Source organism: Aquarana catesbeiana, linkage group LG09 (genome assembly GCF_042186555.1).
Source record: "Aquarana catesbeiana isolate 2022-GZ linkage group LG09, ASM4218655v1, whole genome shotgun sequence".
Lineage (NCBI taxonomy): Eukaryota > Metazoa > Chordata > Amphibia > Anura > Ranidae > Aquarana > Aquarana catesbeiana.
Window position 1 is genome coordinate 137,917,556 of NC_133332.1, and position 72,089 is coordinate 137,989,644.

A 72,089-nucleotide genomic window follows, 5' to 3' on the forward strand; every position below is an offset into this window, starting at 1 on the left:
TGACGTCATCATGCACAGCAGCTGCCGGCCAGGAGAAAACACAGTGAATTGTACAAGCGCTGCAGCTTATTGATTATTGATGACAATTTACTTCTAATGTAATGTGAGTGCACTATTTTAACTTAATAATGAGTATTTTAACCATTTCAATACCAGACACACCTACCCCCTTCCTGACCAGCCAAATTTCAGCTTTCAGCACTGTAATGCCCTGTACACATGGTCGGACATTGATCGGACATTCTGACAACAAAATACATGGATTTTTTCCGACGGATGTTGGCTCAAACTTCCAATCGTTCTAAATGCGGTCCAATCGTTCTAAATGCGGTGACGTAAAACATGTACGTTGGGACTATAAATGGGGCAGTAGCCAATAGCTTTTGTCTCTTAATTTATTCTGAGCATGCGTGGCACTTTGTGCATCGGATTTGTGTACACACGATCTGAATTTCCGACAATGGATTTTGTTGTCGGAAAATTTTATAGCAAGCTCTTAAACTTTGTGTGTCGGAAATTCCGATGGAAAATGTGTGATGGAGCCCACACACGGTCGGAATTTCCGAGAACAAGGTCCTATCACACATCCGTCGGAAAATCCCACCGGGCCTGGTATAACCCGGTAAAGGGGCCCGCAAGGTGTCAATCTCGCCGATAAAATTGGCGAGGTTGACTTCCTTTTCTAGTCCCGTCATACCCAAGTCACGTTCAAAATGAACGGACTTGTCTGTGTGTGGGCAAGTCCGTTCATTCGGAAAGTCCGCCGTAACTCCGTCGAAAGTCCGTCGGGAAGACCGACGGACCTAGTCTGCCGGAAAGTCTGGTCGTGTGTAGACAAGTCTGTCCATTCAGAAAGTCCGTCGGAAGTCCGCCGGAAGTCCGTCGGGAAGACCGTCTGACCTAGTCTTCCGGAAAGTCCGGTCGTGTGTACGCTGCATTAGAAAAAAAAGACGCTTTTTCTTAATTTCCGGTGTAAAATTTTGCAAATAAAAAATATTTTTTCATAAATGTAGGCCAAAATGTATACTGATACATTTCTTTGATAATAATTAACCCAAATCCGTGTATATTATTTAGTTTGTAGGATAGTTAAAGAATCCTCAAACTATGGTATATACTATATATCTGAAAATTGATCAATCCTGATGTTCTGACAGCCATCTTAATTCTTGAGGCACGAAAATGCCAGGACAGTACAAATATCCCCCAAATTACCTCTTTTTGGAAAGTAGGAAGTCTAAGGTATTTAGTAAGAGGCATGGCAAGTTTTTTGAAACTGTAATTTTTTGGCACAATTTTTTGGAAAATAAAGTAATTGAAAAAAAAAAGACTTTTAAAAATGTTTAACATACTCTCACCAGTGCAGTACAGCAACATCATATAACTGGTGTAGTGGTGATCAGGGACACTGATTGGTGACAGTATGGAAAAAATAAATAAATAAATAATAGTGTCACTGTATTACTCTGGGGAGGTGATCAGGATTTTATTTTTTTACACCTTATAGTTGCTTACAACTGTGCATTTTACAGTTATATGCCACCATTTTACTGAATAAAAACTACAAATTCAGTGTTTACCATTGTGATTAGCTCTGATTGGCCACAGTTAATCACATGGTAAAGATGGGCTGTGATTGACCCTGTCTGTACCATGTGATGAATGTGACCAATTACAGAGCTCATCACAATAGTACACAATGAAAGGCATGTAATGTAATGATTTGTCACAGCAGTCACATGGTACCGGCAGTGGGCCGATACAGTGATCTCTCAATGGTTGTGTCCGGTGGAGCGCCTGTGGGGCGCACAAGAGGAGCAATCCCAGAACTACATTTTCTTCTTGGGCTTTACTTTTGATAATAACACTGCGCATTATAAATCAATGTGTATTGAAGGTTTTGTATCTCTTTAATTCGTGTTATCTGCTTCTTTTTCAAATAGGCTTTGTTTTGCTGTGATGTATATTTTAAGCAAATTGCTCACATTCACACTCTTTTCAAAGTGAATTTTCACTTTGTTTCACTTTATTCACTAAGATAAGTGAACATTCACTTTGAAAAATCAAGATTGCTCTACTGCTTTAGCAAATCAACCACATTATGTAATTGATCCCTAAGGACAAATCATTTTATGTTCCAGGGAAGGGACAGTTAAAAAACAAAACAATAAAATTTACAGTACAAAATGCAAAATTCATAAATAAATGTCATGAAAATGTATGCTCTTTAACAACAAAGTTCTCCTGATTTATCCATAGACAAAACAAAATATTATGAAATGAAATTATTTTTTTAAACACTATTACATTCCCACTGGGTATTATTTGCTTTGTTGTGTGGAAATAACTAGCTAATCATGTTCCAGAGTTATGTTAGCTTTATTTCTATAATGTAAATGTGAAAAAAATTGGATTGAATGTAAATATAGTATGTCTTTCACCACAACATGGACATAGTTCTATCTAAATGAAATAAATAAGAAACATTCTAATTAAGATAATAGTGTCAATCATCAATCACATAATAAAATCAATTCACTTTGCCAGGGTTCTGCTTTACCATAAATAGCATTAACGTTTCTTACGTTTGGTGTCATCTTGTTAGCAGGTATCGTTTCAAGAAATCAAGAATTCTAATCAAAGCAAGGATGGCTGCTTTGAATTGCTCACAAAACAAACCACTATGATTTCCCCTTAATGAAAATAAGCAGTGTATGAGTTGTGGCAGCTCGGCAATCAAGAGAGCTATTCACAAAGTCATCATCAGCAATAGTGTAATTGCATTAATACGCTGGAAAACAAATATAACACTAGAAATGGTAGCTGAAGGAACTTTTAGGATTTATACAAGCATTATCCTAGCATGTATAATGTATGAATGTGTAGAACTTATCTGTAAAAAATGACTGTAAAGAAATCCAAAGTTGATTTGTTGAACTGTCAGTACAGTTGCATACTTGAAAAGTGCTATAATGTGTATATATATATATATATATATATATATATATATATATATATATAATTTATAACCAGCTTACTCATCTTTCCTTGGAAAAAAAAACCTGTGGGATAAAGAAAAAAAAAACATTTATTATAGCTTGATGAATACACACTTGACTTCCTTGTACACATTTTCTTTTGGCGAATACTGTTATCAAAATAGCATAAAAACATATGTACATTTTCTTATGGCAGACACAAAATATGAGCAAAGGTTTGCTTAGAGTCTATGATTTCTCAAATGTTCTCACATTTATTATAGACTAACATTCTGAGGGGCAGGTGTCCAAATAAGACTATTATATGTGGAATATATTAGTAGGTAGTTATATGTCATTTCCTCTTCTTCTTTTAAACAGCAACATTAGAAGCATACATACCTGCAGCAGCCTGCAACATGCCTTGGCGTGTTGTGGGACTCATTGGGCTCTCTGCTAGATTGGCTTTACAACCCTGGTTGGACTGGTCCTTGCTTTCCCTCCCATCCAGGTACACTTCACACCCTTTTTTGTCACTCCATCTTTCCTCCCTTATATCAGGCGTTTTGGTGATGATCCTTTAACATGGTCTCCCACCTTCACTCCTGGTTGACCATCATCCTTCTTCTCACTCTATCACTCATCGCTTTCCCCACCAGTCCACCCTCAACTTCACACTTATGTTTTCACATAATATTCAATTCATCACTTTATTTTTACATGGGGTCTTTTTTCACATTGCCCCACATTGTTTGAGTTTACTTATTTATCACATTTATTACATTCACACCAGGTGAGCCAGGGGAGCCCTGGTCTGCCGGGGCCACTGCCTGTGGTGGGTGCCGCCCTTGGACGTGCCCTCTCGGCTCCCGTTACCCAAGCTTTCGGCTGGCCTGCTGGCCTGGACATCATGCTGTCCGGTGCATATACATCCGTAAGTTTGCTTGCCCTATTTGGGTTTTCTGGGGGGATTTGTACCTATATTCCCCCAACCTTGATATAGAATACCTACGCAAATCATTTTGTATTGCAGATAATTCACATGTCTGCTCCTGAAGAGCAGTTTGCAGCCGTTAGATATTTTGAATAATTTACACACCCATCATGATATGTGTTGATATTATTTTTATCTTGATAAGGATTTTAAGAACTATTGATCGTGCAGTTGCTATTTTTTCAAACATTTATACCCCTTATGAACGTTGGTGGACCCCTTAATTTTACCATTAATATACATGATTGTAAAACATGTTATTATCAGTTTTTGCCGGTTTAGAAATTGACACCTGGACAATGGGTGCATCTCTATGTATGTGCAATTTTATGTATGTCAAACATGTTTCCATGCAATATTAAACAATTTTTACCTCCCACCATTTTGTTCATTTTGTCATCATGAGCTTCATTTAAAGTCCCACCCTCCTTGTTTACACCTGGCTTCCCTTTGTTGCACCAGTGCTTGTTTTTCGTCACAATAGAGTTAGCCAGTTAAAAATGTGGGGATGATACTTACTGGCAAACTCCAGTAGTGAGACTGTGACTGTGCATTTTGTGAATGGCCACGTGTAGATGGAGTATGCCATGCAACTCCAAAGCTGGTGTCTATCATACCTGCAGCATTGATAGTACAGCTTCTGCTGTACTATCTGGTATATCCAGACAACAGAAGCTATCAATTACTAAGTCTTCAAAAGGTATTAAAATGATGGTGTCCAGGGCTGGGCCTTAAAAACCAGTCAGTGCTCTTCTAAAAATTTTTCATACAATTTATTTTTAAAGAGGATTGGTAAAAAGTTTCTAGCATAAATTCATTAACAAGTATTAGGTACTCTTCTGCTGTGTGCCTGTTCAACTGGGTGGTCAACAATCCTTCATATTGCAAAAAGTTTGTATAAGGGTGACCTGCTTCACTTAATAATTAGTGGTAACAGAGTTTATTTTGGCTTGTGAGCACAACTCTTTTCTGTTATTTTGGTTTGACTTTGTTGCTGTCCAGATTAGTCTTAAACTTAATTGAACTTAATCTGTCTTTACCCTGCTTTACTGTGTATTTAAAAGGTCTCCTCTTTGGGTTTAATGCGTCTGTATTTTTTCCCTAAAAATAATCTTTGTCTCTGCCATCACTACTTGTCTACATGGCCTATGACTGCTACTTACCAACTACTTTCTGTAAAACATTGTCGCTTCCAGTCTATGCACTGCTAATCCACTTGATAGCCCCTGTGAGGCTACATCTACCACGTCCACCAAGCCTATGTAATCCACCCATCCATTACAACAGTATCTTTAACTTCTTCCCATCCGGGCCAATTTCTGACACTTCGAAGCTACATGTAAAAATTTACTTTTGTTTTAAAAAAAATTACTTAGAACCCCCAAACATTATATATATATATTTTTAGCAGAGGCCCTATAGAATAAAATGACGGTCATTGCAATTTTTTATGTCACAATGTATTTGCGCAGCGGTTTTTCTAACGTAATTTTTTTTGGGGAAAAAAAAAAAGCACTTTCATGAATTAAAAAAAAAACAAAACACTAAAGTTAGCCTATTTTTTTGTATAATGTGAAATATGATATTATGCTGAGTAAATAGATACCTACCATGTCAAACTTTAAAATTGCATCTGCCTGTGAAATGGTGGCAAATTACGGTGCTTAAAATTCTCCATAGGCGAAGCTTTAAGCGCCTTTTCAGGTTACTAGATTAGAGTTGCACAAGAGGTCTGGTGCTAGAATTATTACTCTCACTCTGATGTTGATGACAATACCTCACATGTGTGGTGCAAACACTGTTTACACATGCGTTTGGGAGTAATGTATATGTTCATAGTTGAGCACAAGCACGTTGAGATGGGGGCGCTTTACATTTTTTTTAATTGTTTATTTTCTACAATTATTTTTTTTACACTTTTTTTTTTGGATTAACTTTATTGCTATCACAAGGGATGAAGAACATTCCTTGTTCCAGCATAGGCCTTGACAGGTCCTCTTTATGTGGAGATCTGGGGTCTATTAGACCCAAAACCCTCCTCTAGCCTCCCATGCAGCCGATCAAACACAGATCGGTCTGATCATCTGCTACTCGTTGCTTCCGGTTTCTGGGGTTACAGGGAGAGAGGCACTATCTCAGTTCCTCTCTCTCTGTTCAGGGCAGCCATTGCTGCTGGCTAGGGTTGCCACCTCATCCCTTTAAAACCGAACACATATTAATTCCACAGGTTCTGTGCCTAATTAAGGTGGTAATTAAACTCACTCTGTGCCCTATCTGCATTAAAATGGCCTCAGAACCTGTGAAATTCATATGTGTTCGGGTTTAAAGGGATGAGGTGGCAACCCTACCATCGGCTGCATCACTCCCGGGGCTCCACAACGGGATGGTAGAGCCCGGGAAAGGCGGTGGCAGCCACGAAGGGGGGTGGGACTCCCTTCCATCATCCACAGAAGTTATTGAGTGGCTAATCGCTGGCTGAAAAAATCAATACTGGGATGATGCCTGTAGGTGCAGGCATCATCCCGGTATAACTACTGAAACCCGAGGATGTCCATGGACGTCCTACGAGCAGGAAGTAGTTCATCTTGTAGAACGTAATTATATGGCTAAATGAGTTTACCAATGTAAAAAAAAAAAGTCTTTTTATACACCAGTCACATGCCCCTATCTTTTTTTTATATCAATATTGTAATAACAATGCACCATCCATAAAGGAAAGCCTCTATTCTGAAAACATTTGATTGATACTAATGCCTCAGTCCTACTCAAATGTCATGGGTGACTGTAAGCATTCCTGAAGTTCAATGCCAGTCAGTTCTAGTAGAAAGTCTAAATGCAGGATGAGCTCCCACTGATTAACTTACAAAGGAAAGACCAAGATTTGAAATCTTTAGACTTTTGTTAGGACAGAGTGTTCAAATCTAGTTTACAACTGATAATGGAGATCTGACAATAAATGACTCAAGCGCAACTAGGAGAGCAGAAGAAAACAAGTGGTAAAATGATCTTCAGGACAGTCAACTAGGAGACAGCCTAAACCATCCAAAAGCAGCAAAAATCAAACACTATAAACAATTCCTGCAGTGCTCACGCACAAATCCTTAGTACAAAGATAAACATGTCAGGAATAAATAACATTTGTGATAATAAGACAAGACACTCAATTTATAATGGCAGCTGCATGTTGCTTCTGAGCAATAACTGTGTTGCTCCAATGTTGCTATTGCAGTGCAAGCATGTGTTTGCCTGATGGCAGGTTTAATATGAGCAAAGCAAAGAGGAGCACTGATCAACTAAACATAAAAAGGCTGGGTCCCAGTCAGTCACTCACCCTGTGTCTGATAGCAAAAAAACTCAGAGTCACTAAACATTCAGTGTGCACTGTCATCTGTTTAGTGACTCTGGGTTATGTTTACAGTATGTTTGCACTAAGGATTTGTGTGTGAACACTGCAGGAATAGTTTATACATAATAAAGATTTGTCGACACAATATAGACAGGGTTAATTATGGCAAACATAGCTCCTCAACCCCTCATTAACAAAGTATAAAAGCTTACAAACAAGGTAAGCTTTTTTTTTTTAACAACTTGCTGCCCGTACACCTTACTTATACTGCGGAAAGGTGGCACTGCTGCTTCGGATCACATACCTAGTACATGATCCGACACCTCCGGGTCTGGGGCGTGCATGTGCGCCACCGGCGACCAGCTCCCACTGTGATTATACACAGCGGGAGCGTATCTGGGGGCACCACGGACTCAATGTCTGCTGGCACCCACTGATCATTCAGCACAGAGCCAGAATGGTGATCTGCCTATGTAAACAAAGCAGATCGCCGTTCTGTCAGTAAGGAAGGCATGAATCCTGGGTTCCCACAAAGCAGGGACACAAGTCTATTCCTTGTCCTTGTAAAAGCACCTCCAATATTACACAAAAAATAAATAGCTAGTGCACACAGTTAACCCTTCGATAGCCCCTAATTATTAACCGCTTCCCAGCCAGTGTCATTAGTACAGTGACAGTGCATATTTTTAGCACTGATCCCTGTATTAGTGTCACTGGTCCCCAAAATGTGTCAAAAGTGTCAGTTAGTGTCTGACTGTCCATGCAATCGTAGTCCCACTACAAGTCGCTGATTGAAGTCATTATTAGTAAAAAAAAAAAAAATAAATAGAAAAATCCCACAGTTTGTAGACGCTATACCTTTTGTGCAAACCAATCAATTTATACTTATTGGGATTTTTTCTACCAATAATATGTAGCAGAATACATATCGCCCTAAATTGATGAAGAAATTGGATTTTTTTACATTTTTTATTGGAAATGTTTTATAGCAGAAAGTAAAACATTTTTTTTTTTTTTCAAAATTGTCTGTCTTTTGTTTATAGCGCAAAAAAATAAAAACTGCAGAGGTGATCAAATACCACCAAAAGAAAGCTCTATTTGTGGGAAATTTTTTTTTAAATAAATTTTGTTTGGGTACAGCGCCGAACAACTGCACAATTGTCAGTTAAGATAACGCAGTGCCGCAATGGCCGGGTCATGAAGGGGGGTAAATCTTATGAATCTGAAGTGGTTAAAGTTATGCTATGTGAGTGGGTAATGAATATAAAGTAGGCATTATCAAAATGTGGCTACCAAAATAGAAATAAAATTTGGCTACAAAAGTAGAAATACTTTTTCATTACATTTTTATTTTTATTTTTATTTATGAAAATATACATAGTTAGTCAGGTCCAAAAAAGACACAAGTCCATCCAGTCCAACAAATAAAAAAAATCATAGAATCCCATATACTCAATCTTATACCCACAGTTGATCCAGAGGAAGGCGAAAAACCCCAGCAAGGCATCATCCAATTTGCTACAGAAGAAAAAAATTCCTTCCTGATCCCCTGAGAGGCAATCAGATATTCCCTGGATCAACTTTAGCTATACATTTTAGTACTTAAATAATAATGTTAGAAACGTAACTAAAATTAAGTGCACCTGTTTTCACTTCTAGCATCCTGTAATTTAGCTCACAAAACCTTCCTTCAAGTTTATTTCACCTCACCACGTAGTAAAACAGGTCCATTGACCTTAAATGTATGTTTTTGTAATAAAATATGTAGGTAAAAATATGAAAAGAGAAGTAAAAAAAATACATATTATTTTAACCACTTCCCACCCGGCCACTGCACATATACAGCCAGGTGGGCGCTTCTTCCTTCTGAGTGGACATTCAGGAACATCCCTCAGAAGGAGCAAGATCATGCCCATGCAGCCACGCAATCCCGATGCGCTCCTATCACCCAGACATGGCACATCTCAGATTGACAGGAAGGCTCTAATTGGCCCTCCTGATCACATGATAGCTGTGTCCAATCACAGCCATCATGTGATGTAAACAGAAGTTGTCAGTGAGGAGAGGGATAGCGGATTGTTGCAGTCAGCGGTGATCAGTGAGTATGAGTTGTTTTTTACAGCTTTTTACACACTGATCACTGGCCCAATGTCCCCACAACAGTGTCATCCGATAGTGTCCCCACACAGTAAAAATACCTGTCCCTCATATGTCCCAGTAAAATCATCTGTCCCAATGATCATCTGCACACATATGTCCGTGATCATCTGCGTACATCTGTCCGTGATCACACAAACCAATTTTTATACACTTATCAGGATTTTTTTTAACAAAGACATGTAGCAAAATACATTTTGACCTAAATTTATGACAAAATTTGATTTTATTGGATTTCTTTTACCTCAGAAAGTAGAAAATATTGTTTTTTTTTTTTCAAATTTTTGCTCTTTTTTCGCTCATATCGCAAAAAATAAAAAATAAAGTGGTGAATAAATACCACCAAAAGAAAGCTCTATTAGTGTGAACAAAATGATAAAAATGTCATTTGGGTACAGTGTAGCATGACCGTACAATTCTCATTGAAAATGCGAGAGCACTGAAAGCTGAAAATTGGTCTGGGAAAGAAGAGGGTGAAAGTACCCAGTATTGAAGTGGTTAAATACATACAGTATATGGGCATTCTGAGGTAAGGGTCAAACTGTTACATAGTTACCTGGAGCATCTTGTACAAGTTGATGTACATTATGTAGATGGTTTGAAAGAAACCCATTACTGCCTATGATTCCTCACAAATGTGATATGCTGTAATTTGCACTATAGCATATCTTCTCCAGCCTTATGCCCTGTACACACGATAGGATTTTCCGATGGAAAATGTGTGATAGGACCTTGTTGTCGGAAATTCCGACCGTGTGTAGGCTCCATCACACATTTTCCATAGGAATTTCTGACACACAAAGTTTGAGAGCTTGCTATAAAATTTTCCGACAAATAATTCCGATCGTGTGTACACAAATCGGACACACAAAGTGCCACGCATGCTCAGAATAAATTAAGAAATGAAAGCTATTGGCTACTGCCCCGTTTATAGTCCCGATGTACGTGTTTTACGTCACCGCGTTCAGAACGATCGGATTTTCTGACAACTTTGTGTGACCGTGTGTATGCAAGACAAGTTCGAGCCAACATCCGTCGGAAAAAATCCATGGATTTTTTGTTGGAATGTCCGATCAATGTCCGACCGTGTGTACAGGGCATTAGAGAATTCCTATCTAGATATAATATGCTGCATCAATTCAGTCAGAGAGAAATGTTATTTTCTTTGCCCATCCTTAGGAAAGAGCGAACAGCTGTTCATTTGTGTGGAACTTAATGACTCACAAATAATGCATTAATGCTCTACCATATTGCATAGCAGTTTACTTTCAGGCAAGACATTAGGTTACTGACTTGGCTTGAATAATTAATGTGAAATTAATCTACCGTGAGATTCTCCGTTGTATTATAAACTTCATATACAACAATTCTTATTATCCTTCATGGGTTACGTTTATGCCATCAATATAAAATGTATAATGTATATCCTTGATATCATGCCTTCAAGAAGCCACCAGTCTACTGAACTTTAAGTAATATGAATTAAGGCCCAATAACCCAGTAGACGGGGACTCGGATCATCAGTATTATGTATCTGTAAATACATTAAGCAAAGATAACGCATCTGATATAGCTAATTGCTACAATTATCATCAGTCTCGCCACTAATTATGCAAATGAGCAGATTACACATTCATCTGTGCTGTTAACCTTATCATGTGTGATGTCACTGTGCATGCAAATGAGAAAAGTTAGTATTAAACTGCATACATACTTGTGTACATAATAACTCAAATTCATCCAGTCATATGCATATGTTTAGTGATAACATATTTTAAAATGTTCTGAAATAGAAGTGAAAGAAAAATCATTGCTTTATTATAAAGAAAAAGAATGTTTATCCATTTTGGGCTCATGTCTTTGGATAATGTACTAACGGAGTTGAGGATCTTCACTTCACAAATTGTGTAGATCTTTACTTCAGTTATCCTTTAATGGTAAAATCACCTGCACGTCATTGGGTATTTAGGGTAAACAGGAATTTGCTTTTAACATGATTGGACAATTTAAATTAATATTAATACCAGTTTGTGAATAAGCACCCTGATACTGTTGCCTCTGCAAGTCATTATAGCCATGACTTCAACTACTGCTTGTAAAAATAATGATAAATTACAGCCCAAGCCCAGATACAGCCAAAATAAACAGTCCCACAATCTATGAACACTAAAAAAGCAGCTCCAGCTGCTATACTCACCCTATCCAAGCATTGTTCTTCATAGCCTCATTTATCTATAGATTCTAGATAACACCTCTTCTGAGTTAAATGAATTACAAGGCATCAAGGGCTCCCCACTTCCTTCTAGACTCACAGGAATCATTAAGAAAGCAATGCTGTGTCACAATGTGACACCACTCCCTGCAGCATTCAGGAGTCGCCAACCACCAGAGAAAGTAAAGGGTGAGGAGGACAGGTGATGTCATGTGAAAGCCAGAGGACCCATTGAATGTATAGGGGTCCTCCAAATGAGCAGTGTCCTGAGCCGGGAATGGGCTTTAAATTGTTGATGTGTCTTATTTAGTTTTTGAAAGTAAGTAGCTTCTGATGGAAACCTAACCATCCACCCATGTTTAACATTGTTGATTCATGCCTAACAGTTTTCATGTTACTGCAGAAAATGCTATGTTTTTTAGCATATTTAAACAGATATTGAATGATGTATTTTAACATCTAAAATTTGGAGCTCAAACCTCGGCTATGTGCGCACTTCAGTTTGGATTCTCTAAGAATGTGGATAAGGATAGTCAAGCACTGAACCTAGTCATATAGTGAACTTGGTGTAAAATTATTCACTTTAAGGTCATCATAGAGGACAAGGGGGCATGCTTTATGTCTGAAGGAAAAGAGATCATCTCCAAATATGGAAAGGTTTCTTCACAGTAATGCCCTGTACACACGGCCGGACATTGATCGGACATTCCGACAACAAAATCCATGGATTTTTTTCCGATGGATGTTGACTCAAAGTTATTTTGCATACACATGGTCGCACAAAGTTGTCGGAATTTCTGAACGCCAAGAATGCGATGATGTACACCACGTACGACGAGACTATAAAAGGGCAGTTCAATACCAAGCGCGGCACCCTTTGGGCTCCTTTTGCTAATCTCGTGTTAGTAAAAGTTTGGTGAGAGACGATTTGCGCTTTTTCAGACTCGTGGTTTTCAGATCGTAGTTCTGCTGTTCAGTTTGTGCTTGTGGGTTTGTATCTGGTCTTCAGTGCATGCAGTGAGTTCCCATTGACTTGTCATTGTGTTCTTGTCCATTCGTTATTGATTTTCAGGTCGCTCTTCACAGGCCTTGCTGTTCTTCAGTGCGTTCTGTTACTTTGTTCTGACCAACCGACCATTTTCTAGCCATGTTGCATGTACGTACTCATCGTAGAGTTTGTGCTGTGTGGGGGCTTGCTGTTGGGGTCCTTACTTTGACACAAGCCCAGTCCATGAACAGGGCAAGGAGGAGTTCATGGACGAAGAATTGGTTGCTCCAGCGTGACCAGTTCTGTCACATGCCTTTGCTCCGTGAGATCCATGAGAATAATCCTGACAATTTCAGGAACTTTCTCAGGATGACGGACCCCGTATTTCACCGTTTGTTGGCTTTGCTGACCCCTTATATCAGCAGACAGGATACCTGCATGAGGCAAGCCATCACTCCGGAGCAGAGGCTAGTTGCCGTGTTGTGGTACTTGGTGACGGGGAGAAGCCTGCAGGACCTCAAGTTCTCGACAGGCATCTCCCCCCAGGCTCTAGGGATCATTATCCCAGAGACCTATTGTGCCATCATTCAGGTCCTGCAGAAGGAGTATATTCAGGTAAGATTTTTATCCTTTTACATCACATTTTATTGAATTTAATGTTTGCTAATGTAATGTATTTCTTTCCTTATTCCCTAATTAACATGATTGTAATATGCTGTGAATGTCCCCTTTGTCCTCATGCATGCTGTTTTTTTTTTTTATTTTTTTTGTCCTTCATACATATTTGCCTTCACTAACCTCCCCAGCATGCTCTCCTGGGCCTAAATCCACCTTGTCTACTAAATTAACAATGTATTTTGTCAGCTCCATAGTAGTGCTTTACCCTAAACACACTCTAAAATGTGTAAAATTGTGATTTGTGCTTTAAATTCTGGCAGAGTGCCAGAGGGTTTTTTTTGGGTCCCAAAATCATTTGGAACCCTCCCTCCCCCCAACTGCTAACTCAGCCGATACCGATCCTCTATCTGCTGCTGACTTTGCCAAACCCATACACACTATACCCACCTCTTTTGTGGTCAGATTTATGGATAAATTCCCCAAAGCATGTAGTGCAAGGGCCTGTCTGAATACTTTCAAATGGTAGTGTTTAAAGTTTTTGTATCCTATTATCTTGATAGGTAATATCAGAAAAAATGTGGTAAAATGTGTACAGTGTAAATACTCCCTAAAATAAATGTTATACTGATGTTGGCCAAGAATGTTTGTGTCTAATCTGCTTTCCATGTTTATGTGCAAAATGATTCATTTATTTTTCTTGTTTGACTCCACAGTTTCCTTCCAACCCACAGGAATGGCAGACTGTGGCCTCCCACTTTGCCCAGCAGTGGGACTTTCCTAACTGCATCGGGGCAATTGATGGGAAACACGTCCACATCGTCCCACCACCCAACTCGGGGTCACACTATTACAACTTCAATAGTATTGTGATGTTGGCGGTGGTGTCGGCTACTTACGAGTTCCTGTATGTGGACGTGGGGAAGAATGGCCGGATGTCAGATGGTGGAGTCATCACTCACATGGAGTTCTACAGGCGTCTCCAGAATGGCAACTTGGGCTTGCCACCTCCAGAAGACAATGCGGAAGGACTCCCATTCGTCTTCATTGCGGATGAAGCGTTTGTGCTGGGGGATCATCTTATGCTGCCATTCCCTATGAGGACCTTCACCCCAGACCAGAGGGCTTTTAATTACCGGCTGGCCAGAGCCAGAAGAGTGGTGGAGAACACGTTTGGAATAATGGCCAGCCGGTTCCGCCTATTTCTTACACCGATACACATGGCGGAATATAAACTCAATCACATCATCCTGGCTTGCTGTGTTCTTCACAGCTTTTTAAAGAGAAATTCTGTGAACTATGCTGCCTCAGTTGGGCCTGAGGCCGGAATTCATATTAATGAACCAACCCTGATGGCACTTGAAGCTGGCTGTCCTGGCTTTCCCCCCCAAAGTGCCCACGAGGTCCGTCTAAGATACATGGAATACTTTGTGGGTAGGGGGGCCATCGATATGCCAGACAATGTCTGAGACATTTTTTAAATTAAAATATATTTTAAACTGAGCAAATATTTGCTTAGATTTACTGCTTGTCTTTCTTTTAGCTGACCATGACTGAAATTTGGGGAGTCCTGAAAATGGCGTGATTGTGTAAAATTATAAAGCACTGTTGGGTGTTATTTACTAAATGAAAATACACTTTGCACTACAAGTGCACTTGAGACTGCACTGAAAATGCACTTGTAGTGCAAAGTGGATTTGCCTTTAGTAAATAACCCCCATTGTCACAGAAAACACCAACTTTACTACAAAAAATGCTTTTGAGCATTGAAAGAAGAAGCCACACATTGTTGATTCTCAATCTTTTTAATCAAAGCACAATCACATGTGCATTTATAAAAGGTTTTTAGAACAAACCAACATGTTTGTTGTATAACAATTTTTTACGTCACATTAAAAAGTCAAAATTGCCTTTTAAGGTAAAACAGGCATGTATAAAACCAAAAAGAAATACACAACTCAGGAACTTACAAAGTTCAACTTTTATAGAAATTGAAGGCAATATCAGACATGAGTATTTATAAACTGTGTTTGATATTGCGTTCAGCAGATGGGGTGAAGTCACCCCTGGAAAAGCCAAATTTTGAAGATGCACACAAATTGCCGAATGTCAACATGTGCTAGCTGCCATCATCATGGGGGATCAAGGGACGTGTTTTGTGGGTGCAACCCCTTCCTCTCAGCTACTTTATTATTGAGGAAGGGGTTGCACCCCCAAAACGAGTACATTGATCTCCCATGATGGCAGATAGCACATGTTGACACACTGTGTGCATCTTCAAAATTTGGCTTTTCTATAATATGTCACAAAATTGTCACAAAATTGTCAGAAAAACAAAAACACAAAGCAGAAATAAGTTAGGGATTTCTAGGGGTTTTACATTCTCCCTAAAACATCAATGATGTTCTTCATTTTGTTTTGAACATCATTGATGTTTTGCTTGATGTTTTGCAAGTCCCTATTACACCCCATTATTTCCCCGATAATGGGGTGGGCACTTTCACTGGTGAAATGACCTTCTTCCACATCACGATCACCTAAAAATATATAAAAAAAAACACACCATGTATTATGAATATGCCAGCATCCATCTCTTACCTGAGTCTGTGGTCGCAGACACTCACCTGTTGTGGTGACAATTTCCACCATGTCTCCCTCCTCCTCCTCTGCTTGGGTTTGGGGGATTTCCCCTTCTTCCTGAGATGGGGGGTATGTGGTCTCCTCTGATGAGTGGTGTCCTCCGAGTCTTTTCTCTCCTATGTAAAAAAAATAGGTATACTTAGCACACAGATATTTGATGGCAGAAATAGGAATATGAAACATTGCTTGGAAGTGGGGTACAATTGTCTCTTTTGGCAGAGTTGCAAGATGAAGAAATATTTTTGTCCTTTGTCAAGCTTGAATACTTACCTTTTTTGGACAAGTTTTACAGATGGAGACACCCCTATAGTATACACTGGAACACCTGTGTGGGGCCCCCTAATAAAAAGGGTGTTCTTTTGTCCCCAGTGTCCAGATGTGTAAACAGCTGCTGAGTGTCCTCTCCTTACACAGAATCTAGTTTGCATTTCATTCTAGTTACTAACCCATCTAGACAACAAAATTATTTTAAGAGAAGTAGGCCAAAAAAAATGTATTGAAATGCATCTGGACAAAACATGGTGTTTTATTGGCCGAACGAACAATGTTTCCTACGAACGAATAATGTGTCCATGAACATGAAAGTTGCCATTTTAAACTGTACAACAGTAAAGAAAAGCACATGGAGCAGCATGAACGTTATAAAAATAACGAATAGGAACACAGGACAACTACTTACTTTTTTGCAGCACTCTCCTGATCCTTCTATACTGATCGTGCTCCCTGATTTTGAGGTCTGACCACCACTTCCTGAGTTGATCCTTGGATCGCCGTACCCCAAAATTCCTGTGCAGACTCTTCACAACTTTCACCATGACCTTGGCCTTTCTGACATTGGGGTTGGGGTAATCGTGGGATCGTGACGTTTCCGGCTCTGGGATCGTGACGTTTCTGGCTCTGGGATCGTGACGTTTCTGACGTTTCTTTCCTCCTCCTTGTTGCTGTAATTAGCACACACCTGCTTGGTCTCCGCCATGTGCTCTTCCCCAGTGCGCCGAACGAGAAGAGGCAGGGAATAGACTAGAAAGAATGTCAGGGGCGGGTGGAGTTGCACACATGCGCAGTGTATATAAAGTGTAACACGCGCGCGTCATATGTACGATCTGTGAGCGGAGGAAGGAGTATTGGAAGCGCCGATCGTGATAATGAAAGTAACATTTAAACTTGGGCCTATACTGCTTATAGATTGAGGCCTATATTGGGACAAAATGAAGAAACTTTAGCCTGACATTAGGGTTTGTCTTGTGTTGTGTCTTGCAGAGAAAATGAATATATTGAATGATCAGGACTTTATCCCCATATTCATTGATATGTACAGGGAGCTGCCCTGTCTGTGGCAGGTAAACCACACACATTATAAGAATCAAACAAAGAGGAAGGCAGCGCTGGATCAATTACTGGAATTTGTGAAGCCGGTGATCCCCACGGCAGACATCACCTATTTGAAGGCCCTAATTGGTGGCCTGAGGAGCACTTATCTAAGGGAGCGCAAGAAGGTCCAGGATTCCCTGAGATTAGAAGCTGCAGATGCCATTTATGTCCCCAGGCTGTGGTACTATGACAGACTGCATTTTCTGGCAGGTCAGACTGAACCCAGGCCAGCACTCTCCAGTCTTCCTTCCACGCTTCCTTCCCCCCCAGCTGAGGCTTCTGACGTCCAACCTGAGCCTTCCAGGCAGCAACATGTGGAGGAGCCCAGCTTGAGCCAGGTATAGCATTCTTCTAAATATTTTCTGTTGGTCAAATTAATGATGTTAAATCTATGTTAGTTTGGATTCCTAATTTCTGATTGTGATTGATGAACCAAAAACTAAAACGATGTTCCTTTTTCATACACAGGAAAGTCTCAGCCAGGAGGTGGCCAGGCCCAGTAGCCTAGCCAATACCCAGGTCCCTCCCCTCCGCCTTCAACCAAAAAGTGGCAGGAAGAGGAGTAACATGAAGGAGGCAGCAATTGGCCTATTTATGAAGGCTACTGCAGCCCTCAGAACCCCCCAAAGTGTTCAAGAGGACTTTGCATACATAACAGCCTGCAAAATGCTGGAAAGGGAGGAGGGCCAATGCCTCTTATGTGAGTATATCATCTTCCAAGCAATAAATAAGGGGTTGAGGGGCCAACTCACAAGCCAAAGCCATGTTTGTAAGCTCAACCATGCTCCTCCTCCTCCTCCAGGTCCTCCTCCTCCTCCTGCCACACCTCCAACACCAGAGCCACAGCCTGGAAGGAAGTGTGTAAGGAAGACCAGAGAGTGATGGCCTGGGTTCAGTCTGGTCTGACAAAAGATGCAGGCTCTTGTATGACCACAGCCTGGGGACATGTATATCATCTGCTGCTGTTCATGATCTCTTGGACTTCTGGACCAGATTGTACTCCCTTATATATGGACTCCTCAGGCCACCAATTTTGCATTAAAATAATTTATGTGTGCCCTGGGGGCCAAAGGCTTCGCCAATTTCTGCTGTTTATCCAGCGTTGCCTCCCTCTTTCTTTGGTTATGACCCCTTAATAAAGGTATTTTTATTTCTATTATACTCACCTATGTGTGTTTTTCTTCAAAAAGGACAGTTTGTTTGTTAGGAGGCAGGTACATTTCAAAAATACAATGTGAAATTAACAAGAGACACCAACACCCAGCAATCACCTTGAGATTAAATAATACAAGATAATAATGGTGTTGTGGTAACTTGACACACAAAACACACCCAAAACTATTCTGGAGTAAAAAAAAAAAAAAATTACAAAAAATAACAGTAGATCAGGATTGCAAAAAATAAAAAAAAAATTTAAAAACATCCAAAAATGTAATTTTTTCCGGGAGATGTGACTAATCAAAATATTATATTCATGAAATCACGATAAATAATAAAGAAAGAAGTTTGTGAGAAGTCTGTGTGAATATGAGCAGCAAAACAACTTCATTCTTCTAGCATTATAAAGAAGAAGAGAGTGCGCTGCATTAAACAATTTAAAACATTGCAGCCTGACGAAAGTGCTATATCCATTACGAACGCTAATTTTACCAGACCGAGCAGTTCCATCTTGGAATTTATTCTGAGCATGCGTGGCACTTTTTGCGTCGGAATTGTCCACACACAGTAGGAATTGATGCAAACGGATTTTGTTGTCGGAAAATTTTATAGCCTGCTCTCAAACTTTGTATGTTGGTAATTCCGATGGAAAAAGTCCGATGGAGACCACACACGGTCGGTATTTCCGACAACAAGCTCCGATCACACATTTTCCGTCGGAAAATCCAACCGTGTGTACAGGGCATAAGAGGTGTGAAAATGTGGAATAGACTCCCTCCAGAGTTGGTTCTGGCCAGCTCAGTGGAATGCTTTAAAAAAGGCCTGGATTCTTTCCTAAATGTACAGAATATAACTGGGTACTAACATTTAAAGGTAAAGTTGATCCAGGGAAAATCTGATTGCCTCTTGAGGGGTCAGGAAGGATTTTTTCCCCTGCTGTAGCAAATTGGATCATGCTTTGCTGGGGTTTTTCGTCTTCCTCTGGGTCAACTGTGGGTATAAGATTGTGAATATGGGAATGTATGATTTTTTTTTTTTTTTTAATTGGTTGAACTAGATGGACTTTTTTCAACCTGACTAACTATGTAATTATTTAGCCAAGCCTGAGCATGGCTATATAAAAATCACTTGTCACATGTACTGTCTAAGTTATTAAAGACCTCTACAAACAGATAAAGTAAATATGCCACTAAGTTTTTATCTATGTTATCTAAATCCCATCACCAAAGTAAGTAATGCTATCCAGGTGAGGTCCACTGTTTCATCATAGGCAGGCATGTTAACCAGTCCCCACCCAGTGGAGGGAGACTTGTAAATGGCACATATTCCCCCAATGCCCACATCAACTTATTTGGAAGAGAGGTCACAAAAACGTCCTGAAAGATACAAGTGAAAGTTTAAAAGAAGAGTTGCAGCCTTTTTTTGTGGTTAAAATAATACAGTTCTCGGTAGGGTGGGTGTATTATTCATACAAGATCACTGGGCAGGACTGATAATCTGCTTGTAAGGCCTGCCATTTGGATAACTGCAAACCCATTAACTATTCTTGCTTCCATGGTTTATTAATACATACAATATTGAGGTATTAATTTTTGTAAAATGGCTAAAAGACATAATTTTACTAAATTTCTAATTTATATCTGGCTGCATCTTGATGTTCTATTCTTCCTTTATCAATATGTTTATTTCACAGTGTGTGTGGTGTATGTTTTTTAATCTTGCTTTCACCAAGTACATAGTGTAAGCAATCCTTATTTTTACGTGGGGCATTGTATTGAACAGGCCCTAATACAATGATTATGATTACGTCTATTTTTTAGTAACCACTGCACCCATTGTAAGCTGCAACTGATTCACTTATTGTGAAGTGATATACAAAGCTACTTGAATCTCTCTTTATATCTTGTTTAACTTATCCTGTATGATTAAATAAAGATTATACAAACAAAAGGGATATAGGCCTGATGGTACATACAGTATATAATATAAGGTTTCAGGTAGCAGTTTCTTTGTTTTTTTTTTTTTATTTGATAACATTGGTTGTGCAGTGAGCTTTGTTTTTATTGTGTAGTGAGCTTTAGCGCTGCATTCATTTGAATGCTCAACTTCCAACATTTACGAATCAGACACCAAAGCCAGCTATAGATGGTTTGAATCTTGGTCAGTGCAATTATTGAAAGAGGCTGTTATACAATGGCTCCATGGGATGGATTCCCCTTTCAACACTGTCCATGATGATGGGGGAATCAAGCAAATTTCTTTTCTGCAACCAACGGTTGTTCCGTCTATGGCCTGCCCTAGTCTCCAAATCATCCAATGAAAGTGGATATACAGTTATAGACAACTTGGGAAATGATGATCATGGTGTAATTACACATGCTATAAGTTGCTGGAAAGAGAAACTTGTTGGTATGACGAAAACTCTATATTTCTAAAATGCAAACTTCAATGAGCTGTGATCCTAACTGCATGGCACACAATGGGGCCAACGGTTATAGTTATTGATTCTGGATTATTCATTCTGGAGAAGAGGGGATATGTCTACAATTAACAAATATATCATAGCTGAATTCAGTAACTGTAATAAACTATTTGAAGCATTCTTTACTGTTACAGCAGTTAAAATGTGGACGATTAAATTAAGGGACAAAAAAAGCAGCCAAGTATATAGCTAAAGTGAGAAAGTAAAGGATGTGGGTAACAGGTCAGCCAAGACCACATGACACCAGGGTAAGGAGCCCCCGCGTGACATGCTGTACTATGCCCAGAAATTATCAGGGACATTAAAGGCTGCTCTGCAGGAGGAATCTGAGCTCTCCCACCATCCTGAGCGAGAGGAGCAGGCATCATGCTCACTGATCCCTCGGCTGACAGTTTAGACCCTCAACCCCCTGCATCTCTTGACTCAGAGGCAGACTAGCCGGAGCAGCCAATGCTTGCTGAAATCCTGTCTAATAAATGCACTGCCTCAGTGAATGCCCTTAAGGAACAGTTTTGGGGGTTGATATAGAAGGTGTCCTTACTGTAGCCAGATCTGCAGAGGAAAAGGGAGAGGACAACAGTGGTTGAAAGTCGCATTAGTGACATGGAGGATAAGCTCCCTCCCTTGACTCGAGACACACAGCCTACCAGCTGGAAAAGGACACTAATAACAGGGCGGAAGACATGGAGAACTGTCACTGCTTCAATAATATTTGTATAGTGGGCTTGCCCGAATGTGCTGAAGGTAGGGACCCCACCACCTCCGTGGAGAGATGGCTTTTGGGGCTATTTGGCTTTCTTGATGGTGGAGAGAGCTCATACCAGCTTGCCCGCCTCAGCAAGGGGGCACATCTAGGCCCATACCAGCCCAGCTTCTCCACTATTGGATTCAACAATCAACAGTTCCCCAATATCTTTTTTGTGTTAATGCTTTAAAAGGGTGGAAACTGTATTCAGTTTAGAAATGGTAAGACAAAGCACTGTCTTTGTCAAAAAGGAGGGGAGTTTGGGATTTTAAATGAGGCACATAATATGTACCTCCATCTCGAGTACGAGTACGTAACCAAAAAACGGGGGATGTGGCACTTTAAATGAGACAACTGACTTGTGGAGGTAGAGTGGTTGGTAAACATTATTTATTTGTAACAATAACATAAAACAGATAAAAAAAGTATTTTCATATATCTGCACATACACATGGCATAAACATAATAGATACATTTATGTCAACTTGGCAGCTAGGAATGAGCCGATCACCCCCCGTTCGGTTCGCACAAGAACATGCGAACAGGCAAAAAATTTGTTCAAACACACAAACACCGTTAAAGTCTATGGGACTCGAACATGAATAATCAAAAGTGCTAATTTTAAAGGCTTATATGCAAGTTATTGTCATAAAAAGTGTTTGGGGACCTGGGTCCTGCCCCAGGGGACATGTATCAATGCAAAAAAAAGTTTTAAAAACGTCCATTTTTTTGGGAGCAGTGATTTTAATAATGCTTAAAGTGAAACAATAAAAGTGTAATATTCCTTTAAATTTCGTACCTGGGGGTTGTCTATAGTATGCCTGTAAAGGGGCGCATGTTTCCTGTCTTTAGAACAGTCTGACAGCAAAATTACAAATTACATCAGCCATCCGATCCCTCCATCCCCCTGCAAGGCTAGCATCGCCACACCAGTGCCTTCGTCATACAAATTTTTTTCTAGCAACGCCGCCTTCCGCATCATGTGCAACTTCAAGTACACAGCAGATACCCTCCACAGGCTAAGATACACGGCCGCAACTTTACCGACCACCACGCAAAAAAGACTAAAAAAAGAACAATTACTAAGGACCAACCCACAATCAACCATCAAAGGCAGGGAGACACCGATCCAACCACAACAACTAGCATGTGCCCTGATCAACACCAGATCTGCAGTCAAGCACAGGCTGGAAATCCGCGAGTTCATCACCGAAAACAACATAGACTGCCTCTTCATTACAGAAAGCTGGCTAACTTCCGACTGCAACACCATCCTAACTGAATTGGTGCCCAAGAACTACAGTATCCTATCTGAGCATAGAATAGGAAAAAAAGGAGGAGGTCTAGCAGTGATTTTCAAATCGCACCTGGGGCTCACCAAACCAAACTTACAGAACTCAGTGCCTTTCATGGAAACACTCTCACTGCACCTTCAAACAACACCTCAAGACACCATTCACATACTACTATGCTACAGACCACCTGGACCAAAGACCAATCTCCTCACACCGCTCACTGAATTCTTCTCAATGCACACCTTGAAAACCAAAAACCTTCTGGTACTTGGGGATTTCAATCTATGGGCAAACTCCGCCCAAGACCCTATGGCAACCGCCTGCGTTAACCAAATGGAAGAACTTGGCCTGCAACAACTGATAAATGCTCCTACGCATGGTTCAGGACACACTTTAGATCTCATCTTCAAACAGAATATGGACATCGACGTATTGAACATCACCCCACTACCATGGACGGACCACCATGCTATCAAATTTAAAATCACCACTAACACCACTCTCCAAAAACAGAAACGGGCAATAGCAACACACTGGAATAGATCTCAGAAGAAACTACACTCTGAACTCTTCAAAACTACATTGTCGAGCAAAATTCTTCTGCTAAACCCAAACCTCTCAACGGAACAAACACTCAACTCCCTAAACAATGCTTTACTACAAACAGCAGACTCCGTGGCGCCAAAACGCAGAACACCCGTCCGCACAAAAAACTCGAGTTGGTTTAATGGCACTCTCACCCTACTCAAGCAAGAACGCAGAAGAGCTGAGAGAACTTGGAGAAGAAATCCCACCAAGGAAAACCATGCTAACTACAAAGCACTCACGGTGAAATACCACAAGGCAATCTTCAAAGCCAAAAAAGAACATTTTGCAGACACCATTTCATCCGCCTTAAACCGCCCACGGGAACTTTTCAAAATAGTTGCTCAATCAATGAACCCGGCCTGCCTAGAGCCCCCTGCAAACGATACTCAAGAATTCTGCAATGAGTTATCAGATTTCTTCATCAACAAAATCGACAACATTCGGAAAGTAATTCATCAGAAAATAACAACCAACCTCACCCAACCGATGCAAAAAGAGGATATCGACACGAACATCACTCAACCACCAAAGTTTTCTTTGTCCCCAATCACCACGGACACGACTAAAAACATCATCAGAAGCCTTCGCGACAGCACATCACCGAACGACATCATCCCCACCAAATTGTTCAAAGCATGTTCCGACATCCTGGCCCCCACCCTAACACATCTCATAAATCAATCATTCAAAGAAGGGACTGTGCCAACCTCCCTCAAGCAAGGCATCGTCAAACCCCTGCTAAAGAAACCTAATCTCGACCCTAAAGACCCTAACTGCCGCAGACCAATAACAAGCCTCAACACCATTTCCAAAATTATAGAGAAAGCAGTAGTACAGCAGCTACAACACCACCTGGAGACACACCACATCCTGGACCCTCTGCAATCAGGCTTCCGCCCAGGCCATGGCACAGAAACAGCACTTCTCAAAATATGGGACGACGCCCTTGAAGCAGCAGATGACGGGGAACCGAGTCTCCTGGTACTGTTAGACCTCAGCGCAGCATTCGATACAGTGGACCACAATACTTTACTTGTCCGCCTCGCAGAAGTTGCAGGAGCCACAGATTCTGCCCTAAAATGGTTTACATCCTTCTTAGAGAATCGCTCTCAGACAGTGAAACTGGGAACATTCACCTCGGAATCTCGGGCAGTCTCCTGTGGAGTCCCTCAGGGCTCACCCTTGTCACCAGTGCTATTTAACATCTACATCCGCCCGCTTCTCAATATCATCAGGAAAACGGACCTCTGCTTCCACTCATATGCAGACGACACCCAACTCTACTTTCGCATTAATGGACAGAAAGATCATCATCAGCAACTACAGAAATGCCTCACTTTAATCAATGACTGGATGACCGCTAGCTCCCTCAAACTTAACGAATCAAAAACAGAACTTCTTCTCCTGCAAGCCAACAAAAATTCCAAAATTGAGACTCCGTGGACACCACCCTCCATCCTCGGACAGACCATCTCCCCCAGCACCAAAGTCAAGAGTCTCGGAGTCATCTTTGACTCAGGAATGACAATGGATGCACAAATAGGATCGGTGGTGAGCGGATCTCACCACCTCCTCCGCCTGCTTCGCAGACTCATCCCCTTCATCCCAGAAGAGGACAAAGCGGCAGTTGTGGGAACGATCATCAATTCCCGACTCGACTACGCAAATTCCCTCTACGTAGGTCTACCCCAATACCAGCTTGCGCGCTTGCAACTCATGCAGAACACGGCGGCAAGGCTGTTAACAGGGAAAAAGCCCTGGGAATCCATCTCCCCATCCCTAAAAAGCCTACATTGGCTAACGGTGAAGAATCGGATCACATTCAAGACCCTCTGCCTCACCCATAAATGCATACAAGGAAACGCTCCGCAATATCTCCGGGAAAAAATAAAACACTACACACCGAATCGCAGTCTTCGATCAGCTAACCAAAACCTCCTCCTCATTCCCAAATACCGCTACAAAGCAAAGGGAGAACGTAGATTTGCAGTCCAAGGACCTCGACTATGGAATGCTCTCCCAACCAACCTCCGCATGGAAGAAAACCACCAGGCCTTCAGGAAAAAACTAAAGACCTTCCTTTTCTAGAAGCTGGCTACAGAGAATACATCTAGCGCCTTGAGGCGATTCAGTTCGCAATTTGTAGCGCTTTACAAATTATTCATTCATTCATTCATTCACATTTCAAAGGGAAAAAAGTCATTTAAAACTACTCGCGGCTATTAATGAATTGTCGGTCCAGCAAGACACATAAAAGTTCATTGATTAAAAACAGCATGGGATTCCCCCACAGGGGAACCCCGAACCAAAATTTAAAAAAAAAATGGCATGGGGGTCCCCCTAAATTCCATACCAGGCACTTCAGGTCTGGTATGGATATTAAGGGGAACCCTCGCCAAATTTTTTTTTAAATGGCGTGGGGTTCCCCCTTAAAATCCATACCAGACCTGAAGGGTCTGGTATGGATTTTAAGGGGAACCCCACGCCAAATTAAAAAAAAAGGTGTGGGGTCCCCCCAAAAATCCATACCAGACCCTTATCTGAGCACACAACCTGGCAGGCCGCAGGAAAAGAGGGGGGGATGAGAGAGCAGCCCCCCTCCCGAACTGTACCAGGCCACATGCCCTCAACATTGGGAGGGCGCTTTGGGGTAGCGGCCCCCCAAAGCACCTTGTCCCCATGTTGATGTGGACAAGGGCCTCATCCCCACAACCCTTGGCCGGTGGATGTGGGGGTCTGCGGGCAGGGGGCTTATCGGAATCTGGAAGCCCCCTTTAGCAAGGGGACTGCCAGATCCCGCCCCCCCCGTGTGAAATGCTAATGGGGTACAGATGTACCCCTACCATTTCACAAAAAAGTGTCCAAATGTTAAAAATGACAAGAGACGGTTTTTGACAATTCCTTTATTTAAAGTCTTCTTCTTTCCATCTTCTTCGGGTCTTCTTTCTTCTATCTTCCTTCGTTTTCTTCCTCCATCTTCTTCTTCCTCTGGTTCTTCCTCTGATCCTCTGATTCTTGCTCTGGTGTTCTCGTCCGGCATCTTCTTCCGCGGCGTCATCTTCCCGCTTTGTTCTCAGGGTGCTCTGTATCCATGGGAGGCTCCCGCTGTGTGATGCTTCTTGTCTTCTGACACTTCTTAAATAACGGAGGGCGGGGCCACCCGGTGACCCCACCCCCTTCTGATGCATGGGGACTTGACGGGGACTTCCCTATGGGTTTCCCCGTGACATCAGAGGGGTCACCCTGAAGGGCCTGGTATGGAATTTAGTGGGACCCCCACACCATTTTTAAAAAAATTTTGGTTCAGGGTTCCCCTGTGGGGAAATCCCATGCCGTTTTTATCAATTAACTTTTATGTGTATTGTCGGACCGACAATTCATTAATAGCCGTGAGTAGTTTTAAATGACTTTTTTTTCCTTTCAAATGTCATTTTGCTGTCAGACTGTTCTAAACACGGGAAACATGTGCCCCTTTACAGGCATACTATAGAATTTTGATTAAATTAAATCTAATCACCTAAGCATGTGATATGGCTTGGGTACAATTTGTCGTCATTAATCTAGTACTAATTTCATTGGGTCTAATTTGTCTCTCTTGTCCTCTACCCATCTAAATACTTGTACGTCACCCTATATGGTGTTGATTACGGGTTAATTTTAATTTTAGTTAATTTTCATTTTTAATTTTAATATTTAAACCATCTCGGCATAGCAGTTGATCATGGCTGGTATACGTTCAAACATCCAGTGTTGGTGATCCTTCTTCTAATATTAATTTATTTTAAATTTTATTTTATTTATTTTCCTACTAGCCTTCTTAGTCTCTGTCTAGTCCACTATGGCGGATCGTTTTTCCAGCATCCAATATGATGAATCTGGGCGTGTGCCAGGTTTAATGGTGAAGCGCTAGATGATTTCCTGGTTTGACCCATATTGAGGCTTGGTTTAAACCAACTTGTATTTATACGCAACATGTCAGTGCGTCGCCCGTGCCCCAGGCGACGTCATCGTATGACGAAACGCGTGTCAGGAGGAGCTGACGTGCTGACGTCTCGCATGTGCCATTCGTGGGACGGGTGTCTGCATTAGCCGGCCGGCTGCTTTGCTTTTATATTCCCTTGACATTTGTAAGTGTTATTCTATTTTTTAAATAAATGTTGACTATCAGTATTACGCTATGGTGAACCTTTTTATTCTGGGGAACATCTGAATGGTACCTAATCTGCTTACCCATTTGATCTGTGATTGGTGAGATTGGCGAGTTCTGTGCCGTATGTTGACCACCTTCGTAGTGCTTGGATATCGCCCTCTTGATTCCCTCCTGGATAAAGGCCCTGGCTGGGTAACAGGTCACAGGCTTATAGAGCTTGCCTTTCGGTAAGCGAGCACTCTGTGTGGTGTCATCACTGTGGTTGCGGTGGAGGAGTTATTTAATCAATTGAAGTTTATCCACATTTGGCTAGCGATTTTGAGCACTACTTGTTTATATATAGATGGACTTATATTTTTTATAATCCATGTATTTTATGTAACCAATATTGTTTATTTTTGAAGCACTGGTGTCACTGTCACCAGTAGTTCATTTAGGTTTAGCACTGCTACTAACTATTCCATCTATTTTTGTGTGTATCTCACTTCTAGCAGCTGCTTTTGGTTTGTAGTTCATCACCTTCTCTTATTATTTTTATCACTCAAGATTATTTTCAAATCTTTTTATTTCACTTAATTTGTTTATAGCACTGTATTTTCTATGTAATTATACTATAGACACCCCCCAGATACGAAATTTAAAGGAATATTACACTTTTATTGTTTCACTTTAAGCATTATTAAAATCACTGCTCCCAAAAAAACGTCCGTTTTTAAAACTTATTTTGCATTGATCCATGTCCCCTGGGGCAGGACCCAGGTCCCCAAACACTTTTTATGACAATACCATGCATATAAGCCTTTAAAATTAGCAATTTTGATTTCTCCCTTAGACTTTTAAAGGGTGTTCCGCGGCTTTCGAATTTGCTGCGAACACCCCAAATTGTTCGCTGTTCGGCAAACAGCCGACGTTCGAGTCGAACATGAGTTCGACTCATACTCTAAGCTCATCCCTATTGGCAGCACATAAGAGATAGTAAATAATTATAATACAAGGTATTTCCTATTAACAGGCATTGGTATCCCATATGCAACAGAGCTGCTGTAAGATAGATGCACATACACATGAGTGGTTACATACTACTCAATGAATTTTAAATAAAAGATATATATGGGCCAGTGAATAGGTAGTAAGCCAGGCTTGACTGAGCACCCCATGGAAACTCAACGCATTTCATGGCTATCTGCCATTCATCAGGAGTTGGGCACAGAAGTAAACTGTAAATACAAATGGATATATAATATTAATTAATATGTCCTACCCCTTTAAGGGGAGGAAAAACCTCATGGGGAGAAAAAAAATCTATATTCACAGGTCGGCTATAACACTGTACTTGGCTGGCAGCGAGGAAGATGGGACCCCAAATGGTTGTCTTTCCGGAGCTGAGGCTAGGGACCCCACCCCAGCCAGGAAACCACCCACATGGCATGCTCGACTGCCACAACACATTCCACATGTGTGGGGAGGATTGCAAATATGGTGTTCTGGAAAAAATATATGTAAAAAATGTGAAAAACAAATGTGAGAAAAATATAAAAAGTGAAAAAATGTGAAAAGTGAAAAAACATAAGTGTAAGTGAAAAAAAAATTATATATGATAATATGTGCATATTCTTATAAATGTTATGTGTGTATAAATATACATACACAATGGTACATGGGTGTATTGAATGTGTCAAAAAAAGGGAAGAAAAAAGGGCTAAAAAAGAAAAAGAAAAAATTGTGCATACCTTACGTGTATGTGTATCCAGTGAATGGGCTGTGTGTGTTGCCTCCCTAGTGTCAAACACATAGTGAAATGGTAAGGCAATCAAGCTCCCCTGCTTAAGTAATCCAGGTATGGGGCGGGTCTCCGACCAACGTCATGCATAACGTCAAATGAGAATCGGAGTTGGCAGTGAAATCCACCACCGTCGCAAGCGCCAAAGTGGAGCCCCGCCAACCCCATCTCCGGCGTGAGATGGACCAAGGACGTCCCTGTATTGTGGCATCAAAAGACGCAGCAAACAGGTCATATCATGACGCTGATGTGCAGGAGGGCCACCCGCCAATATCTCAAAAGAGACTCAGAAGAGAAGCACTGCTGCGCATTGCAGCTCGGGAAAGACAAGAAAAAGGGGGCACCCCCCATCCCCGACCAGCCTCAGTGTGGATAGAGTCCTATAGAACAACAGAGGCCCAGTAGAAAAAATATTTTTGATATATAAATAATTAGAAAAAATGGGCTTGGTATCAAATAGTATATCTAATACAGATATTGCATATGTCATTATTATATGTTATATAAATGTTTTGTTGATCAGAGCACTGTCTTTGTTAGACTGGCTGGCAGGGCTGCTGATAAGGCAGTACAACTGGTCCTGTAGTACTGGGCCCAAGTCCCATCAGCTAAACAGGGGGGCCTGGGGCAGCTTTATTGTTCAATTCAGCCTAAACAAATACATGGATTTTACTAGACCACACCCCTGCTCCTACTTGCTTACCAGTGCCTAAACTACATTTTTTTGGGCCCCATTGGGTCAACAGAGGGGCACAGGAGGTGGGAGCAACTTTTTTCATTTTTGGGGCATAGGTGGATAAAGTCAGTGCCGGTGTTTACTGCACCTTGTGGGGGGTGAGTGGGGGGTGAGTGGGGTGTGGGCGGAGTTGGGGGGCATCATGAAGCCTGTATGGGGTGCCATGATTTCTAATAGTGGCCCTGCTGGCTGGTGTAATTACCAGATCTGAACTCCAATGATCCACTGTGGGTTGACATTCCCTCTTAATATCTTCAAAATCTGACATAGAATGGTAAGGGCCTGCAAAACGTTGACTACTGCAAATTAAATTTTTTTTATGAATTGCATAGAATTTCATACAATAAATAAAACATACACTGTATATGAAATAAAAAGAATGTTATGACACTGTCAATGTATTGATTGTATTTCTTATCAATGTGATGCTACCTTGGTAAATAAAAGTATTAACTGCTATTAACAAATATACATTTTGTATAAACAAATGACATTCCTGCCCATAACGGCTTGGGTTCCCATACACATACAGATGTTCCTTGCCTAGGCTGACAGTGCAATCCAAGGTGATAACTGTGTAATCAATGCTCTCTGTGCTTTGTATTTGGACAAACCTCTGTGCCCTGCACTGCTGCTTTAAAAATATTTTATATTGTAGTGAGTTATTCTGGGACAGGGTTCGGAGGGGGTCTATTTAGTAGGGCAGGTACTTTCTCTTTAGGCCTGCATATTTAGCACAGATGAGCTCAGAGAGAGCTGGTGTGTGTTGGACATAGAAGGCTCTTTGCATCTGCTAGGAAGTAGGAGGATTGTTTGCTGTGTATTAACCCTTTCTGTCACTGACATAAGGCATACAGTGGCACAGAACCCCCTGAATCTGGCAGGTCATTATGCCTTAGGTCAGCTTAATTCCCCCTTATGTTATACGCTCATGGTCACTTCAATGACCATGAACTTATAGGAGAACCGTCCAGCAGGTTCTGTTGAATATATGAATAGCTATTTCAGCTTTTCATCATAAATGTGACCCCCTCCTCCTCCCCCCACTGCTACTGTCATTCCTCCTCCATCTTTTCCCCACATCTCTCCCCACAGTACTCCCTTCCACCACAGGCTTTTCCTTCTCTCCCTCCCACTTGTCAGCAGCTACAGGCACATAGGTAATTGGTTTCAGAAGAGAGAGTGGGGGGGGGGGCAGTACACATGACCCTTCCTTTCCTGAATGAACACAGTAATCACTACCAATCACTCCTGTGTTCATTCATAACTGAAGCATAGTAAACTATGTTAACCATGCTTTCAGTTTGTGAATGAAGATGAAGCCTTTTTGCAGAGTGCTTCCTGTTCATTCTTCAGTGTATTTGTGGCTTCAGAGAAGGGAATTGAGGACTCTGTTGACTCATTCTCTTTCTCTATCTCAAAAGTGAGATATCAGAGGTCTGTTTAGACCCCTGGTTTTCAAAAAGCCCCATCAAAAAGGCTGTTAAAAAAAGTAAAAATAATAAACTACAATTGTAAAAGTTATATGAAAACAAAACCACAGGTCCTAATTTGATAGGTGTTCATGTGCATGTTAATAACCCTAAATGCACACTGTCTGTATTCAGGGTCATGCACCCACATGCCTGTCAAATTGGGACCTGCAGCTGTGTACAGCCACTGCGCTCCCATACAGTAACATAGACTGCTTGCACACAGCTCAAGGTGGCCACATAAACAAACCACTGATTCATGCTATATGGGCCATTGTAGCACACTGTGTTGCAATGAAATATATGCCTGCATCATGATGCACACCAATGAAGCGCACACACAGCACTGGGATTGGACATCAACACAATGCATAATTGAACACCAACCTCCAGATTGCTTACTTACAGTTTACTTACTTACAGTTCAACAGGACCAAACCTTGTTGAATTTGGATTGTATCTCTTTCGCTTGGTGTACAAGCTCCTCCATCTCTGCGATTTTTGTTATGCATCTTAGCCATTCTTAGAGATGAGCTAGATGTTCGAGTCAAACGTAAGTTCGACTCGAACATTGGGTGTTCGCCGCCTGTTCGCCGAACAGCAAACATTATGCGGTGTTCGCAGGAAATTCGAAAAGCCACGGAACACCATTAAAGTCTATGGGACACTAACATGAAAAACCAAAAGTGCTCATTTTAAAGGATTATATGCAAGTTATTGCCATAAAACATGTATGGGGTCATGGGTCCTGCCCCAGGGGACATGTATCAATGCAAAAAAAAGTTTTTAAAATTGCTGTTTTTTCGGGATCAGTGATTTTAATAATGCTTAACAACAATAAAAATTAAATATTCCTTTAAATATCATGCCGGGGGGGGGGGGGGGGTCTATAGTATGCCTGTAAAATGGCACATTTTTCCTGTGTTTAGAACAGTACCACAGCAAAATTATATTTCTAAAGGAAAAAAAGTCATTTAAAACTGATTGCAGCTGTAATGAATTGTCGGGTCTCGGCAATATAGATAAAACTCATTGAAGAAACTGAATGGGTCCCCCCCAGTCAATTACCAGGCTCTTTTGGTCTGGTATGAATATTAACCGAACCAAAGTTTAAAAAAAAAAAAAATGGATTTTGGGGTCTCCCAAAATCTATACCAGGCCCTTCAGATCTGGTATGGATTTTAAGGGGAACCCTGTGGCAAATAAGACACTTGTCCCAAAGTGTCTCCTGTCTTTTTTACTGTTTTTGGCACTTTTTTGTGAATTGGTACCCCCCCATGTTGAGGGCATGTGGCCTGGTACAGTTCGGGAGGGGGGCGCTCTCTCAGCCTGCCAGATTGCATGCTTGGATAAGGGTCTGGTATGGATTTTGGGGGGGACCATAAGCCATTTTTATTTAAAAAATTGGCGCAGAGTTCGCCTTAATATCCATACCAGACTTGAAGGTTTGGTTCCGGGTTCCCCTTAACATTGATACCAGACCCAAAGGGCCTGGTAATGGACTGGGGGGGAACCCATGCCATTTTTTTCAATGAGTTTTATCTATATTGCCTGAACCCGACAATTCATTACAGCCGCAATCAGTTTTAAATTACCTTTTTCCTTTAGAAATGTCATTTTACTGTGGTACTTTTCTAAACACAGGAAAATGCGCCAACTTACAGGCATACTATAGACACCCCTAGGCACAATATTTAAAGGACTATTTCATTTTTATTGTTTCATTTTAAGCATTATTAAAATCACTGCCCCCCAAAAAATGGGCGTTTTTAAAACTTTTTTTGCATTGTTACATGTCCCCTGGGGCAGGACCCAGGTCCCCAAACTTTTTATGGCAAATACTTGCATATAAGCCTTTAAAATGAGCACTTTTGATTTTTCATGTTCGTGTCCTATAAACTTTAATGGTGTTCACGTGTTCGAACAAATTTTTTGCCTGTTTGCTAATTCTGGTGCAAACCGGGTTCAAGCCTCACTTTGATCCTGTGGCCATATTAAAAATAAAACAGGGAGAAAACAAAACGAGTGGGTTCCCGATTCCTAATTTACACAAACCAAAAGCAGAAATTACGGTTACCGCCATTTAGTGGAGAAATTTTAAAAAATCACCTTTATCAAATAGATAAAAATGAAAAACAATTTAAAATAAAAGTTAAAAAAGTTTACAAAATTAGGAAAAAGTTGGAGAAAAATCTAAAACAAGGTATAGATCAATTTCCACAGTATTATTCTACTGGACTATAAGTTAAAAATTGTCAACCATCATTAATAGAAACATATACATCCTATTACTTGTTCAGGTCATGAGTAAGTAAGTAAGTTTTTAATTTTCCTTTTGGGGTCACCCCCTTATCAATGGTGGATACATTTCTCCAGTACTAATAAGATAGTCCCTTGTTGTGAATAGCCAAATGATATTTTGGAGCGCTATGGCCCTTACAGTCATTCCTTATGTTGTTTAAATTATTTAAACAAATACCCAGTGCCTGTGTGGCCCTGCCAACATATTGCAGGCCACATGGACACTGGAGTTAATAAACAGCATGGGTAGTGGCACAAGTGATAAAATATTTGCTATCATAATTCCTAGACATCACAGTGGATGTGAAAGAATTATGCAAAAAAGTTGGCCTAATGGGTCCATCAATTACATTAGGAGTGTATGCAACTGAATGTAAATGTCTGGTACCTACTCTTAGGAATGTATTTCTTGGTATATTAAGTCTGATCTTATATGTTTAGGCACAGAACCTTTCAAATGTACATTCTAAAAAGAGTATAAGCAATATAAAGAAAAGTATTTTCCAGCGTCTGTGTTTAGTACAAGCCTTACAGAAAAATATTTTTATATTTTTACATTTTTTGGATACATTTTTTTAAATATTCCCACAGTAATGAAATTCACACACTTTGCTGTCATCCTCACCTTGAGACAAAGTTGAATCACCTAATTAGGGCAAGTTAGTACTGTACCATCTACAGTTCTTTTTTTTTATTTTTTAAGTTCCAATTATTCCCACAGGCATTCTCACCATGTGATGTAATTACAGCCGTTTGTCTTAATTTATTATAAGAATTGTCAGTTTCTACTGATGTATACAAAACCTACACCCTGCTGAAATATTGTTTCAAAAAAATGTGTCCAGCTAAAGTAGATTTTTCTTCTTTATAACTTCTAAGATAAAAATATCTGTAATTATTATATTATATATTTATATAAATCCTATAAAATGGGAAAAGAATCATTTTTAGAAACTCTGACTTAGTCATCAAAAAATCCAAGATGTCATTGACAGAATATCTATAATATGTGCTGCAGCTAGCAACCAAGAATATACCTCTGTCTTAACTAGTAGGTAGGGATGGGCCTGAACGACCCCCTGTTCAGTTTGCGGCACAGCAGTGATTTACTGATGCTTAAAAGGAGTAGTCCAACCTGAGCTGTTTTAGGCCAGGCTTCTCTTAAGGTTCACAGGAGTGCAATTTGTTTTGCACTCCTGTGACCTGTTTTTAGTGGAGATCGGTATAAAGTCCGCTCTCCGCTGACGTCACTGCAATCAGTGCTGAGAGGCTGAGATGGCTGCTCCTTGCCCCTCCACAGGTCAGCTCTTCAATGAGTGTGAAGGAGCAGAGCACGAGAGATGCTGATTGATGGCAGCATCTCTCCACTCGGGGAGGTGAGAGAACCAAGCCATTGGCGGTGTTTAGTGGCTCGGTTCTCAGTGAAGAGGTGGCAGGGGACAGACGCAGTAATGGAGCATCAGTCTGATGCTGCATCCAACTAGGTAAGTATGAATACCCCATAAAAAAATCATGCTTCTCTTTTTAAGTGAAACCAACAAAATGAGAAACAATAAAAAAGAAAAATTCCTTTAAATATAGTGCCTGTGCTGTCCCCTTAGTCTGCATGTAATGTGGCGTGCCGTGTATAGAGCCTGCTGCAGCAATAATGACATTTATAAAGCCAAAAAATGACATTTTCCATTCAAGCTTTCTTGTTTTTATAAACAATGGCTTGGGGAGCAAGTCTGTATGATGAGGCCACAATTTAGTGCACTTGGAACAAGAGTAGAGATTTTTGGATAAACTCTGGTGTCTTTTGCAGACTTTAGATAAAAGTAACAGGTGTGGAAAAATTGGGCTTTGGGTGTCGGTGGGGCCTTCACACCGCAACCCTATAGAGGTACTCTTAATGAAAGCAAGAATTGGCCTTGTTGTCAAAAACTGAAATGATATATACCTGTCAAACAGGTGCGGAAAAAAATGGTACTTGGGTGTTAATTGTGCCCATGAAACCTACACCAAAAAAAATCTTCTAGATGAAATCAACACCCACAAAGCTAGGCAGCCTAGACAGTCTTTCAGAGATTCGAGATCCAGAAAGCACTTAATTAGCAACATCGGCATCAGGGGCTTGATAGCTGCTGATAATCCAGGAGTCAGAACTGATTGATTTTGATAAATGTCAGCCAGTCTATGGAGTCTGTGCACAGATGAGCTCTCTTATCTGTCACAAAACCTCCAGCAACACTGAATGCCCTTTCGGAAGCCACATTTGATGCAGGTCAGCCCAGCTGCTCTATTGCATACTGGGCAAGTTGTGGCCAGTAGTCTATTCTCATGACCCAGTAACCCAGTGGATCATCAACTGGAAAGCTCTCCATATTTGTTTTTACCCCTAGATAATCTCACACCATATGATGAAGACGCTGCCGATAGGATTTGGAAGCTGACAGCCATAGGCGCCGAGGACTAAAAAAATGTTCAAAGGCATCACTGAGGCCCCCTTCTCCACTGCTCCTCTCTTGACCAACAGAAGCCTCAAAACTAAGTCTTCCACGAGACTGTAACCAACCAGAGAATGGTTAAACTCCTCTTTAACCACTTCCATACCAGGCCATAGTAAAATTGTGCCAACAGGAACACTCTCCCATCCTGGGCTGGCATCATATGACTTCCTCCCATTCTCGCCTCTCCTGCGGGCCCCCAGTGATCTTGGATGGGGCGTGTCCCTCATGACACAGCCCATCCCAGATCAGTGTAAAGAGACAATAAAAATGTTTCTTTACAGAGCGCATGCGCGGCAGCTTCTAAGATGGCCGCGAGTCACTGAAGCTCCGCGCCACCACGGCCCTACGGAGTTCACCGGAGCTAACGGAGCGGGCGCAGACACGGGAAACCAGGCTCACATAGTGGGGGAGACCTCTCGGAATCAGAGGAGCAAAATAGCGCAAGAAGTTTAAACGGCCAGATGACCGCGGCGCCCGGCCCGGCCAGCTATGCCAAGATGGTGGCGGCAGCACGAGGCACACACAGCACAGGGGAAGAAGAGGATACAATTGCTGATCAGGACATTCGGTCCCCGCTCTCACCAGGTACCGATTTCCCTCCTCTGCCTATGGGAACTTCTCCTGCTTCCACAGAATCCCTGCTAGGCAGGTTACAGGGTGGTCCCCCCTCCACTCCTATGCTGGACCCGCACACAGGAATGCTACTGTCTAACACAGAGGATCCTAATAACTCCCCTGTCCCCACAGACTTTCCCTCCATGATGGAGGCTTTCTCCCACTTGCTCTCTCAGAGCCTGGCCAGAAATGTGGATCACATCACCTCTTCCATACATGCTGATCTGCAGCAATTAGGGCAGCATATGGATTTAATTGAAAAGAGAGCTGACCAAGCTGCAGCCCGCATAAATCAGAACTCAGATAGAATTCAAGATATACAAGAACAACTGGACACTGCTCTTGCTAAACTCGATGACCTCGAAAATCGCTCAAGACGCTACAATTTTAGAATTCGTTGCCTGCCTGAGACTGAGAAGGATGTCAGTACGGCAGTAAAAACCCTGATGAAGGATCTCATCCCAGATATAGCTGAACATCGCACAGAATTGGATAGGGCGCATAGAGCACTACAACCTCCCCGCGCAGACGGTCTTCCAAGAGACATTATTGTGAAACCCCACTATTTTGCCATTAAGGAAGAAATTATGAGGAGATCAAGGGGAACAGAAAATCTAAAATTACTGGGCCACAAAATTCAAATATTCGCAGATTTGTCACCCTATACAGTCCAAAAGAGACGTTCTCTGAAACCTTTATTACATCTGCTTACAGAAAGAGCCATAACATACAGATGGGCATTCCCCCTGAGACTGAACTTCGCTTATAGAAACAAACATTATGGTTTCTCATCGCTCGCCGAAGGAGAAAGGTTATTTCACCATCTGGGACTGCTTCCACAGGGCCCGAATCCTACAGCGGAAGGAAGAAGCACTCCGTCATCAACCAAGCGTCCACCGCCGGCAAGTCCTCTGCAGCCCACATGGCTCAAGCAGAACTCCAAACGCTCCAAAGAAAGCATCCCACCCCTGAAGTTTTTGGATTCTGAGGGACACTTTTGAAGTCCCGGGTTTTTCACTCCTTCCTTTGACTCACAGGCCTATAAGAACAGCTCCTTCAGCCCCGCAAGTTGATAAGAACTAACTACAGCACGGTATATCTTGACTTTGGACAGACAAGATGCTCCAGCATAGTAGAGCTTGAGGCTCACATTTCCACAGGGGTAGCATAGGTTGCTGGGGAGGGTAGAACATACTTAGACTCCTACAGGGTTTGGGTTGCGGTTGCAGGGGATGGGTTATTATCCAGATAGCCTATGTTATTAATGATTATGGGTAATGTTTTTTCCCCCTTTTTTTTTTTTTTCTGCTAACATACATATGCAGAGGGGGTCTAATGATGTCCCACCAATAAGGTAATATTGTAAGTGGTAACTCCGTGGGTGGGGATTTTAGATGAGGGGGTGACCTCCCCCCCTGGCCTCTCCTACTGTGGGACGGGGCCTGGGGGGGAGGGATATCCCTCGAAGGGAGCGGGTGGCAAGGTACGGTTAAGGTTCAGAAGTTATGTTTAAGGATTCGATAAACGTTAGACCGGTTCTGGTCTCAGTTCGCAAGTTTACTTTAAATGGTTATGTAACTCAGGTGATGGGGCGTGGTGGCCTCAATGCGCTCCTTGTTAGTCCCGGGAGGGCATTTTTGCTCCTGGTCTCCGGACTAACTTCCCCACTAGTAAGGGGACAGCACTAACGGGTTAGGAGGCTCAGAATGCCTGGTGCATTCCGCCTTGGGAATGGGGGGGGGTCTGGGGACTCCCGAATTAACTGCTTAGATTTTTATCGCACGTTACTTGACAAGAGCGATACAATACTGCTTAATATAATGAATACAATTCTTCCCCTTCTCTTTTTCATCTCTTTCTTCTACTTCTTGATCTCTATACTTCCGAGTGAATACAGGTCTTGGATCCGCAGATGGTCTCTCCTCCCAGGTCCCGCATTGGTACGAGTCACTGGATCACCACCACGTGAAATAGTTCCTACCGAACAACTAGGTAAGACTTTCTACACCGTTATAGCACCACAAGGTTCACCCCATGCTTGATCAGTCTAAGGATATTCCATCTCTTCAGATTATTTCTAATAACACCCAGGGGTTAAACTCGCCCATTAAGCGTAGGAAGACATTTCAACTTTTTAAATCAATGCATGCTGATGTCCTCTTCTTACAAGAGACACACTTCCCCATAACATATCAACCAAAATTTTTACATCACTATTATCCCCTATTTTTCTTATCCTCCGCACCTACCAAAACGAAGGGAGTAGCGATATGCTTCGCTAAGCACATTAATATTTCCCAGTCGGAAATAATCACTGATCCACAGGGTCATTATATCTTGGTATGGGGACATATCGATGGGGAATTCTATACTTTTGTGTCGTACTATGCCCCGAAAAAGGGACAGAAAAAATTCTTTGAATCACTGATGATCAAGCTACGACCGCATTTAAAGGGCACAATTTTCCTCGGAGGGAATACGAATGTTGCGTTTGATTTTTCAATGGGACTATCCGGCTCTGGTAAACCTAAACCCAAGCAGCCCTCTAGGCAAAGTGTCCAAATAGCTGAAATATTACAAGAGGCGGGTTACATTGATATCTGGAGGGAAACTAACCCTCACGTTAAAGATTACACACATTATTCTGCACCCCACAGATCACATGCCAAGATTGACCATATTTTTACGCGCTCATATTCGGTCCCCTTGATACTGAAATCCAAGATTGTAGACTCATCCATATCGGACCACTCGATGGTCACGGTAAGTTTCAAAAAGCCATCAGGGAGTAAAAACCCCCCGAGATGGAGACTACAGGAATCAATACTAAGTGACCCTATTCAGTGCACAATATTAGAAAACTCCATTAAGGAATATTTTCAAATTAACACAACTCCAGATGTATCACCTGAAGTGATCTGGGCAGCACACAAACCAGTGATCAGGGGGAAGATAATGCAAATGGCGGCGAAACTAAAGGCGGAACTTAGAGCGGACACATTAAAACAATCTGAAGAATTTAAGGCTCTAGCTAGGGCACATAAAAGGACACCCACAGTTGAATCTCTAGCAAAGCTGGATAGGGCCAGGGCTATCCTCAACCTTACTCTGACCACTGCGGCAGAAAAACATCTCAGGTGGGCGGGAGCGAAATTTTACAGCCAAAAAGATAAGATAGGCACCAGATTAGTGGTTAAGATAAGTCCGAAAAATCGGGCATTAGCTTTCCCTAAAATTAAGCTCCGGTCAGGGGATATAACACAAAACCCAAGTAAGATTATGGAGGAATTTTTCACCTTCTTCCAGGATCTGTATAAGTCTAAAGCATCTGCGGGAGGTAAGCTAAGGCAGGAGTTTCTTAACTCCCTGAACCTACCAGCGCTAACACAGGCTCATAGGGACCTAATGGAAGAGCCCTTCACACAGGAGGAAGTTCTTGACACCATGAACTCATTGAAGCTTGGATCCTCCCCTGGCCCAGACGGGTTCTCCAATGGCTATTACAAAAAATTCAGAACTATGCTAGTTCCACACTTGACGAAATTCCTGAACTCCCTTAGAGAAGGGGGACCACTGGGCTCTGATTTGAATGCTGCGTACATAACAGTAATCCCCAAGCCAGGGAAGGATCCAAGGAACATAGAACTATCGACCAATCTCCCTAATTAACAACGATGCCAAAATACTAACGAAGATTTTAGCAAATAGAATGTCCAGCTTCATTGCGTCCTATATACACAAAGATCAGGTAGGTTTCATCCCTGGCAGACAGGGGCCACATCAAATTAGACGGACCATTGATATAGTATCTCTCCTGAAGTCGAACTGGGATGGGGGACAGCCACAAAAAGGGTTTATTCTATCAATCGACCTACATAAAGCGTTCGACTCTATTGACTGGGGATACCTGTCTGACATTCTGCAAAGGTGGGGTTTTGGTAGCAATTTTCGAAATATAATCAAGTCTCTGTACTCAAACCCTTCAGCACAAGTTTGTCTCCTGGGCAGATACTCGGCCTCGTTACCTATCAATAGGGGCACCAGACAGGGATGCCCACTTTCTCCCCTCCTATTTGCCATTGCAATAGAGACATTAGCTATAGCCATCAGAACAAACCCGGATGTCAGGGGGGTGAGGTGTGGGGATCAGGAACACAAATGCGCTTTATACGCAGATGATTTACTGCTGTACATCTCCTCTCCCCTGATATCCACTCCAGTAGTGTGCAGGATACTGAGAACATTCAGTAAAATCTCAGGCCTGACGGTAAATATGACTAAATCGGTGGCCCTAAATATAACGGTGCCGGCAGAAATACTTTCACAACTTAAACAAAGCTTTGAGTTCACTTGGTCCGATACAGCTATCCCCTATCTGGGAATTCACTTAACCCCTGAGATAGGGGGACTATTTAAAGCTAACTATCCTCCCATGATACTGAAATGCAGACAAGAATTAGACAAATGGGCTAAATGTGGTCTTTCCTGGGTAGGAAGGGTAAACGCTATCAAGATGACATTGCTTCCCCGCCTCTTATTTCGCTCTCTCCCAATCCCTCTAACAAAAGGCTTCCTTAACAAACTACAATCGGCGATAATCTGATTTGTATGGGGGAGTAAGGGTTACAGATGCCCATCCACTGTTCTTTTACGCTTACGATCGCAGGGAGGTTTGGGATTGCCTGATCTCTGAGGTTATTATCGGGCAGCTCAATTATCGCAGATTTCCCTCATTTTTGGAAAGGACTCAAAACCTGATTGGTTGTCTATGGAGAGACAGGCAACTCCTTGTAACACCATTGACTTTCTCTTATGGTGCGACCCCAAAAGCAGACCAGCCATCCTGGCTCCCACCTTATCTCACTCGATCGCACTTTGTAACAAACTTTTCACTCAAACATCTCTAATCTCTCCGCTTAGACCTCTGTCACACATATTTAATAACACAGCATTTCCACCGGGACTAAACATTCAGGCGTTTAAGTGGTGGACAGACAAAGGACTCTACAGAATAGGACACTATCTAACAGCGACGGGTCCCATTAATCTGAATTATTGCAAACGAATATTGGAAATGCCTGACTCTGAGAGGTTCAGATTTAACCAAATATTTCACTTCATACAATCACTGTGGTACAACAAACAAGCAGCTCCTTCGATTACACTATACGAACAGTGGTGCTCCAACCTAGATGGACCAAAAGGGGGGATCTCGATAATATACACAGCACTCATGTCTAATGTGGACAAACCAGCATATGCAGGGCCATGGGAGGAGGACTTGAGTGGATCTTGGACTTCCGTGAACTGGTTCAGAGGATGGAACCGCTCTTATAAAGGTATTTACAATATCTCTTTGATAGAAGCTAGCATAAAGGTGATGGCAAGATGGTACTATGTACCTGCCAAGTTGGCTATGTTCTATCCTGGGACTTCTCCAACCTGCTTTAGAGAATGCAAATTGGAAGGCACTATGCTACATGTTTGGTGGACTTGTCCACGCATTAGAACCTACTGGAAGAAAATATTCCTTATGATGAGCAGCATACTGAGTATTTGTATACCACCTGACCCAACTATAGCATTACTCAATCATACCATACCGGACTTACCTAAAAGTTCCCAGAGGTTAGCCTTCTTTATTTTACTGGGGGCAAAACTTAACATAGCAAAGGCCTGGAAAAGGTGTACAGTGTCCTTTCAATGTTGCAAAAGGAAGGTAACATGGATAATGTCCCAGGAGAAGATAGTAGCGAAACTGTTGGATAAGGTTGAGAAGTTCAATATCACTTGGGAACCATGGGCGCGATACTGTAATATTCCACTCTATCCGGGTATGGAGATGGGACCAGGAAACTTACTTAATCTACAGTAACAATAACTTTTCTCTCACCTTTCTTTTCTTCCTCTAACACGTTTTCCTCCCTCTATGAAAGGGGCTATCGAGCCTCTTCGGTATGCACTGGCCTCTCTTGGCCCTTTATTAAGGTTGAGAAGTTCAATATCACTTGGGAACCATGGGCGCGATACTGTAATATTCCACTCTATCCGGGTATGGAGATGGGACCAGGAAACTTACTTAATCTACAGTAACAATAACTTTTCTCTCACCTTTCTTTTCTTCCTCTAACACGTTTTCCTCCCTCTGCGAAAGGGGCTATCGAGCCTCTTCGGTATGCACTGGCCTCTCTTGGCCCTTTATTTACGTTATATGCATCAAGACACGTTCCTGATGGGGTAATATATAGGACATGCTTACTAGAAATCTGGTAACATACTGTCTTATTTTCGGAAGGGACGAATGGATCATTCCATAACGTAGACAATATCTAGACACGTGAAGTGGACACATTCACAAAACAGAGCACACAGGAGAGAATCACAACAAGATAAGATGCCCTTTTGTACATACAATGTGTAGTTTACATAAAGTTAAGACAGGGATCTCTAGCTCCGAGTTTACATACTTTCTCAGCATAACATTGTTCTAGGTCATCATTAGTATCAAAATGGTGTGGTGTCTATAAGGTCAATACAGGGAATGGGATCCGGTGGGGGGGGTCTTTGATCATCCCAGGTGGGCACAGCAAGAACCCTCAAGGGGTGCCCGAGGGGGGGAGAGGTCTTCCTCCCACAGGATACAAGCATAGGCACCTGTAGTCACACACTGTGTAGATATTTAACTTTGTTTGCTGGAAACAAACTTATTAAAATTTCCAAGACTACAAGAAAGCTAGATGTATGTTCCTTTTTTTTCTTATTTTGAGGTTTTTCTTACCCCTGTATCTCACATATACTATGTAATGGGTACATTTACATTACTGTTTGTGTATAAAACTAAACAATTTTGTTTGTGTATAAAACTAAAACAATTTTCAAAGTAAAAAAAAAAAAATGTTTCTTTACCACGTGACCAGCTGTGCCCAATAACAGCCAGTCACATGCACTGTTCTCATGCACGGCGCTCGTGTGCGCCCCTAGTACCAAGTGACTGTCTGTGTCCGGCTGTGTCCGGTCACAGGATGTAAACGAACCACGGTAATGAGCTGTTACCGGGTTCTCCTCCTCACACAACGATTGTGTGATGAGGAGATTGCGGTAACAACTTGTTACTGCTTACAGTGCACACCAACACATGCTGATTGTCCCCCCAGTAATAAAGAGGATCTGTCACCAGCCCATCAAAGTACCTGTCACCAGTCCGTCAAAGTACCTGTCACCAGCCCATCAGAGTATGCGAGTACCTGTCACAACCCCTCAGATTACCCCTGCCCATCAGATTACCAAAGTACCTGTCACCAGCCAATTAGAGTACCTGAGTACCGGTCACCGGCCCATCAGAGTACCCGAATACCTGTCACCAGCCCATCAGAGTACCTGTCACCAGCGCATCAGAGTACCAAAGTACCTGTCACCAGCCCATCAGAGCACCCAAGTACCTATCTGCAGCCCATCAGAGCACCCGAGTACCTGTCTGCAGCCCATCAGATTACCCGAGTACCTGTCACCAGCCCATCAGAGTACCAGAGTATCTGTGACTAGTCCATCAGAGTACCAGAGTATCTGTCACCAGTCCATCAGAGTACCCGAGTACCTGTCACCAGCCGATCAGAGTACCCAAGTACCTGTCACCATCCCATCAGAGCACCCAAGTACCTGTCACCAGCTCATCAGAGCACCCGAGTACCTGTCTCCAGCCCATCAGAGTACCTGAGTACCTGTCACCAGCCAATCAGAGTACCTGAGTACCGGTCACCAGACAATCAGAGTATCTGAGTACCTGTAACCAGAACATTAGAGTACCCAAATACCTGTGACCAGCCCATCAGAGTACCTGTCACCAGCCCATCAGAGTACCAGAGTACCCGTCACCAGCCCATCAGAGCACCCGAGTACCTATCTGCAGCCCATCAGATTACCAGAGTACCTGTCACCAGCCCATCAGAGTACCCGAGTACCTGTCTGCAGCCCATCAGATTACCCATGTACCTGTCACCAGCCCATCAGAGTACCCGAGTACCTGTCACCAGCCCATTAGTGTACCCAAGTACCTGTCACCAGCCCATCAGAGTACCCAAGTATCTGTCACCAGCCCCTCAGAGTATCTGAGTACGTGTCACCAGCCCATCAGAGCGCCCGAGTAATTATCTGCAGCCCATTAGAGCACCCGAGTACCTGTCTCCAGCCCATCAGAGTACCCGAGTACCTATCTGCAGCCCATCAGATTACCAGAGTACCTGTCACCAGCCCATCAGAGTACCAGAATACCTGCCACCAGCCCATCAGAGTACCTGAGTACCTGTCACTAGGGATGATCCAAACACCCCCTGGTTCGGTTCGCACCAGAACCTGCGAACGGACCGAAAGTTTGCGCAAACTTTAGAACCCCATTAAAGTCTATGGGACTCGAACATTCAAAATCAAAAGTGCTCATTTTAAAGGCTAATGTGCATGGTATTGTCCTAAAAAGGGTTTGGGGACCCGGGTCCTGCCCCAGGGGACATGTATCAATGCAAAAAAAGGTTTTGAAAACGGACGTTTTTTTGGGAGCAGTGATTTTAATGATGCTTAAAGTGAAAAAATAAAAGTGAAATATTCGTTTAACCACTTCAGCCCCGGAAGGTTTTACCCCCTTCCTGACCAGAGCACTTTTTACAATTTGGCACTGTGTCGCTTTAACTGCTAATTGCGCGGTCATGCAATGTTGTACCCAAACAATATTTGCGTCCTTTTCTTCTCATAAATAGAGCTTTCTTTTGATGGTATTTGATCACCTCTACGTTTTTTATTTTTTGCGCTATAAATGGAAAAAGACCGAAAATTTTGAAAAAAATGATATTTTCACATTTTTGTTATAAAAAAAATCCAATAAACGCAATTTTAGTCATACATTTAGGCCAAAATGTATTCAGCCACATGTCTTTGGTAAAAAAAAAGTCAATAAGCGTATATTTATTGATTTGCGCAAAAGTTATAGCGTCTACAAACTAGGGTACATTTTCTGGAATTTACACAGCTTTTAGTTTATGACTGCCTATCTCATTTCTTGAGGTGCTAAAATGGCAGGGCAGTACACCCCCCCCCCAAATGACCCCATTTTGGAAACTAGACACCCCAAGGAAATTGCTGAGCGGCATGTTGAGCCCATTGAATATTTTATTTTTTTGTCCCAAGTGATTGAATAATGACAAAAAAATATATATTTTACAAAAAGTGGCCACTAAATGATATATTGCTCACACAGGCCATGGTTATATGCGGAATTGCACCCCAAAATAAATTTTGATGCTTCTCCTGAGTACGGGGATACCACATGTGTGGGACTTTTTGGGAGCCTAGCCGCGTACGGGGCCCCCGAAAATCAATCATCGCCTCAAGGATTTCTAAGGGCGTACATTTTTGATTTCACTCCTCACTACCTATCACAGTTTTGAAGGCCATAAAATGATAAGATGTCACAAACCCCCCCAAATGACCCAATTTTGGAAAGTAGACACCCCAAGCTATTTGCTAAGAGGCATGTTAAGTCCATGGAATATTTTATATTTTACCACAAGTTGCGGGAAAATGACAAACTTTTTTTTTTTTTCCACAAAGTTGTCACCAAATGATATATTGCTCACACAGGCCATGGGCATATGTGGAATTACACCCAAAAAAACATTCTGCTGCTTCTCCTGAGTACGAGGATACCACATATGTGGGACTTTTTGTGAGCCTAGCCGCGTACGGGGCCCCAAAAACCAAGCACCGCCTTCAGGATTTCTAAGGGCGTAAATTTTTTATTTTACTCCTCACTACCTATCACAGTTTTGAAGGCCATAAAATGCTAAGATGGCACAACCCCCCCCCCCAGATGACCCCATTTTGGAAAGTAGACACCCCAAGCTATTTGTTGAGAGGCATGTTGAGTCCATGGAATATTTTATATTTTTCCACAAATTGCAGGAAAATGACAAACTTTTTTTTTGCACAAAGTTGTCACTAAATGATATATTGCTCAAACATGCCATGGGCATATGTGGAATTGGGATGAGCCGAACACCCCCCTGTTCGGTTCGCACCAGAACATGCGAACAGGAAAAAAGTTCGTTCGAACACGCGAACACCGTTAAAGTCTATGGGACACAAACATGAATAATCAAAAGTGCTAATTTTAAAGGCTAATATGCAAGTTATTGTCATAAAAAGTGTTTGGGGACCCGGGTCCTGCCCCAGGGGACATGGATCAATGCAAAAAAAAGTTTTAAAAACGGCCGTTTTTTCAGGAGCAGTGATTTTAATAATGCTTAAAGTCAAACAATAAAAGTGTAATATCCCTTTAAATTTCGTACCTGGGGGTGTCTATAGTATGCCTGTAAAGGGGCGCATGTTTTCTGTGTTTAGAACAGTCTGACAGCAAAATGACATTTTGAAGGAAAAAACTCATTTAAAACTACGCGGCTATTGCATTGCCGACAATACACATAGAAGTTCATTGATAAAAACGGCATGGGAATTCCCCAAAGGGGAACCCCAAACAAAAATTAAAAAAAAAAAATGACGTGGGAGTCCCCCTAAATTCCATACCAGGCCCTTCAGGTCTGGTATGGATATTAAGGGGAACCCCGGCCAAAATTAAAAAAAAAAAATGACGTGGGGTTCCCCCTAAATTCCATACCAGGCCCTTCAGGTCTGGTATGGATATTAAGGGGAACCCCGGCCAAAATGAAAAAAAAAAAACGGCGTGGGGTCCCCCCAAAAATCCATACCAGACCCTTATCCGAGCACGCAACCTGGCAGGCCGCAGGAAAAGAGGGGGGGACGAGAGTGCGCCCCCCCCTCCTGAACCGTACCAGGCCACATGCCCTCAACATTGGGAGGGTGCTTTGGGGTAGCCCCCCAAAACACCTTGTCCCCATGTTGATGAGGACAAGGGCCTCATCCCCACAACCCTGGCCGGTGGTTGTGGGGGTCTGCGGGCGGGGGGCTTATCGGAATCTGGAAGCCCCCTTTAACAAGGGGACCCCCAGATTCCGACCCCCCCCCCTGTGTGAAATGGTAAGGGGGTACAAAAGTACCCCTACCATTTCACTAAAAAACTGTCAAAAATGTTAAAAATGACAAGAGACAGTTTTTGACAATTCCTTTATTTAAATACTTCTTCTATCTTCCTTCATCTTCTGGCTCTTCTGGTTCTTCCTCCGGCATTCTCGTCCAGCATCTCCTCCGCGGCGTCTTCTATCTTCTTCTCCTCGGGCCGCTCCGCACCCATGGCATGGGGGGAGGCTCCCGCTCTTCTCTTCATCTTCTTCATCTTCTTCTCTTCTTCTTTTCTTCTCTTCTTCTCTTCTTCTCTTCTTCATTTTCTTCTCCGGGCCGCTCCGCAATCCATGCTGGCATGGAGGGAGGCTCCCGCTGTGTGACGACGCTCCTCGTCTGACAGTTCTTAAATAACGGGGGGCGGGGCCACCCGGTGACCCCGCCCCCCTCTGACGCACGGGACATGACGGGACTTCCCTGTGGCATTCCCCGTGACATCACAGGGAAGTCCCGTCAAGTCACCGTGCGTCAGAGGGGACGGGGTCACCGGGTGGCCCCGCCCCCCGTTATTTAAGAACTGTCAGACGAGGAGCGCCGTCACACAGCGGGAGCCTCCCTCCATGCCAGCATGGGTGCGGAGCGGCCCGGAGAAGAAAATGAAGAAGAGAAGAAAAGAAGAAGAGAAGAAGAGAAGAAGATGAAGAAGAAGAGCGGGAGCCTCCCCCCATGCCATGGGTGCGGAGCGGCCCGAGGAGAAGAAGATAGAAGACGCCGCGGAGGAGATGCTGGACGAGAACGCCGGAGGAAGAACCAGAAGAGCCAGAAGAACCAGAAGAACCAGAAGATGAAGGAAGATAGAAGAAAGAAGAAGTATTTAAATAAAGGAATTGTCAAAAACTGTCTCTTGTCATTTTTAACATTTTTGACAGTTTTTTAGTGAAATGGTAGGGGTAATTTTGTACCCCCTTACCATTTCACACAGGGGGGGGCCGGGATCTGGGGGTCCCCTTGTTAAAGGGGGCTTCCAGATTCCGATAAGCCCCCCGCCCGCAGACCCCCACAACCACCGGCCAGGGTTGTGGGGATGAGGCCCTTGTCCTCATCAACATGGGGACAAGGTGTTTTGGGGGGCTACCCCAAAGCACCCTCCCAATGTTGAGGGCATGTGGCCTGGTACAGTTCAGGAGGGGGGGGGCCACACTCTCGTCCCCCCCTCTTTTCTTGCGGCCTGCCAGGTTGCGTGCTCGGATAAGGGTCTGGTATGGATTTTTGGGGGGACCCCACGCCGTTTTTTTTTTTTTTTTGGCGCGGGGTTCCCCTTAAAATCCATACCAGACCTGAAGGGTCTGGTATGGAATTTAGGGGGAACCCCACGTCATTTTTTTTTTTTTAATTTTGGCCGGGGTTCCCCTTAATATCCATACCAGACCTGAAGGGCCTGGTATGGAATTTAGGGGGACTCCCACGTCATTTTTTTTTTTTAATTTTGGATCGGGGTTCCCCTTTGGGGAATTCCCATGCCGTTTTTATCAATGAACTTCTATGTGTATTGTCGGCAATGCATTAATAGCCGCGGGTAGTTTTAAATGAGTTTTTTCCTTCAAAATGTCATTTTGCTGTCAGACTGTTCTAAACACAGGAAACATGCACCCCTTTACAGGCATACTATAGACACCCCCCAGGTACGAAATGTAAAGGGATATTACACTTTTATTGTTTGACTTTAAGCATTATTAAAATCACTGCTCCTGAAAAAACGGCCGTTTTTAAAACTTTTTTTTGCATTGATCCATGTCCCCTGGGGCAGGACCCGGGTCCCCAAACACTTTTTATGACAATAACTTGCATATTAGCCTTTAAAATTAGCACTTTTGATTTTTCCCATAGACTTTTAAAGGGTGTTCCGAGGCATTCGAATTTGCCGCGAACACCCCAAATTGTTCGCTGTTCGGTGAACTTGCGAACAGCCAATGTTCGAGTCGAACATGAGTTCGACTCGAACTCGAAGCTCATCCCTAATGTGGAATTACACCCCAAAATACATTCTGCTTCTTCTCCTGAGTACGGGATACCACATGTGTGGGACTTCTTGGGAGCTTACCTGTGTATGGGGCCCCTAAAACCAAGCACCGCCTTCAGGATTTCTAAGGGCATAAATTTTTGATTTCACTCCTCACTACCTATCACAGTTTTGAAGGCCATAAAATGCTAAGATGGCTCAACCCCCCCCCCCAAATGACCCCATTTTGGAAAGTAGACACCCCAAGCTATTTGCTGAGAGGCATGGTGAGTATCTTGCAGCTCTCATTTGTTTTTGAAAATGAAGAAAGAAAAGAAAAATGTTTTTTTTTTTTCTTTTTTCAATTTTCAAAACTTTGTGACAAAAAGCGAACTAGTCTGCAAACTACTCACCATACCTCTCAGCAAATAGCTTGGGGTGTCTACTTTCCAAAATGGGGTCATTTGGGGGGTTGTGCTATCTGGGCATTCCATGGCCTCCGAAACTGTGATAGGCAGTGAGGAGTGAAATCAAAAATTTACACCAGAAACCCTGAAGGTGGTGCTTGGTTTTTGGGGTCCTGTACGCGGCTAGGGCTCCCAAAAAGTCTCACACATGTGGTATCCCTGTACTCAGGAGAAGCAACAGAATGTGTTTTGGGGTGTAATTTCACATATGCCCATGGCATATTTGAGCAATATATCATTTAGTGACAACTTTGTGCAAAAAAAAAAAAAAATTGTCTTTTTCCCACAAATTGTGTCACAATATAAAATATTCCATGGACTCGACAAGCCTCTCTGCAAATAGCTTGGGGTGTCTACTTTCCAAAATGGGGTCATTTGGGGGGGTTTTGAACTGTCCTGGCATTTTATGCACAACATTTAGAAGCTTATGTCACACATCACCCACTCTTCTAACCACTTGAAGACAAAGCCCTTTCTGACACTTTTTGTTTACATGAAATTTTTTTTTTTTTGCAAGAAAATTACTTTGAACCCCCAAACATTATATATTTTTTTAAGCAAAGGCCCTACAGATTAAAATCGTGGGTGTTTCATTTTTTTTTCACACAGTATTTGCACAGCGATTTTTCAAACGCTTTTTTTGGAAAAAACAGTTTTTTAAATTTTAATGCACTAAAACACACTATGTTGCCCAAATGTTTGATGAAATAAAAAAGATGATCTTAGGCCCAGTACATGGATACCAAACACGACATGCTTTAAAACTGCGCACAAACGTGCAGTGGCGACAAATTACATACATTTTTAAAAGCCTTTAAAAGCCTTTACAGGTTACCACTTTAGATTTACAGAGGAGGTTAACTACTATAATTACTTCCCTTGATCTGACCTTCATGGTGATACCTCACATGCCTGGTGCAATTGCTGTTTACATTTGACGCCAGACCAACGCTTGTGTTCGCCTTTGCCTTAGAGCAGGGGGGAACAGGGGTGCTTTTTTTTATTTTTTTTTTTTATTTTTTTTTTTTTTTGCTTTTTTATCTTATTTTTAAACTGTTCCTTTCATTTTTTTAATCATTTTTATTGTTATCTCAGGGAATGTAAATATCCCCTATGATAGCAATAGGTAGTGACAGATACTCTTTTTTGAAAAAATTGAGGTCTATTAGACCCAAGATCTCTCTTCTGCCCTCAAAGCATCTGACCACACCAAGATTGGAGTGATAAAATGCTTTCCCAATTTCCCAATGGTGCTGTTTGCATCCGGCGAAATCTAAGTCATGAAATGCTCGTAGCTTCCGGTTTCTTAGGCCATAGAGATGATTGGAGCCATTCTGGTCTCTGATCAGCTCTATGGTCAGCTGGCTGAATCACTGGCTGCATTCTTGGGTTCCCTGTTGGGACAGGAGAGCCAGAGAAACCATGGAAGATGGTGGGAGGGGGGGCATTCCCTCCCACTGCTTGTAAAAGCAGTCTAGAGGCTAATTAGCCACTAGGATTGCTTTTACATGTAAGCCGACCGCTGGCTGAAAAGAATGATACCAAGATGATACCTAAACCTGCAGGCATCATTCTGGTATAACCACTCAAAGTTCAGCAACATATCAGTAAGTTGCTGGTCCTTGTTGGGCATATATTGTAATCTTTTTTTTCATGCAGCCTGTGGGCTGAACGAAAAAAAGAGATTGATCGGTGGGTATGCCCACCATTAGAATACCTCCTTTCATCCACCCACTTCTAATGATGGGCATACATGCACCATTTATATATGCCGAAGCATGGGGGCATCCACCCCAAAAGTTAGGAGCAAATCGCTCCTTTGCCCCTGCTGCCCCCATGGGTCGGCATATATGCTCTTTTTTTTAACTGTGGTGGTAAAATCACCTCCGACAGCGCTAGAGTCACGGCTTTACGTATCATGGGAGCAAACGCTGTTGCTGTCAAGATAAATAAATCTGTGCTGCAACTGAATGGCGTACCTGCTAAACAAATGATGGTTAACAATAAAACAAAGTAACATTACAGTATAACAGTAAGACTTACCATACCTGCAAAACAAATAAAGAAAAATTAGTAAAAAATAAAACATTTTTTAATGCAACCTGTGCCTAAAATATATATATGCCGAAGCATGGAGGCCTTCACCTGCAAAAGGTAGGAGCAAATCGCTCCTCCGCCCCTGCTGTCCCCATGCTTCGGCATATATGCTGAAGTATGTAACTGTGGTGGTGAAATCACCTCCGGCAGTGCTGGAGTCATGGCTTTATGTATCGTGGGAGCAAAGCTGTTGCTGTCAAGATAAATAAATCTGAACTGCAGCTGAATGGCGTACCTGAAAACAAAAAAATGGTTAACAATAAAACACAGTAAACAGTAAAGTATAAAAAAAATTACATACCTGAAAAGCAAACATGATAAAACATAACAACAATAAAACATTGTAGAATAGAATACAGTAAAAAAGAGCAGAACAATAGAGAGAGAATAGAGAGAGAGAACAATAAAACAACAAACTATTTTTGTTTTTTTATTTTATATTTTTTTGTGTATTTTTTTTTTTTACTTTTTTTTTTTTTTTTTTTTTACATTTTTTTTATAACTGTAACTTTTGTAACTGTAACTGGTTCCAGGTCTGGGTCTCTCAAAATGCGATGGCATCTTGGGAGACCCTGTGAAAGTGTACCTGGTCTGTGCAATGCTGTACCCTACGCTAAAACTCAACTAGTGTATGGTAGCGCTCAAAACATTCACCAATGCAAAGACCAGGATTGTCAGGACAGGAGGGACAATAATAGCGGGTGTCACGACTATATCCACGCTTTCTGCAGACACAACAATTTCTTTGGGGGGCTCATTGGGTAGGGGTATGCGGGAGGACATAAGGAAAATGCCTCTCATGCAGCCAGCTTACTGCATTTGGATTAGGAAGGTGAGGTGGAGCACTGTCTGGAAACAGAAGGGCTCTGACGATCTCTTCCTGGAATTTAAGGAAGGATCCAGTCCATCCTGAAGCTCTGTATAGCACATGAGCGTTCAGCAAAGCCAATTTAAATAAGTATACAGACACTTTTTTATACCAGTGTTTGGCCTTACGGGCAACTAGGTATGGCACTAACAACTGATCGCTGAGATCCACCCCTCCCATATTTTGGCTATATTAGTGGACACAGAGGGGTTTCTCCACAACACCAGTCGCCGTAGTAATTTGGACTGTTGTGTCTGCATGAAGGGAGGTAAGAATGAAAACATTCTTATTATCCCTCCACTTCATAGCGAGCAAATTATTACACTGCAAGCAGGCTCTCTCCCCCAGCCTAAGACAGGAATCTACAAGCCGCTGGGGAAAGCCCCGGTGATTAGGTCGCATGGTGCCACATGCTCCAATCTGATGATCAAAAAGGTGACTAAAAAGTGGCACGCTCGTGTAAAAATTGTCCACATATAAGTGGTACCCCTTTCCGAATAAGGGTGACAGGAAGTCCTACACCATCTTGCCAGCGCTTGCTATGTAGTCAGGGCAGTTTTTTGGCTCTACATGGCTATCTTTTCCCTCGTAAACCATAAAACTACATGTATAGCCTGTGGCCCTGTAACAGAGCTTATACATCTTGACCCCGTATCTGGCACACTTGCTGGGAAGGTACTGTTTGAATGACAAGCGTCCAGAAAACTTAATCAGGGACTCATCAACACAGACAACTTGATGGGGAGTAAAGAAGTCTGCAAAATGTTAGTTGAAGTGGTTTACAAGGGGCCGAATTTTGTAGAGCAGATCGTATCCAGGGTCTCCACAAGGACGACAGAGTTCATTGTTGTTGAAGTGCATGAATTGCAAGATCTGCTTGTATCGTGCCCTGGTCATGGAGGCAGAGAACAAGGGCATATGGTGAATTGGGTTAGTGGACCAATATGACCGCAACTCACTCTTTTTAGTTATGCCCATGTTGAGGGAAAAGCCCAGAAAGAGCTTAAATTCAGAAACCGTAATTGGTCTCCAATCTCTAGCAAGGGAGGACTGGGGAATAGTGGCGATGTGTTGACCAGCGTACAAATTGCTTTGGTCCACAATAGATCTATAGAGATCTTTGGTGAAAAACAGCAAATAAAAGTCAAATGGCGTAAAATCAACGGTTTCCACCTGAATGCCGGGTTGGCCAGTGAATGGGGAAAGTACGGGTGCTGCAGAAGTAGTGGGTTCCCAATTAGGATTGGTGAACGCAGCAGGAAGGGCACTATGGGTACGATGGGCCTGTGTTCGTCTTCTTGGTGGCAGCGGGACACTACTTGTGCTTGCCACCTCGCCAGCTTAAACTGAACTTATGGGACTCGCCATGTCACCAAGTGTTACTGCAATGCTGGATGTATGACCAGGGTGTACTAGGCCGCTGATGCTTGCCAGTTCACCAGAAGGAATAGCGGCGCTAGTACTGCTCTGCTCCATATGAGAGCCCTGCGGTTCTTGCACCTCAACAGCAGAAGAAGAAGATTGGGGACTGGTACGCCTGACCTTGGCAGGGACCACAACTCCATCGTCAGAGCTATCTGTCATGGAGCCGCTGCTGTCTACAGGTTCATATTCTGAGCCTGAATCTGACAGATGAGTGACTTCCCCTTCACTATCTGTCATGCTCAGAAACGTGCAAGCCTCTTCACCAGTGTACCTTTGATTTGCCATTCTGGGCTCTAAATTTAGTGGTACACTAGTGAAACTCACAGGCAAAAAAGCTCCTGACTGTTAGAGACTGCATCAAAACGCAACCAAAAAACTGTTAGCGATCGCAGGGATCAGGCCTGACTCTGCGAACGCTGCAGTTATGTGTTTAGTGTTTTGTAAGTGACAGTGCTCGATCGATACTGCACTTGGGTGGGCTGGGCTGGGCTGGGCGGAGGGGTAAAAAACGCAGGTGCTAGCAGGTATCTGGGCTGATCCCACTATCACTGCGTTTTTGGGAACCCTAAACTGCTGGGGACGCTAGTATAGATCTGATATTGATCCGTTCAGATACTATACCACTAAGGGAGGTGTATGCTGTGTGCGTGGGTGTTAGCAGTACTGGCACTAACCTGACGTTGCCCTGACGCAGACCCTATCTGACCCTAAAACTTAACTTATATCACCGCCGGGTGATTAGGGGGTTAAACCTTTATTGGATAATAAACTGCGGGTGCACTGAAACTATGATAAACAAACTAACTAACCAGCGTCACCCGTAACAGTTATACAGTGATCACTGGTGAAAGGGTTAACTAGGGGGCAATCAGGGGGTTAAAACCTTTGCTAGGTAGTATATGGGGGTCCCTGACGCTATAAAAAGCTGACGGCGAACCTAAATACTTACCTCCCTAACTAGCTCACCTGTGACACTAATACAGCGATCAGAAAAACGATTGCTTAGTGACACTGGTGGGGGGGTGATCACGGGGTTAAAACTTTATTAGGGGGGTTAGAGGGGGTACCCTAGACCTAAAGGGGCCTACCACTAACTGCCCTACCACTTATAACTGTCACAAACTGACACCAATGCAATATTCAGAAAAAAAAAACTGCTATTGGTGTCACTGTGACAGGGGGTGCAGGGGGATGATCGGGGGTGATGGTGGGTGAAAAGTGTGCCTATAGTGTTCTACTGTAAGTGTAGTGTTGGTGCAGACTTACTTGATGTCTTCTCTCCTCGGCACCGGAACGAAAAATCTACTCGAGGAGAGATGACATCACTTCCTCCGCTTCTGTTTACATTACAGAAGCCGAGGAAGCCTGTCATTCGCCAGGAGTGATCATGAGGGGGTGGCCATGAATCAGTGACCTCCCCCTCACCTCGGATCATTCCTGACAAGAATCCGACCGCTGCAGGCACAGGGGGGGGTCCGATCGGACCCCCCCGCCCGCGGGCAGGCAGGGACGTGCAGGTAAGCCCTTATGCCTCCCCGTGCCATTGTGCCGACATACATCGGCGTGCGGTGGTCGGTAACTGGTTAAATATCGTACCTGGGGGGTGTCTATAGTATGCCTGTAAAGTGGCGCATGTTTCCCGTGTTTAGAACAGTCCCTGCACAAAGTGACATTTTTAAAGGAATAAAAGTAATTTAAAACTGCTTGCGGCTTTAATGTAATGTCGGGTGGATGAAAAGCGTGACCTGGGGCCCCTAGGCCCTATATACTCTGAACAGCAGTATACAAGCGGTGCAAACAAGACAGGGACTGTAGGTTTGTTGTTAAGTAGAATCTGTTTGTAATTTTGAACTGGTACATTTTTAAAGTGTAGCTCCAGCCAAACAATCTATTTTTAAGCTTTTTGGAAAACATAGGTAAGGGTTATCACCCATGTAACATTTGTTTTACTGTCTGTGCACCTCTTCAGAAGATTTCACCTCACTTTCTGTCCCAATGACAAATGTTTTTTGAAAATTTGGGGTTTTTAGTGAAACAAGGATTGGTGATAAAGCATCAGTGAAGAGGAGACACATTTTTCCCATATTAACTCTTATGCCCCGTACACACAGTCAGATTTTCCGACGGAAAATGTGCGATCGGAGCATGTTGTCAGAAAATCCGGCCATGTGTGGGCTCCATCTGACTTTTTCCATCAGATTTTCCGACCCACAAAGTTTGAGAGCAGGCTATAAAATTTTCCAACAACAAAATCCGATCGCGTCAATTCCGACCGTGTGTGGACAATTCCGACGCACAAAGTGCCACGCATGCTCAGAAGAAATTCCTAGACGGAATAGCTCGGTCTAGTAAAATTAGCGTTTGGAATGGATAGAGCACTTTCGTCAGGCTGCAATGTTAAAAATTGTTTAATGCAGCGCACTCTCTTCTTTATAATGCTAGAAGAATGAAGTAGTTTTGTTGCTCATATTCACACAGAGTTCTTACAAACTTATTTCTTTATTATTTATCGTGATCCCCTCAATATATTTTGATTTGTCACATCTGACAACATTTTTTTTTTTGTTTTTTTTTTTTTGGTTTTGTATTTTTTTCAAGGCTGATTTTTATTTTTTTTATTTTTTGTTGGGTGTGTATTTGTTTCAAGGCTGATGTTTTTTTTTTTTTTTTTTTTTGGTTTTGTTTTACTCCAGAATATTTTTGTGTGTGTTTTTATCTTGTATTATTTAATCTCAATGAGATTGTTTGGTGTTGGTGTCTCTTGTTAATTTCACATTGTATTTTTGAAATGTACCTGCCTCCTCACAAACAAACTGTCCTTTTTGAAGGAAAACACACATAGGCAAGTATAATTGAATCAAAAATTCCTTTATTAAGGGCTCAGAACCAAACAAAGAGGGAGGCAATGCTGGAGAAACATCAGAAATTGGCGAAGCCTTGGACCCCCAGGGCAGACATCAATTATTTTACTGCAAAATTGGTGGCCTGAGGAGTCCATATCTAAGGGAGTGCAGTCTGGTCCAGAAGTCCCAGAGATCCGGAAAGCAGCAGATGACATGTATGTCCCCAGGCTGTGGTACTACAAGAGGCTGCATATTTTGCCAGACCAGACTGAACCCAGGGTCATCACTCTCTGGTCTTCCTTCCTGGCTGTGGCTCTGGTGTTGGAGATGTGGCAGGTGGAGGAATAGGACCTGGAGGAGGAGGAGGAGGAGTAGGACCTGGAGGAGGAGGAGGACCATGGGTGAGGTGACAATTGTGGGTTGCACATGTGAGTTGGCCCCTCAACCCCTTATTTAGAGCTTCCAAAATTAAGAACTCACACAGGAGCCGTTGGCCCTCCTCCATCTGCATCATTTTGCAGGCAGTTATGCCAGCAAAATCCTCCTCCACACTGTGTGGTGCTCTGAGGGCCTCATTAGCCTTCCAAAAGAGGCCTATGGCAGCCTCCTCCAGGTTACTCCTCTTCCTGCCACTTTGTCTTTGAAGGTGTAGGGGAGGGACCTGGATATCATGCAGCCTGCTTGGCCCAGCCACCTCCTGGCTGAGACTTCCCTGTGTATGAAAAAGGGACATGGTTTTAGTTTTTGCATCATCAATCACAATCCTAAATTAGTACTCCTAACTAACATATATTTAACATCATTGATTGGACAACCAGAAATATTTAGAAGAGTGCTATACCTGACTCAAGCTGGGCTCCTCCACATGTAGCTGCCTGGAAGGCCCAGGTTGGGTGTCAGAAGCCTCAGCGGGAGGGAGGGAAGCGTGGAAGGAAGACTGGAGAGTGCTGGCCTGGGTTCAGTCTGACCTGCCAGAAAATGCAGTCTGTCATAGTACCACAGCCTGGGGACATAAATGTCATCTGCAGCTCCTTATCTCTGGGAATCCTGGACCTTCTTGTGCTCCCTTAGATAAGTGCTCCTCAGGCCACCAATTAGGATCTTCAAATAGGTGATGTCTGCCATGGGGATCACCGACTTCACAAATTGCAGCAAATTATCCAGCGCTGCCTTCCTCTTTGTTTGGTTCTTATATTCAGGGTGGTTTATCTGCCACAGACAGGGCAGCTCCCTGAACATGTCTATGAAGATTGGCATAAAGTCCTGATTCTTCAAGATATCCATTTTCACTGCAAGACACAACACGAGACAAACCCTAATGTCAGCCTAAAGTCTTCTAAACTTGTGCAAATACAGGCCTAGAAGCAGTATAGGCCCAATGTTAAATCTTACCTTCGCTATCACGATCGGCGCCTCCGTTACTCCTTCCTCCGCTCAGAGATCGTACGTACTACGCACGCGTGTTACGCTTTATAGACACTATGCATGCGTGAAACTCCGCCCACCCCTGATGTTCTTTCTAGTCTATTCCCTGCCCCTTCTCGTTCAGCGCAGTGGGGGGAAGAGCACATGGTGGAGACACAGCAGGTGTCAGATAATTACACCAACGAGGAGGAGGAGGAGGAGGAAAGCCCGGAGCCTGAAATGTCCCGATCCAGAAGGAGACGATTTAAGGCATCAAATATGTCCTTTGGGGAGATGTTGGAGATGGTGGTTATCCTGAAGAAGGCCGACTATGAAAGGAAGTATGGACCTTACCCCAACCCCAATGTCAGAAAGGCCAAGATCATGGCAAAAGTGGTCAAGAGTCTGCACTGGAATTTCGGGGTATGGCGATCGAAAGATCAGCTCAGGAAGCGGTGGTCGGACCTCAAATTAAGGGAGCATGAGCAGTACAGAAGGATCAGGAGAGTGCTGTAAAAAAGTAAGTAGTTGTGCTGTGTTCCTATTCTTTATGTTTATTACGTTCGTGCTGCTCCATGTGCTTTTCTTAACTGTTGTCCAGTTTAAAATGGCAACTATCATGTTAATGGGCACATTATTCGTTCGTATGAAACATTGTTCATTTGGCCCAGAACACACCATTGTTTTGGCCATATGCATTTTAAAACATTTTTTATGGCCTATTTGTCTGAAAATAATTTTGTTGTGTAGATGGGTTTGTAACTAGAATGAAATGCAAACTAGATTCTGTGTAAGGAGAGTACACTCAGCAGCAGTTTTCACATCTGGACTCTGGAGCACTAGTGTGGGACACAAGAACACCCTTTTTACAGGTGCTCCAGTGTATACTATAGGGGTGTCTCCATCTGTAAAGCTTGTACTAAACAGGTAAGTATTTAAGCTTGACAAAGGACAATAAAATTTCAACATCTTGGAACTCTGCCAAAATAGACAATTGCACCCCACTTCCAAGCAATGTTTCATATTTATAGTTCTGCCTTCAAATATCTGTGTGCTAAGTATACCTATTTGCTTTTACATAGGGGATAAAAGACTCGGAGGACACCCCTCATCTGAGGAGACCACAGACCCCCCACCTCTGGAAGAACGGGAAATCCATCCAAGCCAAGCAGAGCAGGAGGAGGAGGAAGACGTGGTGGAAATTGTCACCACAACAGGTGAGTGCCTGCGACCACAGACTCAGGTAAGAGATGGATGCGGGCATATTTATAATACATGGTGTGTTTTTGTTTCTATCTTTTTAGGTGATCATGATGTTGTGGATCCAGGGCATTTCACATCTGAAAGTGCACAGATCCTGATCGGGGAGATCATGGGGTATAATAGGGACTTGGAAAACATCCAGAAAAACATCAATGATGTTCAAAAAAAAATGAAGAACATCATTGATGTTTTAGTGAGAGTTTAAAACAAATCCAAATCCCTTTGTTTTTATTTGAGCTAAAAATTTATACAATTTTTTGACATATTTGCGAAAAGCCAGATTTTAAAGATGCACACAGTGTGTCAACATGTGCTATCTGCCATCACGGGAGATCAATGGACGTGTTTTGGGGGTGCAACCCCTTCCTCAATAATAAAGTAGCTGTGAGGAAGGGGTTGCACCCCCAAAACATGTTCCTTGATCCCCCATGATGGCAGGTAGCACATGTTGACATTCGGCAATTTGTGTGCATCTTCAAAATTTGGCTTTTCCTGGGGTGACTTCACCCCATCTGAACGCAATATCAAACACAGTTTGTAAATACTCATGTCTGATATTGCCTTCAAGTTCTACCAAATGTGAACTTTGTAAGTTCAAGATTTGTGTCTTTCTTGTTGGTTTTAAACATGCCTGTTTTATCTTAAATTGACATTGCTACTTTTTCTAATGTGACCCCAAAAATTGTTATACAACAAACATGTTGGTTTGTTTTAAAAACCTTTTCTAAATGCACATGTGATTGTGCTGGTATTCAACAGATTGTTAATCAAGAATGTGTGGATTATTGTTTCAACGCTCCAAAACTTTTGTTGTGCTCTAATTGGTGTTTTCAGTGACAATGGGGGTTATTTCCTAAGGTAAAATCCACTTTGCACTAAAAGTGCAGTTTCAAGTGCACTTGTAGTGCAAAGTGTCTTTGCCTTTAGTAAATAACACCCAACAGTGCTTTGTAATGTTACACAATCACGCCATTTTCAGGACTCACCACATTTCTGTCAGGGTCAGCTAAAAGAAACACAAGCAGTAAATGTCACCAAAGATTTAAGTAGTTATTTTTTTTTATTATTTGAAAAAGGTTTCAGACATTGTCTGGCATATTGATAGCCCTCCTACCCGCAAAGTATTCAAGGTATCTTAGCCGGACATCACGGGCACTCAGGGGGGGCAAGCCAGGATGGCCACTTTCAAGCGCCGTCAGGGTCGTTTCATTTAGAATTCCGGCCTCAGGCCCAACTGAGCCAGCATAGTTGGCAGAATGATGCCGTAAAAAGTTGTGTAGAACACAGCACGCCAGGATGATGTAATTCAGTTTGTACTCCGCCATGTGTATGGGTGTAAGAAATAGGTAATTAAAAACCCTCTGGTCCGGGGTGAGGGTCCTCATCGGGAATGGCTGCATAAGATGGTCCCCCAGCGCAAACGCTTCATCTGCAACGAAGACGAATGGGAGTCCTTCCACATTGTCTTCTGGAGGTGGCAAGTCCAAGCTGCCATTCTGGAGATCCCTGTAGAACGCCGTTTAGGCGATGACTCCACCATCGGACATCCGGCCATTCTTCCCCACGTCCACATACAGGAACTCGTAAGTAGCTGACACCACCGCCAACATCACAATACTATTGAACCCCTTATAGTTGAAATAGTATGACCCTGAGTTGGGTGGTGGGACGATGTGGACGTGTTTCCCATCAATTGCCCCTCAGCAGTTAGGAAAGTCCCACCGCTGGGCAAAGTGGGAGACCACAGTCTGCCATTCCTGTGGCGTGGAAGGAAACTGTGGAGTCAAACAAAAAAAAAATTAGTCATTTTGCACATAAACAGGGAAAGCAGATTAGACACAAACATTCTTGGCCAACATCATGATAACATTTATTTGAGGGAGTTTTTAAAGACCAAAGAATAAGGTACACCTATCAGATTCCCCCTCCCCCCTCTCATGGGCCATTTCTAACATTTTAGGGGGGGAGCTCTTGGACAGGTAATCCTCTCCACTTCATTGAGATATGAATGCCTAAATAATGAGTATTACTTTGGCTAGCCCCTCCTTAGTTACACTATTGACAGCCCACTGGAGAGGTAAGAAGTGTCATAACACAAAGATATAAATACACACTGTACACATTTGAGCACATTTGGAAATTCTGCTATTACCTATCAAGATAATAATAGGATACAAAAACTTTAAACAGTACCATTGGAAAGTATTCAGGCAGGCCCTTACACTACATGCTTTGGGGAATTCATCCATAAATATGACCACAAAAGAGATGGGTATAGTGTGTATGGGTTTGGCAAAGTCAGCAGATAGAGAATTGAGGATAGATAGAGAATTGGTATCAGCTGACTTAGCAGTAGGGGGAGGGAGGGTTCCAAATGATTTGGGGACCCCCCAAAAAAAGCCTCTGCCACTCTGCCAGAATTTAAAGCACAAATCACATGTTAAAACATTTTAGGGGGTGTTTGGGGTAAAGCACTACTATGGAGCTGATAAAATACATTGTTAACTGACTACATGAGGTGAATATAGGGCCAGGAGACCATGCTGGGGAGGTAAGTGAAGGCAAATATGTATGAAGGACAAAAAAAAAATTACAGAAAAATCAAGCATGAATGAGGACAAAGGGGACATTCACAGCATATTCCAATCATGGTAATTAGGGAATGAGGAAAGAAATACAATATATTATCAAACTTAAATACAATAAAATGTGATATTAAAGGATAAATCTTACCTTAATATACTCCTTCTGCAGGACCTGGATGATGGCAGAACAGGTCTCTGGAATAATGATCCCCAGAGCCTGGGGGGAGATGCCTGTTGAGAACTTGAGGTCCTGCAGGCTTCTCCCCGTTGCCAAGTACCGCAGGGTGGCGACTAGCCTCTGCTCCGGAGTGATGGCTTGCCTCATGCAGGTATCCTGCCTGCTAATATAAGGGGTCAGCAAAGCCAACAAACGGTGAAATACGGGGTCTGTCATCCAGAGAAAGTTCCTGAAATCATCAGGATTATTCTCACGGATCTCACGGAGCAAAGGCATATGACAGAACTGGTCATGCTGAAGCAACCAATTCTTGGTCCATGAACTCCACCCCACCCTGTTCATGGACTGGACTCTTGTGTCAAGGTAAGGACCCCAACACCAAGCCCCTGCACAGCATGAACTCTACGAGGAATACGTATATGCAACATGGCTAGAAAACGGTTGGCTGCTCAGAACGAAGTAACAGAACGCACTGAAGAACAGCAAGGCCTGTGAAGAGCGGCCTGAAAATCAGTAACGAACAAGAACACAATGATAAATCAATGCAAATTCACTGCACGCACTGAAGACCAGATACAAACCCACAAGTAAAAATCTGAACAGCAGAAAATGATCTGAAAGCCACAAGTCTGAAAAAGTGCGAATGGTCTCTCACCAAACTTTTACTAACACGAGATTAGCAAAAGGAGCCCCAAGGGTGCCGCGCTTAGTTAGGATCTGCCCTTTTCTAGTCTCGTCGTACGTGGTGTACGTGACTGCGTTCTTGGCGATAGGAAATTCCGACAACTTTGTGCGACCGTGTGTATGCAAAACAAGTTTGAGCCAACATTCGTTGGAAAAAATCCATGGATTTTGTTGTCGGAATGTCTGATCAATGTCCGATCGTGTGTACGGGGCATTACAGGAAATAATTTCCCTTCCTAGGGGTAGATTTCATCTCACTTCCTGTTGTCTCCTTTCGTTTGCAAGTTGGAGTCATTTGTAAGTTGGAAGTTTGAAAGTAGGAGCCTGCCCTATATACTCTGCAGTAGGGATGAGCCGAACACCCTTCTGTTTGGTTCGCACCAGAACATGCGAACAGGCAACAAATTTGTTCGAACACGCGAACAACGTTAAAGTCTATGGGACACGAACATGAATAATCAAAAGTGCTAATTTTAAAGGCTTATATGCAAGTTATTGTCATAAAAAGTGTTTGGGGACCTGGGTCCTGCCCCAGGGAACAGGGAGCAATGCAAAAAAAAGTTTTTAAAACGGCCATTTTTTCGCGAGCAGTGATTTTAATAATGCTTAAAGTGAAACAATAAAAGTGTAATATTCATTTAAATTTCATACCTGGGGGTGTCTATATTATGCCTGTAAAGGGGCGCATGTTTAGAACAGTCTGACAGCAAAATGACATTTCAAAGGAAAAAAAGACATTTAAAACTACTCACGGCTATTAATGAATTGCCGGTCCGACAATACACATAAAAGTTCATTGATAAAAATGGCATGGGAATTCCCCACAGGGGAACCCCGAACCAAAATTTAAAAAAAAATTGCGTGGGGGGTCCCTCTAAACTCCATACCAGGCCCTTCAGGTCTGGTAAGGATATTAAGGGGAACCCCGGCCAAAATTAAAAGAAAAAATGGTGTGGGGTCCCCCTCAAAATCTATACCAGACCCTTTAGGTCTGGTATGGATTTTAAGGGGAACCCCGCACCAAAATTAAAAATAAAATGGTGTGGGTTCCCCCCAAAAATCCATACCAGACCCTTATCCGAGCACGCAACCTGGCAGGCTGCAGGAAAAGAGGGGGGACGAGAGAGCGCCTCCCCTCCTGAACCGTACCAGGCCACATGCCCTCAACATTGGGAGGGTGCTTTGGGGTAGCCCCCCAAAGCCCCTTGTCCCCATGTTGATGGGGACAAGGGCCTCATCCCCACAACCCTTGCCTGGTGGTTGTGGGGGTCTGTGGGCAGGGGGCTTATCGGAATCTGGAAGCCCCCTTTAACAAGGGGACTCCCAGATCCCGGCCCTCCCCCTGTGTGAAATGGTAAGGGGGTACAAAAGTACCTCTTCCATTTCACAAAAAAGTGTCAAAAATGTTAAAAATGACAAGAGACAGTTTTTGACAATTCTTTTATTTAAATGCTTCTTCTTTCTTCTATCTTCTATCTTCTATCCTCTATCTTTTTTCTTCTATCTTCAATCTTCCCTATGTAACGGGTGACGGGGAATGCCACAGCGAAGTCCCCGTCAAGTCCCCGTGCGTCAGAGGGGGCGGGGCAACCCGGTGACCCCACCCCCCTCTGACGCACTCCGTTATTTAAGAACCGTCAGAAGACGAGAAGCGTCACACAGCGGGAGCCTCCTATCATGATGGATGCGGAGCAGCCCGAGAAGAAGAAGGGAAGAAGACGGCGCGAAGGAAGATGCTGGACGAGAACACCGGAGGAAGAACCAGAAGAACCAGAAGAAGAAGAAGATGGGGGAAGAAACCAAAGGAAGATAGAAGATAGAAGAAAGAAGATAGAAAAAAGAAGAAGCATTTAAATAAAGGACTTGTCAAAAACTGTCTCTTGTCATTTTGACACTTTTTTTGTGAAATGGTAGGGGTACAAAACCCTTACCATTTCACACAGGGGGGAGGGATGGGATCTGGGGGTCCCCTTGTTAAAGAGGGCTTCCAGATTCCGATAAGCCCCCCCACCCGCAGACCCCACAACCACTGGGCAAGGGTTGTGGGGATGAGGCCCTTGTCCCCATCAACATGGGGACAAGGTGCTTTAGGGTGCTACCCCAAAGCACCCTCCCAATGTTGAGGGCATGTGGCCTGGTTCGGTTCAGGAGGGGGGAGCGCTCTCTCGTCCCCCCCTCTTTTCCTGTGGCCTGCCAGGTTGCGTACTCGATAAGGGTCTGGTATGGATTTTTGGGGAACCCCATGCCATTTTTTTTTTTAATTTTGGCACGGGGAACCCTTTAAAATCCATACCAGACCTAAAGGGTCTGGTATAGATTTTGAGGGGGACCCCACGCCATTTTTTAAAAAAATTTTGGCCGGGGTACCCCTTAAAATCCATACCAGACCTAAAGGGTCTGGTATAGATTTTGAGGGGGACCCCACGCCATTTTTAAAAAAAAATTTGGCCGGGGTTGCCTTTAATATCCATACCAGACCTGAAGGGCCTGGTATGGAATTTAGGGGGACCCCCCCACGTCATTTTTTTTTAAATTTTGGTTCGAGGTTTCCCTGTGGGGAATTCCCATGCCGTTTTTATCAATGAACTTTTATGTATATTGTCGGAACGGCAATTCATTAATAGCCGCAAGTAGTTTTAAATGACTTTTTTTCCTTTGAAATGTCATTTTGCTGTCAGACTGTTCTAAACACGGGAAACATGTGCCCCTTTACAGGCATACTATAGACACCCCCCAGGTGCAAAATTTCAAGGAATATTACACTTTTATTGTTTCACTTTAAGCATTATTAAAATCACTGCTCCCGAAAAAACTGTAGTTTTAAAACTTTTTTTTGCATTGATCCATGTCCCCTGGGGCAGGACCCAGGTCCCCAAACACTTTTTATGACAATACCATGCATATAAGCCTTTAAAGTTAGCACTTTTGATTTCTCCCATAGACTTTTAAAGGGTGTTCCGTGGCTTTCGAATTTGCCGCGAACACCCCAAATTGTTCTCTGTTCAGCGAACTGGTGAACAGCCGATGTTCGAGTCGAACATAAGTTCGACTCGAACTCGAAGCTCATCCCTACTCTGCAGAAATTGGGGCCTTAGGTGTTGGTGTTGCCACAACACTGTAAGCCCTCACAGTTACTTTTGGTGGGTGCTGGAACGGGCCCTGCTGTGAAATATTATATCAAGAATTGTAATTACATGCACCTGTTGAACAGGGGCAGAAAAATTGGGTCTTTGGTGGTGGTGGTGGTGTTGCCACAACAATGTAAGCCCTCACAGTTACTCTTGGTGGGCGCAGGAATGGGCCCTGCTATGAAATATTAGATCAAGAATTGTAATTACATGCCATTGTTGAACAGTGGTAGGAAAATTGGGCCTTTGGTGGTGGTGCTGGTGCTGGTGCCACAACACTGTAAGTCCTCACAGTTACTCTTGGTGGGCGCTGGAATGGGCCCTGCTGTGAAATATTATATCAAGAATTGTAATTACATGCACCTTTTGAACAGGGGCAGAAAAATTGGGCCTTTGGTGGTGGTGGTGGTGTTGCCACAACACTGTAAACCCTCATAGTTACTCTTGGTGGGCGCAGGAATGGGCCCTGCTATGAAATATTAGATCGAGAATTGTAATTACATGTCCCTGTTGAACAGGGGCAGAAAAATTGGGTCTTAGGCACTGGTGCCACAACACTGCAACCCCTAACAGATGCTATAGTTGGAGCGCAGGAATGAGCCCTGCTGCAAAGTATTGCATCAAAAATTGTAATTATACGCCCCTGTTAAACAGGGGCTGAAAATTTGGGCCTTGGGCACTGGTGCTGGTGCCACAACACTGCAACCCCTCACAGATACTCTAGTTGGAGCGCAGGAATGAGCCCTGCTGCAAAGTATTGCATCAAAAATTGTAATTACATGCCTCTGTTAAACAGGGGCTGAAAAATTGGGCCTTGCGCACTGGTGCTGGTGCCACAACACTGTAAGCCCTCACAGTTACTCTTGGTGGGCGCAAGAATGGGCCCTGCTGTGAAATATTAGATCAAGGATTGTAATTACATGTCCCTGTTGAACAGGGGAAGAAAAATTGGGCCTTGGGCACTGGTGCTGGTGCCACAACACTGCAACCCCTCACAGATGCTATAGTTGGAGCGCAGGAATGAGCCCTGCTGCAAAGTATTGCATCAAAAATTGTAATTATACGCCCCTGTTAAACAGGGGCTGAAAAATTGGGCCTTGGGCACTAGACATGTGCACACTGAAATATTTTGTTTTGGAATTTCGTTTTCATCCGAAAAATACATTTATTTAGTTACACCCGAAATTCGTTTTCCTTTAGTTAATTTTTTGTTAAAAACTTGCATTCGTCCAAAAATCCAAATTAAATAAGGTCGAATCTGTCATTGAAGACTTATGGTGTCTGTCAAATGTTCAAAGAAGATTCGACAGAACAGCTAAACTGTACGACGCCGCAATCGTACATTTCCGGTCAAATTTTCTGCCTACAAGCTAGCTGTAGTAGAATTCTAATTTTGTATGACTAGTAATAAATTAATAATTATATTTAATTAATTATTTTACTAGTCAACCAACATTAGAATTTTTCTATAGCCTATGGGTGGATGCATTTGACCGGAAATGTACGATTGCATCATCGTACAGTTTACTAGCTGCTCCGTCTTCTTAGAACTTTTGACAGACACCATAAGCCAAAGATGCAACGTTTGTATGTTTTTCATTGCATTGTCGAAGTAACGTGTCTGATTTTTTTTTTTTTTTACATTTTAACCAATTGCCGACCGCTGTCAGCACATATACATCGGCAGAATGGCACGGCTGGGCAAAATAACGTACCTGTACGTTACTTTGAATTTTCCCCCGTGCACGCACGCGCGCGCGCCTGCTGCGAGCTCCGTGACTGTGCCCGCGGGACCTGCGGACTCGATCGCCGCTGGATACCCGCGATCATGTCACGGAGCTAAAGAACGATGTAAACAGCATCTCCCCATTCTGCCTAGTGACAGGACACCGATCGTCTGCTCCCTGTCATCGGGAGCAGCGATCAGTGTCATGTCACTGCTAGCCCATCCCCTCCACAGTTACAATCACTTCCCAGGACACACTTAACCCCTCCCCACCCCCTAGTGGTTAACCCCTTCACTGCCAATGACATTTTTACAGTAATCAATGCAATTTTATAGCATTGATCGCTGTATTAATGCCAATGGTCCCAAAAATGTGTCAAAATTGTCCGATGTGTCCGCAATAATGTCACAGTCATGATAAAAATCACTGATCACTGCCATTACTACTAGTAAAAAAAATTATTAATAAAAATGCCATAAAACTATCCCCTATTTTGCAGACGCGATAACTTTTGCGCAAACCAATCAATATACGCTTATTGCGATTTTTTTTACCAAAAATATGTCGAAGAATATGTATCGGCCTAAACTGAGGAAAAAAAATGATTTTTTATATATTTTTGGGGGATATTATTATACAAAAAGTAAAAAATAATGCGTTTTTTTAAAAATTGTCACTTTTTTTGTTTATAGCACAAAAAATAAAAACCGCAGAGGTGATCAAATACCACCGAAAAAAAAGGACGTCAATATTGTTTGGGAGCCACATCGCACGACCACGAAATTGTCAGTTAAAGCGACGCAGTGCCGAATCGCAAAAAGTGCTCTAGTCAGAGAGGAGGTAAATTCTTCCGGGGCTGAAGTGGTTAACCACTTCAACCCCAGAGGATTTGGCTGCCAAATGACCGTGCCACTTTTTGCGATTTGGCACTGCGTCGCTTTTACTGACAATTGCGTGGTTGTGCGACGTGGCTCCCAAACAAAATTTACGTCCTTTTTTTCCCACAAATAGAGATTTCTTTTGGTGGTATTTGACCACCTCTGCGGTTTTTATTTTTTGCGCTATAAACAAAAAAAGAGCGACAATTTTTTAAAAAAAAGCAATTTTTTTAAACTTTTTGCTATATAAGTAATGTATCCCTAAAAAATATATAAAAAACAAATTGTTTCCTCAGTTTAGGCCGATACGTATTCTTCTACATATTTTTGGTAACAAAAATTGCTATAAGCATTTATTGATTGGTTTGCGCAAAAGTTATAGCGTCTACAAAATAGGGATAGTTTTATGGCATTTTTATTAATAATTTTTTTTACTAGTAGTAATGGCGGCGATCTGCGATTTTTATTGTGACTGCGACATTATGGCGGACACATCTGACACTTTTGATGCCATTTTGGGACCATTGTCATTTATACAATGATCAAAGCTCAAAAAATGCACTGATTTTACTGTGTAAAAAATGACACTGGCAGGGAAGGGGTTAACCACTATGGGGCGCTGAAGGGGTTAAGTTTGTCCTAGGGAGTGATTCTAACTGTGGGGGAATGGGCTACCAGTGACACAACACTGATCACTGCTCCCGATGACAGGAAACAGAAAATCACTGTCCTGTCACTAGGCAGAACAGGGAGATAATGTGTACATAGGCATCTCCCCGTTCTTCAGCTCAGTGACACGATCGCTGGCACCTGGCGGACATCGAGTCCGCGGCTCCCGATGTCACGTTACTTTGCGCAGCCGTGCCATTCTGCCGATATATATCGGCGTGAATCTGTCGGCAAGTGGTTAAAAATGAAATCACATATTATGCCCAAAAACAAGTTCCCCCCCACGCACACATAAACATATATTATTGCTATCACATGTGATGTCAGTAAAGTTAAGTGAATTTTTTTTTTTAAAAGGAATAAATAATTTTCAATTTATCCTCCCTCCTGTGAAAAAATAAATTTGCGCATAGGTGTGCCTAGCCTACACATGAAAGCACAGTTTGCAGTTGCACATGTTAAATATATTATCGCCACGATCATTGTAAGAGGAATATTTCCATGGCCGTTATTTGTTCTTAGTTATCAATAAACTGAGCAGTAAGTGCTTTTAAGTTCCACTTGACCACCTGTAGGTTACGCCCCCTTTCTTTTTTTTTTTTTTTTTTTCTTTGCTACCTCAGTGAATCTTATAAGAGACTTAATCCACCTTATCAGTGTCATCCACGTCTCTTCAACTTTTCACATCATTGTAGCTTAGTTAGCGGATATGCAAAACATTTATTATCAAAAAAAAACGTATAAACAAGAAACAAAAAAATTCATACTAGAGGTCTTAACCTTATTACCTCAACCCTACCCCATATAATCCCCAAACCCCGCCCCTTCACCATTACACCCTACCCCCTCCCTCCCACTCCCCCCCCCCCCATTATCTGTGCACCCTTGATCAACTTTATTCTCTTTAATTAAATCTAAATTTCAGTCCCTCAGAGATACTCCACTGTTTTTTAAATTCATTCCAACACTGCCAGTTATTATTCTCTCCCATTGTATCGCCATCTCTCCCATAACTCCCTTCTTCCATCAGGTGAATACCTTCCACTTCGTTGACCCAATCCCATATTGATGGACTTTCTACCATCTGCCACTTTTTTGGTATAGTTTTTTTTGCCGCATTAAGCAAGTGTGGGACCAAAGACTCTTTATACTTTTTAACCTCCCCTCCTATTCCATGGTGTAATACCATCCAGGGGTCTGCTTTTACTTCTATCTTTGTTATTTCCTTGATGAACCCCAATATTTTTTTCAAGTATCTTCTAATTTCTGGGCAGTTCCACCATATGTGAGCCATATTGCCCACTCCTTTGCATCCCCTCCAACACTCCGATGTCTTATCCCTTTGGTATTTACATGTTTTGTCAGGAGTAACATACCACCCTGCCAAGATTTTGTAATTCATTTCAGCAACATTGGTGTCGATCGACGAACGATGGGCCAGTTCTAACATTTTTCTTAAAGTGTTACTATCTATCTGCGATCCTAATTCTCTTTCCCATTTTATGATGTATGGAGGTACCTCCTGCCTACCTGCCTTCAGCCCCATTTTGTAAATTTTAGATATTATGCCCTTCGTGTTGCTCGCCAAACACAACCTCTCCAACTCTGAGAGCTCTTTTCCGGACCTTATTGGCCGTGGCAGGCGATCAACAAAGTGGTTTAGCTGGAGGTATCTCCATCTATCTATTGCCCAGGCTTCTCTATTGTGCTTTAATTCGTGAAACGGAACAATCTTTCCTT